This window comes from Melozone crissalis, unplaced genomic scaffold, assembly GCF_028551555.1.
Source record: "Melozone crissalis strain CALT ecotype California unplaced genomic scaffold, PUWL_Pcris_2 ptg000013l_1, whole genome shotgun sequence".
Classification (NCBI taxonomy): domain Eukaryota; kingdom Metazoa; phylum Chordata; class Aves; order Passeriformes; family Passerellidae; genus Melozone; species Melozone crissalis.
Genome location: NW_026535791.1, coordinates 46,201,368 through 46,273,456, shown reverse-complemented (window position 1 = coordinate 46,273,456; position 72,089 = coordinate 46,201,368). Strand labels below are relative to the sequence as shown.

Below are 72,089 nucleotides of genomic sequence, written 5' to 3'. Positions count from 1 at the left end.
GGACTGAGCCCATTGTGAACCCAAACCTTTGGGGGATACAATTGGCAATATCTCATTCACTAACGTGAATCCCACTGATGGAGTGGGTGACTGTGGGTGCATGCTAGTCAGTAGATTATTTATATGTGTAGACTAAAAGCAGTACTGCTGTAGGGAATATGCATAAGGATTTTTATAAACCAACCAAAGGTGTAAATAAATTGGAGCTTCACATGTTTGTAGAGTCAGTGTTCTGCATCATTGATAGGTCTACAATAAGACATGGTCTGTCATCCTCCAAGTATACACATCAATTTCTATCATGCTCATAATGCCTCAGTTGTTACCTGCAAAGTAGTTACAGTAAAACTGCAACAAGCTTCCAGGACATGAAGAAACAATTAATGTTCCTACCTTTGGACTTCCCTGCCTGGGGATGGGGGCTTTTGGTGGGCAGGGTGGTCCCTCTAAACCACCCTAGACAGATGAGAACTCAGTATGGAGACAGCCAACACAGGAATCACAAAAGAGCAAAAGAAGATTATAAAAATATGACATTGCAGACATTTTGTTCAGTGGAAAGAGAGCTGTAAATACACTTTAAAAAATACTTCAGTTGGTCTCACCTCTGTTCAAAGCTGAAACAATAAGAACTTCACATAGGACAGAAAAATCATTCTTCAACTATTTGTATTGACCAGTGAGAAACGTTGATCCTTAAGTGTACATGAAATCAAACCAAACAACCCTTAAGTTTTGTACCACACGTTGAGCTCTGTGTATATCACAGGGTGTGGAAACTGACTCTCCAAATCAATGGCTCAACTACAAGTATTTCAGTCCTCTGCCTCAGTTTGTCATCTTAAAATGAATTACATTAGATTTTTTTCCTTTCCTTTATCCTTCACACGTGTCTTTTGTGGATTGTGAGTCTCTGGCAGTGTCTTTGCTATAAACACTCTCCTGTCTCTGTAAGACAGGAATGATGGCAATTAATATCAGTATTGCAGTTCATTAGATTTCCTGAGTTCTGGCCCATTAGTCAATAGAAAAGAGCTTTTTTAAATATGTAAAGTCAGAGTTATTTTTAACTGTGTCTTTTGGTTGTTTCATATGGGGCATTTCTGAAATGCCGGCTGAGGGAAAATGGATTTTTATAGCTCTTGCTCTGAAAGTGACTGTGATGGGAGAGATTGAAGCCCAAGGTATAAGTATTATGAGAATACCCTGACACAGGCACAGTGTAGTATTTTAATGAGGCTGTGGCTTTTGGTAGTAGGAATGCTCAGTTTTCTGCCAGATACAAGGCCTGGAAATGAGGCTTTTCCTTTCCCAAAAGTCATCTTGTACATTGTAGCTTTAGATAGGCCTCAAAAAGATTTGGATTGGCCGGAACAAAATCTGCCTCCACAAAATGAACTACACAGCCATTCATGACGACAGAACTTTTAACCACCACTTCTTAGGTGGCCAAAATACAGGAATGCCCACTTTATCCCACAAAAGGTGCTGCTGAGGGAGGGTGGACTGCCAGGACAGAAAAGCAGAAGGCACAGTGGTGTTAGGGCCATGAAGTACAGGAGCACAAAAAATGGTACAGCACAGCTTGCACAGAGAAGCAAACCAAACTTTGTGCTTGAGGAAGGATATGTCCCTGAGCAGTGTGACATGGTTACACCTCTCACCTCAATGTTACATCTCATGGGCATTAAGGATCCAGGGATGTCGATCAGCTGTGGAGTATTCTTCATGACTGGAGGACACATGATTACTTTTTATGTATTCTAATTATCCTGTAGGCATACATTTCAGGTTACAGAATTATTATTGAAAGCCATTTAATTTTCAGTGGCAGTCACTTGAGTGGACAAAGTAGAGTGGCACAGGAAAATTACTTAGCACAGATCCAGATCCTGCATCATTTGCATACACACATATAATTTTTATTTTTTGCTTATACAGAATGGCAGTAAAATACTAATATGTACTGAATGCAGTGTGTTGCTAGTGTCAGACTCTTAAGAATATGAAAAAAATATATAATTTAAAATTATGCCTGCAAAAATTTTCTGGGTAAAATGAATAGCAAATTCTTACGTACAAGTGTGTGATACAGTATTTTTATACTGCACATACCAAATGTCTACAGGCAGTAACCAAAGCATCCAAAATTATTGTAGTAAAGAGAAAAAACACAAACAAAAAAATATTCTAAGATTTTAGGAAAGGATCTAAATTTATATGCTTCAAGGCATAAAACAGCCTGTGGATTAAGAAATTTTCCCTGTGGACAAGTAGTCCTACAACCTACTGCAGAGTTTCTGCCATGCTCATCTGAAGCTAGAATTTTAGAATTTTATAAATGCTTTACTGAAGAAGGTGAACAACATTTCTGATGCAGCATGTCCTCTGTGTACTCACATGAAAAATGAGAGCCTCATATTATGCCTACCATGAGCAGTTTTGTCTACTATAACTCTGCTCTTGATACTTTTCCAAATGTAAATTTAACCAACTGGTGAATAAGGTTTCCTTTTCAGTATATCTTCTTCTCTTCCTATTCCTATCCCGATTGCAGAAGACTGTAAAATGCCATCTCCTTACACTACAGGCATATAGCATGTCTGGGAAATAACATCTGGAGCTCAAAGGAGCACTGGCAGCACCACAGGAAGGGGAAAAGAAGAAACAGCTGCAAGGCCCTGCTGGGTTTCTGCCCTAGCATTGGGTAATTCACATGAGGTTTCACTTCACCTGTTGGATGTTTGTGTTTGAAGTCCTTCTCCATGATAAGTTGGCTTTAATTAAACTCAAATTAATTTTAACTAAAACTCAGTACATGGGCCCCATCAGAAAGGGATCACATTTCAGAGGGTTGAGGCAGAAGCTACAGGTACACTGACTCAGGAGAGAGCAAGCTGTCTCCTTCCAATGTCTGTGCAATTTAGGGTTTTTAGGGATGGGAGCTGTAGGCTATAGTCCCCAGCAGTACTATCTGTGATGTGTTCTGCTTAGGCTGTGACACACAGCTTGCACTTCTTCCCTCCACACAGGACCCAGCAAGGAATTCAAAAGGAAGCCATACTCCGGATTTAAAGGGAGGGTGCCAGTTACAAAGTGTTAGTATCCAATCTTCCTCCCAAGGGATCTCCACTGGAACAGCAGTTCTGCTCCTCAAAAGGGATGAGGAAATGTGAGGGCTGGGTAACCAGCATTACTACAGTCATTTCATGCTGTATTTATTGCTTTGATTTTGGGCATCTCAGTGTAAAGTCAGTAAAAGCTCCAGGAATTCAGCATGTTGGAAAATCAGACCCAGCTTGTCTTAAATTGACTATCCAGAGCAGAAAGCTTGTCCGGGAAAATTTTATTCATGTTCTGTAGATGCAGATGATAAGGATCTGTCCTTACCAGCTTTTTGTATTTAAATGTATCATACCCTTCAGATTGTTAAAGACATATAAAAGCTTACAACTTTTAAGCTTAATCATACCCTTCACAATGATTTTGGTATTTTGATTGTTTCCTGTGAAAATTAAATACTACATTTTTTATTGCTGGTGAGTAAGCTTTGTTACATTTCAAATTTCCTTTATTTATTTATTTATTTATTTATATGGAGGTAGTAAAAATCACCTGTCCTGAGATTTTCCCTCTGTGTTCCACAGAAGCACAGTCAGTAAGGCTGTGGTGAGGGTGACACTTGTCAGTGAGGGCTGGTGTCTGGACGGTCCCAACTCATCTGGTCCTAAACACACAGGAACCTCAATTATAACCCATTTCTGCAGCCTACAGTAAGCTATGGGCTCTCTCTCCCACCATGATATCCAGCCAGCTGGAAGTACCTCTGGGTACAGGGCCATTTCCACAATAGGATTAATTTTTGGAGCACTGACAGAAGCCTTCAGTGCTATTAGTTGAAAGAAGTTTGCAAACAACTGGATTATGGGACAACTCACAGTTTAGCAAGCTGTTGCCTGAGGATTTTTCAGAAAAAAAAAATAGAACAAAAAAGGAGAGCAAAATAAAAGAATAGCAAGATGAAAGCATATGAGCTTATGCTAAAATGGACTTCTGACTTGGGGCATTTCTGTTTGAACTCGGAGAGGAGATTGTGGGAACTCAGAATTTTCACAAAGCAAATCCCAACCCAGGTGTCTTAAATTGACCACCCAAAGTCAGAAAGCTCCTTCTGACACTCTGCTTTTTTTTTTTTTTTTGTGTGTGTATGAATTATTAAACTGCTATGAATTACCCATTCGTCTTCAGGCTTTTAAACTGAGTCTGAAATCCTGTACATTCTGTATAATACAGAAAATTAAGATTATGCAGACGGAAAAATACTTCCCTGCTGCAGTTTTCTCCTAAGATGTCTTACAAATACTGAGCACAGAGGCCCCGTGCAGAATGCAGCTGGGTGCCATTCAACTAATTCTTTCAGGGATGGTACAGGAAGATGTGCACGGAGACAGGAGTATCTGAGTTTTCCAGCAAGAGGCAGTAATTCCAGGAAGCAATGCTCACAGGAAGGTGTGGTGCTCCTTTCAGCAGCAAAATTAATGCTTGCTTATTTTCTTGAATGCTACTGCCTAAGCATTTTATGATTGCTTTCCCCATCCCTGAGAACTTCTGTGGAGACTGGAAAACATTTGTGCTAGGACTACTCTTGTAAACTTAGAGTTTTACAACAAATCACTAAGATCTTGAGAGGCCTTCCTCCAGAATACCTGCAGATATTCTGTAGATGACCAACATTTGCTGAATCTGTTATTAAGTAATAGCCATTAATTCAATAATCCATCAGAAATCAGGACTCTAAAATGCTTTCAGTACTGGCTTTTATGAATTTCTCTGAAATTTCATCACATGACAGTTTTCAATCTCAGCAAGCTCCTCCAGGTCAACAGGTAAAAGGCAGTAACAAAGCAAAGCAAAACATTTAACAAATTCAATGAGCATCTATTATCAGCCTGATTACACACTGCACCACATAGAGTCCTAATGATTTTAGTGAGGCTCCATGCAGCATAAGGAGTCTCCCATGCAGATTAGTTTACAAGATCAGGGTCTCCATATGGAACATCTCCTCCATTCACCCCTTCCTGTTCTGAATAGAGCAATATAAAACAAAGGCCTGCTTTTTTGCATACATGCAAGGTTAGAATTCTTGATAGGCTGGTACAGTAATTCAAATGATAACAGCTACGAAAATATTTCTCAGTGCTATTTAAAGCCTGTGTTGGCTTTTCTCACCTTGGTCACTCACTGCAATCTTCTCTGTCCAATTACCTTTCTAATAATCATTTTGATGCATTTCAGCTGCCACAGCATTAGGTATAAATGCCTAAAATCGTACCATTCAGTCCCCAGGAACAATTTCATGGGAGGACTGCCATGGGTGTGTAATATTAAGGGGGGAAAAATCAAATGTCAGAAACTTCATATTGATACTTTGATCAGAAGCAACATGAGACTGAAAGTTTTTGAACAAACCATTTGAGAGTGTGTAACATGCTTGTGAAAATATTCATAGCATAATTAGATAAATAACAGATCCAGTGTCTATTTTTACTTTCCCTTGATGAGAAGCTTTGCAGGAGAGACTGCTGGTAGTTAATTCTCCCTAACAACAATCTGTGTAATCACAAACCCCAATTAGCTGTGCCTGTTCTATGCTATACAAACTATTTCCTTAGCGCTTCACATCACTACTTTGTAATTAGCTTTCATCTACATGAGCTTTGACTAAAAAAATATAAAAGAGTGTAAGTGATTGTACTGCCACTCAGTATTCTGCGAAATAATCGCTAGCGATTTCAATCAGATTAATTTTATCACCCGTATTAAGGAAAATTACCTCCCTCTTCACTCTCTACAGCTGAGGGCTATTTCATTTCCTGAGATGTTCATAAAAGCATAATATAAAGCAATCTGTAATTGTAAATATCCTTCCCTAATAACTTTGAGATATTTCCTTAATACATCTTTACATTTGGAGTTTCCGTTCCATAAAATACAGTAACAAGTGCTCTATTATGTTTTAAGTGTGTGCTGTTAAGCTGGACAACTTAGCGCTGTCCTTCCTGTTTTTACATAGGGTTATATTTAACTTGCAGATAATGGGAACAAGGTTTAAAAGTGATGGAGCGGAATAATGGCGTTACAGCAATAATATATCTTGCCTTTGTGAGGAATAGAACTTTACGGCCTATTTCAGGTCAGCCAACACCAATTTCATTTTTCACAGCCTGACAACTTTCACCTTCACCCACACTCCAGATGGGTATTAAAAACTACTTTCCAAACAAAACTGAGGTTTGGCTATGTCCATGTTTTACACCTGGGGAGAGCCCTTTGATACTTAAAATCTAAATAAATAACATAAAATAAAATAGAACAAAAACGGGCAGCCCTCAACAGCTGCATGCCGCTGGCTTGTGTGGTGAACCTCCCAGCTCTTCAAAGAGCAAAGCAAGCTGCTCAGGTCCTGAGGGAGGAGTCACAGCAGGGAATTTCTGCAACTGAAACACTTGCCTGTTCAACTTCTGCAGCAAGGACATGCCATAAGTAAAAATTTAGCACCTGGTTTGTGGGAAAGGTGTGGTGTGTGCTAGGAGGACCACAGCAGCTCAATATAGCACCACCAAGAAGATTCATTTAGCTGTTCAGGCCACCAGCACTTTTCACTGAATACAGATCCAGATGTGTACATGTGATGGCTTGCTCTCTCCCTGAGCTGACTGCACCCTGAGTTGGCCTGAAAGTGTTGTTCCTGAATATATCTATGTATTTTTAAAAAATTATAATAAAGGAAAACAGAAAAAAGGCACTGGGTAACTCAAATGCATTCCCACCCATATGTGTGCACATAGTATTGCAGTGCTTTCCCCCAACATCCTCAGCTTCCCCACAGAGGTACAAGGCCACTGATACAGAAAGCACTCATATCAGGGCCAACACAACTTAAGGCTGTTTTAAGCAGCCCCTGTTCTTCTCAGAAAGTGGTCTTCCAGCCTTTCGAAGGTAAAGGCACCTCATCATCTGAGCAGCTCAGTACACTGTTTCATCTGGCTTGTCCCTTGGACTGTCTCACTCATCCCTAATTATTGCAGCATTAGAGCTGCCAGCGCACAGGAAGTCTGCCTGGCATATTGGTGAGGTGAAAAAGACCAAGACAGGTAAGGGAGCATCCCCACTGGAGAAGGAAACTCTCCCTGCCTGCTGCAGTGGAGTCTGAAATGTTCCCAAATGGTGAAGCTCCAGGGACGAATGAACAGAGCAAATCACACAGGCTGCCCCACAGTGAAATCACACAGTGAACCACTGCACATTTCGGTACATACCTTGGCACTTTGACACTCTGCACTGCATGTGAAATGAGTAACAGAGTGTATCTCAAAATTTTAAGAATGGGGTGGGGGTTGGAGATGTAATGCAGTTTCATCAATGTCATGGTGTCAGGATATGGTGGAAGTTATAGATAACATCTCACTGGAATCAAACACATCGCACTCACCTTTCTTTCTACAGGATTTCCAACCTTTTAGTCAAACATGAGAAGAAGTTCGCTCTCATTTAGAGCAATACCTCAGTGAGGCGTGCTTGCAAGCATGCCTCTTTGTATACATGGAAGAGACACACCAGATAGATAGGCTGCAATGGGTTAATTTCCTTTGCTGCTCACTTAAGACACAGGAGAGACACTTATCTCCTCTCTTTACCCCTGTCCACGTTTCCATGTTGGTAGAAGACAATGAAGACCGGATTATGTGTTTCACCTTAGCATGACAAAAATTCTAAAAACTTATCAGGAAGTGATTTTCAATTGGCCTGAGTCTCTGCAGGAATCTCTGTGCCTGAACCTTTTCCAAGGATGTTGTCAAAAAAGAGTTCTGCAGCTGGTATATCCCCACATGGCACAGATATTCCCAACAGAAATGTCATCTTCCACTCCCTTTTTTTCTGCTTAGGAGGCGTGCAGGGACAGGGATGTAGCAGACAGAAACACTGAATCCCCTGAGGAAGAGACAAAATCATTGCAAGAAGAAAGGCTCAAGTTGATACATCTCCAGTAATACTCAAACATATGCTGAATTTCAATTTTCTCATGTTTAAATTTCCACTTCTGAGAAGTCCAGCTAATAAACAAAGTCACCTATTACAGTTGTACAAATGTTGCATCCCCACTGTTTTATATTGTCAGGAAATAAAGTGAAACTAGTAAAAATTCAGTATCCCTGGAAAATATCTGAAACTCTTTTATGTGGAACAAGGATACAGCTAGGGCTGAAAGAACATGTGTTTTCAGTCCCACTGAAAATTTCACTGTCTTCATATTTGCTTTTATCCCAATTTGGAACTGAAAGTTAAACATTGACTACTGAAACTTCTGAAAATCACAAAGTTCAGAAATGTCAAAACATGCCACTTTAGTATTTCTGATCTAAATGAAATGCTGAATATAACAAAACTGCAACAGTGAATAACATTTTCTGAATGAAACCAAAGCATTTCATTTTAGCTCTGTTCAGTAGCAATGTATGTCTCCCTGACATGATCTTGATACCTCACAAAAGCTGGAGATTAGATGTTTTGCATTATTAATTCTTTGCCATGGACAGATTTTCTGAGTGTGCCACAAGGTACATGTCACCCATCAAACGAATCCCCAGGTAAGACACCCAGCTGCATCTTGTGTAAAGTGTAATCCACTGAAGAGATCTGTCCATATGGATCTTGGTCATCAGGCTGTAAGGCACAACAACATTGCAGAGCAGCACAGAAAAATGTTGAATAGAGCTGATACCAAATATTTAGCTTAGTTCAACAACACAAGTGGTTTTGGATTATGTTGATCCAAGACACACCCCTCCACACTTCTAAAGGCATTCATGTAGTTGTTAAATATTATACTGAGCTACATATGTCTGTACTGTGGTCATTAATAAAGATACTCTGACTCCTTTGGGGTAAAATAATGTGCATTATTGAGCAGTTATACAGATGACTGGTGCCATTTTATTGTTATAGATTCAAATACTGTCAGTTTTCTGACTGAGATGAAGTTAGCTAAGATAATGACAAGTTTTCTGACCACTATAAATACATTTTGCTGTCACATTTAAAACAGTAGCTAATTAATGCAGAGCCAGCTGCTACTAATATACAGTACTAAAACTTGTTAATACAAGGCTATAATAAAGCTGTTAATACTGATAATATCATATAGCATTTTAAACTATGGCAAAATATTCCTTAGAATTGTTTCCTTGCTATGAAAGGGTTTGATACATTTTGGGTTTATTTTCCTAATTAATCTCCAACAGCATATATCATGTTATCTGTCATAAATAAAGTCAGCCCTTGCCTCGAGGGTCATGTGGTTTAAAAGGCAACAGCAAAAAAGTCAAGATGTGTTAGAAACCTAAACCAAGTAGGATTTATTATTTGCCTTATAACAGAAGCTGGATACCCCATCAAGCACAGGACTTCATTGTTTGCATGTGTGTTGCAGACAGATGAAGAAAGATAGTCTTTGTCCTGAAGAGCTTGAATTAAAATATAAATCTAGAAGAAAATACAGCTTAATAAAAAGTCTTTTTGCCTGTAGGAGTCGCTTCTTTCTCCTTTTCACTTAATCCCTAAAGAACCTGCAGTGGGGGTGGGCATTCAGAGGTGCAATCAAAACCTCTTGAAATCTGTGAAAGTTTTGGAGTATGCTTTTAAAAATTGAACTCCAGTTATCCAAATGTCTGAGAAATATCCTACTGTAAATGGAAGGGAGGCATTCTCTACTAATTCTCTCACTCTTACAATAAAGCTAACTGAAAATGAGAATAGTTCTGATCACCAGAGTCCGAAATTGGTATTCCAAGAGTTTCATAACAGAAATTGGTTTGCCTCCGTTTTACTAAATTATACTGTTCAGTAGTTAGAAACTCATTTTATAAGCAAATACGTACTTACCTATTTTTTAAGGCTCTGACCCACTGATCATCTTAATGGCTTATAACTACGAGTGTTCCAACTGGTTGATACCATCTGTCTAAATCTGCTAGACAAAAAGGTAGTGGACTAGATGTGTGGCTTTAGCTCATTTAGTTTATATTCAAGAAAATGTGACATTAGCCTTTGCTATGGAACCTTGTTGAAATATTACGAAAGCCAAATAATTGTTCTTCTTTAACAGAAAAAAAAGAAAAAAAGCCAGTGACTAATTAAACAGCAATAAAAAATAATGACACGGCAGCTGTAGACTGTGTTATTCTCTGGTCCCTAGACACAGATGGGCATTAAAATAGCCTGTCTTCTGGGAATTCAGAATGAGACACAGAAGGGAAAAAGTAGGTTTCCAAGTGCCCAAAGTTAAAACTGTCACACTAAAATAAAGGCAAGAAGTATGAGGAGTAGATGGCTGCACTGAGTTGTGTCTGGGGACCAGATCTGTGGGCTTGTGGATCATAGCTGTGGATGATCCTGTGGTTGGTTCCCATGTGAATTCAAGGAATACGATCACCTCCAATAAGTGGAAAAGAATGTCAGTGATAGATGGAAAAATCCTCTCTGCCTCAGGAGGTGTCACAAGAGTGCTCAGCACACGGATGTTAACTGCCTTCAGGCATAAGCAAAGGCAAGTTTCTGTCAGTGACCAACATAGTTTCTGACATGCAATGCCCATGACACTGAATATTAAGGGTAAGAGAGATCAATGCCTCATTTTATCGAACTCAAGGTTTATATTCTACAAGCCTGCTTAGAACATGGTTTTCCCCATAACAGTTAAACACTGACTAGAACCTTTAGAACTTAAAGGGTCCAATTTGCTAATGATCTTTGTCCATGTATACCAATCAACTCAATAGCGCTATTTCTGGAAATATTACAAACACAGAGATAAGTTTCACATTTGTCAAAGCTGTTCAAAACCATTAAACCATTTGGAGTATGTTATATTGTTTTTGAGAAGCATTTAACAGATTTAGCAGTTTAAGGAGACATCAAGGCCATTTTCAGGAAATTATTTGAAATTGTTAAAATCTTCCTCTGCTTTTTCTAAAATGAACATTGTAATGCCATTAGGGCAGCTCTGACAGGAGGGGACACAATGAATTCTCCCTTTTCTTTTTTTTAATATTGTTTGGAGTAGTGTTAAGGACTCTGGCCATTTGGATCTACATCTTTCTTGTTCCCTCAGAAATTATTAATAGCAATTTGTGAAGAATCATAAATTAATTTGTCTTTTGATACTGCTGACTATACTTACAGTCCAAAATCTTTCCAACTGAAAAGATGTCTTTAAAAAGAGTTGGTGTTAGCAAGAATTTTTTTCTCCTCAGCAGGAAGAATGTTCACAAAATTTAGATCACAGTAAAACTAAAAATATTTTTTTTTACCAAAATTAATTAAATGTATACTCAGCTTGGTGCATAATTTGGTTTGCCTAGGTTGTATAGCACTTATCAATCCCTGCGGCAGTTCTGAGCACCTTTGCTCAAAAACTTCTACAATAATGTTTTCCCCAAATCTAATTTGTCCTGAATCAGGGAACATAGTTAAAATACAATGAACAAAGTTTCCAGTAATTACATCAAAATTAAAATTTCCTTTTACTCCAATCTAATTAAAATTAATTGAAGCACATGCTTTAAACCAGCTTGCCATACTGTCAGTGTGATCAGTTTGTCTTATTGTAGATAAAGCCATACCTGCTTGCTAAAAGTACACACGTTCTGCCTTCTTCTCCTGCCTTTGAATATTAATAAACTACCCAGAAGGCAGATGAGAACAGTTTTCTCAGTCAATGCTTTGCTTTTGGTGAAAAATACTTTCAGAAAATAAAACAGTAGTCATACTGTACAGAGACCTCAGCCAGGTCATGACATGAAGCTGAAATGGCCTTTCAGGGACTCTTCCTTCAGTGTCTTGAGAGATACATGGTAAATGGGATTTAAGAAAGTGAGTTTGTAGGGAAAGGGATGGGGGCGACAGACTCAAGAATGAGGAAAGGACAGTGGAAATGTTTAGCTTGCATAGATAAACAACCAACATCTAATGTCTTCATAAATCACAAGGCAAAACTCCTCATCTGGCACCAGGACTGCCAGTTAATACCACAGGATTCTGATTGTACATAATATATGTCTGCTTATTGAATAAAATGAAGGAGCTACAAATAATAATTTGATAAATATTTCTACAGTATTCAAAAAAGCAAGGAGCTGCCTTCTTTTCCTGCACCTCCAGTCTTTCCCCTTCTCTCCCTTCAGTTGACAAACACAGCTTTCTAGGTGAGGTACAGACACAAATATGCACACACACACAGAAATACACACATGCCTCAGTGAATGCACACAGGTTTTAGCTTGATATTTGTTTTAAAGGCTGCTGTGCAAAGTCTGGTGGACTAATAATATGCATCTCCAGGACAAACACACACTTAGAGTGTGTTTTGGAAGCACCACTTGGACTCAGAAACAGTCCCACTTTTACTAGCTTCAAATAAACATGGTAACTAGAAAAAAAAAAAAAGGTGGTTTAAAAATCAAAAGACAGAATTTCCTGGCACTGCCAGATATACAAAATATGTAGGCAAAACAAAAATATCAGCTTCTCTTATGTCCTTTTCTGTTTTGTTTCCTAGAATCAGCCCACTAATGCTCTCCATCTCTACTGTCACTTTCATCTAAAGTTATCACAGGATTCTACTACAATATGTAATCCCCACAATTTTCATTTGAGTATGAGCCACTCTTTTTTACAAATAAAATCACAAGTGCTTTTTGGCAGCAGTGGAAATATAATTAACCCCTTTGTTTTCCCCTTTGCTCTTCCCAAGGTTCTAACCATGTTGGTTCTGACCTCTATGTCTTGCACAAATGTCGGTGAGCCATGTGGTAGACAGTATCAGAGAACTAAATATGCTGAAAAACTACCTTTCTTTGGGGGCAATGAACCTGTGTCTCAGCCAAGGCAGCCAGTCCCCAGCTGAGTTTCACCATGCACATTTGTGCCAGGACAGCACCAGGGCAGAAAAAATTTCCCAACAGATCCAAGGGGCAGCACCATGCCTGCTAAAGCTATCACTGCCTTTGCACATCTACCTATAATCAAAAAAAGAATAACTTACATATAGGGTTCTACCTCTTCTAGGATCAGGGTCAAAAATCAAATTTTTATTTACCCAGTCAAGGTCACAGAGAAAGTCAGCAGAGGCAGGATATAGTCCCAAAGTTTGTTTATTGAGCCTGCATCGTCCTGATAGAGAAACACTCTTTAAAATAGCTTTTAAAAAGTTTTCAACAACTAGCTTCTCAGCATATATAATTGCACATTACTGTGGCATTTTAATCACTTCTGAAAGTACTGTGTGGAATTGTAAAGTTATTTGAAGACAAAGCAATCTTCAGCATGCATAGTTTAAAATGGGGGCTAATGTTAGAAGTCTGTGCTGCTCATGGGCACATCAGCCAGTCGTTTCCCCCCCTCTCCTCCCCTAAACTGCATGGCAAAAGATGTATGATCCACTTTCTGAGCCAGGTCACCTTTAAGAGCACAGTGACATGCCACAGAATTATTCACCAGTCCTCGCCAGAGATGTCTGCAAGTGCAAAGCCTGTGACAAAGGACTGAAATGACAGCACTTTGACTCACTTCTACATTGTGTTTGTTTAGGAAGGTCCTAGAAATTGTATTTCACCAACCACATTCGCTATCAACACACAATTATCTGGCTTAATCATGTGGAACAGTGGCAAATTCACCTGGGGCTTAGGAACTAATGACATTCTCGTCTGAGCTGCTTTAGTGAAATGGCCTAGCACCTGAAGCAGGAACAGCAAGATTGCTCAAGAAAATTTGGTTTTCTTTTTTCATTTCACAGCATAGGGGCTCTGCTCAAATCAACAAACGCTCCTGATTAAATAGCTGTGGTAGTTGACTTATTTGCACTTGTGTGTATGGCTCTGAATGTACATTGAGAATCCCTAACCTTTACAGGAAAAGAATTGCCTATGACTTGTTTTTAATATGTTGTATTTTGACATAGAAAATAGTAAAATAATTTTGCATTTTATAATTTTGGTATGATGAGATCTGTAAGTGTGGGTAACTCCAAATATTCCAAAACCAGCACGGGGCAACAGCAAAAAAACTCCACCTTTTCTCACACTGAATGTATTTGTATCTATTTTTGTCAGCAGCCTGGGCAGGGCCATTTAAATTCTGCTTGCTCAACAGAAACTCAGATTCTTATGTTGGTCTCCCCCCTAGTATAAAGGAGATGGGATGAGTTGTGTTGCTGCTGACTGTGCCACTAAATCTTAAAAGTTTAGAGGTGGGAAAAGATGAGAAATTGAATGTTCAGGCTCCTGAATGCTTAAAAAAAGGGATAGGGAGGCATTGGGACCACCTAAGTCCTTCTATTTTGGCCAAAGGAAAGAAACTAGCCCCATTTCCATGAATAAAGTCTTTTGAAAAACATTCAGAAAGATATAGTAAGTGAGGTTTTCATACTCAACTTTCACATTCACCTTTGGCATTTCATGTTCAGGGCCTTCACTTCAAAGCAAAATACCCACAGCCTTGCACAGACAACTCCAAAACAAGGTAGCCCAATGTCGGGCTTGGTGTCACCATTTTGCCTGTAATCAAAATTAATTAGCATTAACTGCAATATGGATATCAGCTCAGACTAGTACACAGATGAAATTGAGTTTATATGGATAAGCTGCAAAGCCACCCACTCAAAGTTGATTCTGCTTTTGAATACTACTAATACTCTATCCTTCTAATGCAGCATCAGCACAAAGCAGGATTCGTAGCAGAAGACCCCCACACAGCCTCTCCCACATCAGCAAGAGAAGCACTCATATAAGGTTGTGCATAAAGCAGTTTTTGCTAAGCCAGCCTGTGCAGCCCACGTTTTGGAATCCCAATGCCCTGCCACTGATTGCCTTGCTCACTGTAACAGAGCTCTGGCAGCAAAAGCTTTGGCAATTTCTGGAGGAGTCGGTGATTCAGGATCCTCTTAGTAAGTGGCACTATTGCAGATACTTCTGCTAGGTTATGTGAAAATATGCATTTCCCCTTTGTGAGTCAGTGCCTCAACATAGCCAGGCAGAAATCTGGCCAAAAGGGTCACTGAAAGATTGAAAAGGCAAGTCCAGTTCTGTAAATACAAGGACAGGAAACATCCATAGTCCCAGAAGCCCACAAAGAAGTTATTCCATATGGTCAGAAATGAAGAGAGGAGAGTTTGGTTTGATGTTGATCTCCAGAGGAAGTGATTGCTGACATGCTATGCCATTTAACTGGAAAGAGCTGAAGCCAGAGGGGCAGAGTTGTTCAGATTAGCTCTAATGTAATGTTCAAGCATCTCAGGAGGAGCCTAAAATATCCTTTTGTTTCCTGAACTATCTCACCAAAAACCTAGGTAAAACAAGAATAAATTTGGAGGCTATGAGAGAAAGTAGTTCTTCATAGCAAGCCTTGTGTGCTGCAGGATGCTGAGGCTTACTTGTTCATTGCAGGACAGTCACCCAGCATATTACACTGGAATCACCCTGGAATCACCCAAATCATGCAAAGGCTCAATTTCTTACATATACCTCTACACCACTACTATTGATCTCATGGGGAGCTTGGGGTTTCTAGGACCCCCAAAGATATTCCACCTATTTCCTTAGCACTGGGCTTGGCACTGTCTCAGCAACCACATGAAAGGCTGCCCTTGGTGTCTACAGCGAGCTTTGCGTGACTGCAGCAATTATTTCCTCTTGATGTCTCACTCTGTAATTATTGTAGGTTTTTTAGCACTCCAGATCATGGTTCTTTTTAAATCTTAGCTCACCATCAGTATAAACCAGTATAGCTAGACTGAAGTCAACAGTCACAGCAAGTAGTATTGAGAGAGAATCCAGACAGTAAATCCAAACCGGTGAAATTAAGAAAGTTCCCTTTCAATATGTCTGTGTCACTGTTCCTGCAAGACCCCCGTGTGCTCTAAGGCCATGCTTTAACACTGGAATATCTAACATCTCAGGGCAAAGACCAAAGCTACCAAACTGGCTGTATTTCTGTGACAGATAGGGGGATAAATGCAGTCAGCATGGATTTGTATGGCTTTTGGGACAGGAGTGCAGTTTGCCATCAAGAGCAGTTTAGTCAGTGAGTTCAGCAGTTGGAGGACACAATCAATTCACTGTATGCCAGCAAAAGAATGTCACTGCTAATGGGGAAATCTTGCTTCCAAATGGTCTTACCCTATGGTCATTTTGGATATTTTGCTGTTAAGGCTGTAGTACTGACTGAGAAGAAGAAAATGTGAGACTGGGTGCATTAATGCAGATGTGTATGTGAATCTTATCATTAAAGCATTTGATTCTAGTCCCTACACAGAAGTTACCATACATACAGTCACTTATCACTAATACTAGGTTTCATCAGGCATATCTAAATCAGGAAATAATATGGTAATTTTCACAGTCACCAAGTGGAAAATATTTATGGTGCAGCAGTTTAATATATCTGTATTTTATATTTCTAAGATTGTACCTGATGACATAATAAGAGTTTGAGTTTAAATAACAGCTGAATGATTTCAGAAAGAGAAAAATTGCATTGGTAGAAAGCTTACTCCTTTATAAAAAATCTTTTCCACGTTCATCAGGATTGCCAGCCTGGGGCAAACTTAATTAAAGTCAATGGAGAAAAAAATTGAATACTTAAAAGTGCTATTTGGGGTTCATAGAGCTTGAATGACTCAAAATATGAAATATTCAATTACTAATAATTGTGGGGTTTTGTTTGGTGAGCATTTTGTCACTCACTCCACACTTCACATCCTCCTCCTTTCATTCTCTTCTAGACAGAACGGTTAAAAGAGAAGAAAATTAGCAGCTCAAGTTCCAGTTCCCAGAAGAGGTACCCAGATTTCACCAACCCATTGCTCTTCATCATCCTGGTCTCTCCCTTTGATTCAGACCTTGTGCTTGCTGCTTTCTTGCTGGCTCCTTTCCTCTTTCCCTGAAACATGTTCTCTCTCCTCTCAGTCTTTTTTTCACTTTTTCTGGGTGCGATCATGATTCATGAAGTGATGATCTGGCTTTGAACATGTCCTTACATTTAGCAGCTCCCTGGCTTAGGTGCCAGGGAGGGTTTGAATTTCTTACTGACTTGAACACACCATTCAATAAACTCAAATGCTCTAAATGGAGATTTGAAGGAAATAATAACAGGAGATATTTTTCAGCAGAAGCTCAACAGGGCTTGTAAAGGGAAATCTGTTGGGCAAAGGCAATGAAACTTGAAATGGTTTTGTTTACTGGACTGCAGTATTAGAGGAGGTGAGCTCAAATTTAAATACATCCCCTGCCCAAAGTGGTTTCTGATTTCCAAAGTATTTAATTTTATATCATGGGGGACAGAGTTCATTGGGAGTGATGCTTCAGAAAAAGACAAAATGCTGCGCAAGAGGTCAAGCAATTTCCTCACCTTTGTTATTAAAACCAAATCAGATCAATATTTAGACATATGTGTTAAAATAGGACTTGAAAGAACTGAAGCCAGCCTCACAGACCAATGTTAATTGTTTCCTCATTTCAAATATTCTCCAAGAACTATGAAGAGAAGGACAGCTTGGGCTCAGTTATGAGATATTCAACAATTTCAGAATTACTGGAAGAAACGAGTAAAGTTCATTAAATGACTGATAAGGACAGGCCATTTGAGTGAATTTTTAAAAAATATTTTACTGTCTCACAATAAAAGAAAATCCTAACCTGGAGAAATGGCAAATTAATTAACATATTCCCCAGTACTTAGTGACACCTCAGTAGAAGGAAACTCTTAAAATGTGAAACCCTTGACATTGCCAGAATAGAAAAATAAAGTACATGTCTCTCAGTGGGTACCAGGGACCTATATTATGTCCTACTGTTGGTTACAGAATTTTCAATATTTTCTTATCCTTTTTCACTCATATGAACTGCAGCTTATAGCGGTGGTAATCATTTCCTGTGTTTGAAAAAGAGATGAAAGCATTCATGGATGAAAGCAAGTTGGATTTAATCTCCTTCTCTCTCATCCAGTGCACTGTACTGATCATTTTCCAAAAAAACAAGACTTAAGCTCATTTTTGTCATGACAAAACTAGTTTCATAATAATCAGATGGCAATTCCTAGTGTACACAATTCTAATATAATTACCAGGAGGAAATGTAGAGGGAGTTGCAGGTTTGAGATAAAGAAAAGCCTGTGAATTTTGTATTAATGTCTCAGACTCTCTTATTTGTGCAAGTAATCAATCTTTCGGGGAGTAGAATAGTAATTCTTTGTGAAAAAATGACAAGAGTCTGAGGAAGAAAGAAGATAATCTGAGTTTCATTCTGTACACAGCAGGTCAGCTGTGATTGACAAAGCTCATCACAAAACTATAGCTCCCAGAATAATCCCAATAGCAGAGTTTCATTTGCAGCCGAAGCAGTGTTAATGACATGTTTAACAGCTGCTTGTTGAAGTTTGGAATCTGCATTAACCTGCAGAGCAGTGAACAGAGAAATGAGGGGAAGTATTGAAATCAAGCCCTCATTATGCCAGCAGCCCAGGGTAGGGGTAGCGAGGGGCTGGTGCAGCGGAGACGCAGGGTCGGAGGGCTGGGCTGCAGACAGGGACACTGGAGGAGAGGGAGCATCCAGTCAGTGAACACAAAGGGCTGCACAAGGGAACTGACGGGCTGAGGAAGGGGGAGATTTGACAGCTGGCATGAACAAAAAGGGAGAGGTGGGAAGCAGAGGACTGGGCAGCACAGCTTGTGAAGAGGTGAACCTACGGCACCGTTCCTCGCAGGTTATCACAGTCCTCAGCCAGCCCCTTCCCCAGTCTGTAGCTGTTCTCTTTTAACCAGGGGGCTTTGTCTACCCTATAAAGGGGACTCATTTCACAGCTTTCAGTCTCCTGATGACATTGCTTTTAAGATCAGATGATATTCCCTAATGAAGAAACAAAGCCAAGACACTGAATGCCTTTCCATGCCACACCGATACCCAGCAATCAGGAATTTAATATTCATCTGACTCCAGTCCTCCTACACCAATGTACACCAGTGCACATGTTAAGAGCCTGATTTCACTTGAGCTGCCCATAAACTGCACTGTTCTACACCAACTCCCTCTTTTACACTGCTAATACTGCTTTTCATACTGCTTTTCACAAAAGCAAAGGGCAAAGGACTGGAAGTGTCTGACTCCTATGTGCATGCTTCAAAATGTTGGCAGTTCCAGGAGGCATCTTTTGATGGACATGACAATTAATACAGACATGTATACAGTACCTTCATAGGTCAAACAAAATGGCTCATTGTTATTCCAAGTATTGGATCAGCTACAGTGTTCCATTAAAAGTCATTTGAAGGCCTTGCCTCACACCAATTTTACTGAATTTTCTTGTCTGAGGCACTTCTTAGTCAGTGTTTTTCACTGGACTGGGATCCTCTCTGTTGCTTCCAGACATGAGTGGAACACATTTAATCCTTTTAAAAATCATTTGATTTAGTCCATAAGCTGCAGGTGAAAGACACTGAACTTTCACCAAAGTCACTAGATTGTCCTAGGCTTCCAAGCGTGTCAATTCATGCACATTACAGCTTGAACTGAAGAGTTCCTTAAGCACCTGGCTTAATGTCTTCCTAAAGGCAGGCACTTCGAAAGATAGGTACATTTTTGGTAAAGTCTAGCTAGGCTAGACCCAACAGACCCATCAAAGTATCTCTGATCTGCTACTAAAGGAGCCCTTACCAAGTGACTAATCATGGGGAACTGGAAAAGATTTTTGTCTTTAAGAATATTTGGAATTCAAAGCCAAGGCATTCCAAGGACAAGCAATGGTCATGAAAAACAAAAGCAAAATTTAGAGGTGTGCAAGTCAAGTTTAGAGGTCACACTAGTGGTAAGGTCTACCATTCAAACCACCCACAATTTTCTTATTGTGCCTGCATCTCCAGTGTTTTGTTTTCTATCTGTTTTTTATTTTTATTTCAAATGTCTTTTTCTCTAGTGAGGGTCAAAATCTCTGCTCTGGAACAACATTGTCTGGGAAGCAAGCCAAAACACAGTTGATGCTCTCTGAAAAAAACAGGAGAAAGCAGAACGACATTGAGCTGGCATGGTCCAGAGGCTAGAGCAGGAGTCAGGGACCTGTGTTATATAAATACCTTCACAGTGATTTACCATAGCACCAATGACAATATTTCTTGACATTCTTACTCAGAAGAGGTTTTGTTTACCAAAAAATATCAAAATTAGCTTCTGTGGTCATTTTCTCTTGCCTGCTTGGTTTCATGTGGTGAATATATTTGACACCATTTTGTTTGGGAGTTTTTCCACCAAAATTTTTGCAGACAGCCTTCTAAAATCTTAAGGCACATAGCAACGCAAAAGCTGCATTAGAGCAAAACTGAAGGTAGATACATATGTAAGGTAGAAGTAATATATGTCATCTCTGCCAGCTACAATCTTCCACAACCTCAGAAAATGCATGTGGCTTGTCATTCTAGCCTCTTGTCCAGAAAAATCTTCACATCCTACAAAAAATTTCACTTACTCTCTTAGCTGTTCTGTGAACTCAGGCATTAAAAATCAGATAAACTTTGGTAACATTTTTTAATGTTTAAACAACCATTTTCTAACTCTGAATAATGTCAGACACTGCTTGTGTTTCTTTCCTTATGCATACCTGCTAGCTATTGCATTATCAAAGACTTAGATAGTATTGTTAATTTGTCCCCTAAAACATATGCGATGGATTTACACAGATCCTGATGGTTTTGACAGTAAAATCTACTCCTGGGACAGTCTTCTTAATCCGTGTTCCCAAACAAACCTCAGGGCAAAGACTGAATGATAGTAAGCTGTTGAACATGAAAATACATAACAAACAAAAGGAAATGAGATATATCTATGGAGCAATTTGGCAATGTGTTTAAACACTTCTGTTGTGATTTTCAGAGCTACTTTTTAAATAAAATTACTCTGTTAGATAGATAATTTTTTCAGAAAGGGCTTAGGAAGCCTTATTGTTCTCAGCTCAGCCTTTAATTTTGCAGTGGCCAGGAAGTTTATTACAAAGAATATAAGGTGAGAAGAAGGGTTAGTCTTTGAATATAAAAACACAAAATTCAGTCACTAGAAGCAACTGAACCACTGTTCAGTTGCCACTTCATTCTCCTTCACAATATCAGAGCTCTGTAACTTCTGTTGAATTTTAGCATAATTTATGAATTTTAATATTTTCTATAACATAATAATAATCACTGAGGATGTTCCTAGCATTGTGCGCTACTTGTGCTCTCCATGTCTTACTTTGTCAAGTGCTTTATCTTCTCCCATTTGGCTTCTCTGCAATAACTACATTCTGGTATTGCACTGCTAACAGTGAAAGCTCAATTTCATCTGGAAGGCAGAGTTTGTAAGGCAGGGATTTGCTACAGAGTTTGGAAGGCAGGGACTTGCTGAAACTTGGAGATGGAGTATGTAGGAGCCCCAAACTATGAGAGTTTCCTTGGAGATAAATATTTCCCACTGCAAGCAGTAGAACTTTGTTTGAGGATTCCCTTTGGGAAACAATACCGCTGTTGCCATCTGCAGTGACCATGACTTTTTACCAAGTCTACTTTATGTTCTCCATTAATAGTATCCAGATTTGCAAGTGCTTGAGAAAGACAGTAAAGTGCTTTAGTATCACAGTATCTGAAGCACAGAGAGTTTAAGGGACTCACCTGAAATCCCTCATCAGACCTTTTCCATCCCTCTGGTCACACAGCCTCCTTATGCAGAGTATTTTACAACCTGAGAGTTGAACTAGCAAGACTTTCAGCTTTGTAAAGGCAAGGTAAGTAGTCAGCAGTGTTCCAGGAAACTGGGATAAACATGTAGAAATGATGAAGACACTGAAATGTCCACAAAGACAGCAGTTGGACTAAGATATGTATAGTAAATACATATTTTTGTTGGTTTTACTGACCAACGAGTACCCTTACCAAAAATACCTTTGACACTAAAGATGCTTATCTGTGATTGTATTTAGGCTTCATCATGAAGAAGTGCCTCCACAGGCAGTAGGAACAACCCCTTGCACAAGAAGGAATTGTCAAAACAGGGATTTCCCTGTAGGAAATGGGTGTATGCACAAATAGAGAATATACTGATTTTCACTCTGTTTCAGGGTAAAAATGTTACAATCATCCTGTGGCTTTTCTAAAGTTGTTTAAGTTGTTTAATTTCGGACCAAGCAAAATTAAAATGAAATGAAATGAAATGAAATGAAATGAAATAAAATAAAATAAAATAAAATAAAATAAAATAAAACAAAATAAAATATTTTTTTTTAAGAGGAAAAACGGAAAAGAGACTCAGCTTTTGCCTACATACATGTACATTACACACTCACACACACACTAATTTGATGTAAAGAAGCGAGAAGATTTTGACACCTTTTATTGGGAGCATATGCTATATTTGCCGTTAGCATTTCAGGACCTTTTTTTATAGCTGGATAAGAATGGGCTGGCAGAAACATAAATGAGAATCCAACTCCATACCTGTCTGAACAAATTTCTTGCACTAATGGGTTGAATTACAGGAGATGATCTTGTTGCCATATGTGCGTTTTGCTGCTCTTAACCATATGGCGTTACTGCTAAGCAAAATATTTCTAGATTTCTATTTTTTTCATCCTCAAGCTGGGACAAATGTCAGCTTTTTGAAATTTTTCCCACATTGAGAATCAGGGAAAAATTGTATTAAAGCAGTTAAAATATTTCCTTTATGTCTCAGACTTTCAAAAAAGTTTACAGTAAATTACTCTAGCTTACTAAGCAATCAGTTATTTTGTGCTAGAAATAGTGATAGTTTTAATACAGCTAAGTTCAGAACAGACTGATAATTTATCAGGTTTTTGAAAAATTTGAATGAATCAATATATTTAGCAAATAAGTGCCATTTCAGTTGAAAACTTTTTTGAGTCATGTCAAATAAACGTAACGCATGCTTCATGATTAAAAGGGAAGCCAATAAGCTTTTTCTTAGTGCAGGAAGTGACTTAGGGAAATATGAAAATGGGAGAGGGAAGGTAGCCAAAGGAAGATTTTTGTATAGGATCAGAGGTATCAAACCAGGCATTGATCAGGACAAAATGAAAAAGCAAATAAAATGAGTGAACAAATCAGTAATGTCAAAGCAAAAAACACAAAAGAAAAGGAACTTCGGTAAGGACTGTGACTTCACCTGTGGCTAAGAGAGAAAATATGAAGTCTGTTCTTTGACACTAAGCTATTACTTAAGCAAATTGCTGCCCTTAGTTTGGATTCCAGTCATAAAACCATATGGTGATAAGAAAGCATTGAAAGGGCCCACATGGGTGGTAATGGCAACTAACTGCATACCTTGTGTGTCTCTCAGTTTAGTTTCAACCAAAAGGGTCAGCTTCACAGATCCTTAGTCTAGCCCCCCATGATTTGAGCCACACTGGTAAGAAGTGCCATGGACAGATCTGTTTCAGTAGCACACTTATGAGCTGGGAGTGAAATGCTGAAGCACCAATCCTTAACTATCTTTGTAGAGAATGATAGAAGCAGTCAGATCATCTCCCCTTTGAAATTACTTCCTAAAAGGAGGGAGAAACAACAGAGAGCTAGATGGATGAGTGGCAGCCTTCTTTTAGCTTTTTCCCACCAATGTCCATCTCTCAACACAATAAGGAAATATAAGTGATCCTTCATCTTTCCCTTGCTCATAGACACAAAAAAAAAAGATCACGACCACAGATTACCTGAAGGGGATGGTGAAAAAATGCAGAAATTATGTCCATCACATTGCAAGGCAGAAATACTGTTTCTCTACCACATTTTGGGGCAGAGTGCAGCAAGAACTCCTCCTCTCCAGCAGCCATGGATAGGAAGCATGTTCTCCAGCTACATGACCAAACACTATGAACAATTTTCCTGGTTTTTTATTCCATATTAAGATAGAAAACACCTGGGATGCTCACCTTGCCAGTGCTAAAGCAGCAGAGAGGGCCTACTCCGTTTTTTTAGCAAGTCTTCCCTTTCCTGATAAGCCCTTAGACAACTCGTAAAGAGAGATCTTATTCTGCTTAAAAATGCAACATGGATCTAAAAGCAGATGGATTCTCTGTATTAGTAGGAGGGAAGATATGGGCAATTATTGCTTATTTCATAAGCATTTTAGGTTTTAAGAAATCAATTAATGCAAAGCTAATGCACGTCTTCCCTGATGTTTTTAAAGGTCACCCACCCTTTGCTTTCAAAGATCAAAAGCATGAGCTAATACCATAGTAAATGTTCAAGCCTGCAAAGTGTCCCTCCTCCGTGACATGACTTAGGTGTTTGTTCCTTTCTGTGCTTTGATCTTTTCCCAGTAGCATGCAGGCACTGTAACCTTTAAGTCTGAATTGAACTTGCAAACTCCTAATGACTGAGCAGGTTCAAAACTGAACAGAAGTTGTCTTTTCCATTCATTGCTAGTAGGAATAGGGGAGTCTTTCAGACTTTACATTGTCAGCATGGATGAAGTTGCCTATGAGAATTTACCTTCAAATTAAAGAGAATTTTCTACAGCTTCTGCTAAAGCTAAATTTTTCCCAGTTTCATGATGAGGCTGCTCTCACAAAAAAGCACAGTTTTAGTCAGTATCTGTCAGGAAAGAGAAATATTAGATGAATCCTTCAATGGCAACAAGAATTTACCCCCTTTTTCTGCCTAGCATGGCAATAAATATGCTCATGAAGCATCTCTTAAAAAAAGACCAGTGTTCCCCAAAACCATAAGCTAAGAATTTAGAGAAGAAATTAAAAGACATTTCTGGAGGCTAGGAGCTGATGCAATTTGGCCATTACTGCCTCTGCTGGATTTTGGAGCATTATAACATCTAGTGAGGCTCTTGTGTCAGTCTGCTGCAATAGCACCAACCCCTAAATGCACAGCTGGTCTCCTTCTACACCAATTGACTCACACTGACCATTTGCTCACTACATTCCCAAATCAAAATTTGTATTAGATGGAAAAAACCAAAACATTTATATTAGATGGTTTTTGCAAACAGCTGTATTTTCCTGCAGGGGTGGACTAAGATGTTTTACTCTTGCTTAGGATGAAAAATTACTGAATGATGACAACTTGAATGTCAGTCTGCTCAAGTCATACTTTTAGTACGTGCTAAACCTTGTTACAAACAGACCAGCATTTTCTCCTTGAATTTACAAGTATGACATTACTAATGGTTCTGTGCAAACACAGTGAGTCAATTCCTAGGGGTTTTTTTATTATGTAGGTAGAAGGATAGGTACTAAATATCCCCCTTTATTATAATATTACAGATTTAGTTAGTTAAGAGCAAAATAGTGAGCCACTAAAAAACAGATTTCTCAGAGACTGGAACGAGCAGTAAATCACTGTTAAATTTAGCTTTCTTTTTCACAATTGTACCCATTATTAAAATCTCTTTTAAGTCTGTGAATTGATTTGAAGCAGAACTCTGTGGATATCCGATATACTCTCTCCAGGGGAATTTAGAGATTGCAGCATGTTCTGAAAGAGCAATGAACTTACTGGCCTTTTCCATGATGTCAAAAGAAATTCCTGTCCTAGACAGATAGCAGCCATATCTCAGTAAGAGAAGAGATTGAGAACTGCTGTTTTGTTCTGGGATGGTAATTTCGGTTTCTTATTCAATCTTCTTTTTAATGGTGAACTGTGCTCCTAGCCAAATTTTACAGACAAAAATTGGAAAAAAGCTTTTTATTTACTGCATGTATACTTCTGTACTTAAATTTGTATATGTAATGTTAGACAAAAAGGACACTTAAACTGCAAGAAATATTTCTTTCTTGACACGCAATCACATGAGTATGCAAGAAGTGCTTTTAGCATATTACTTGCTTTGTTTCAATCTATTATTTTCTTGCATTTGTACTAGTTATTTACCTCCAATTTAAGAAATAGTAATTTTTTTAAATAGTACTTTGCAAAGGGCACCCACATATGCAGAATTTGCCGAGAAACAATCTTACCAAAAGTGGCTGATAACCACAAATTGTTTTTCTGATTCTGAAGTATTATGGAAAAAATAACAGTCCTCTTGTTGCTCACGCAGCCAGCATGCTGCACTAAAGCTAAAATATTACTTGAGGTTTGGTTATCAGAAAGGAGAAAACTTTGATTCTCAAAGTCAGGAGTAGATGAGTGCACATCATAACAATGTTATGACCATTTAATCGTTTTTCCATAAGAAAAGATTAAAATGCCTTAGTTATGCTAGATTAAATGCTCATTCAATAATTGCAATGGACAGTATGCTTTCAGAGTAGGAGAATTAAATTAAAAGAAAGACAACTACAGAAAATGTACTAGTGGTAGAATTAGACAATGTTTCATCAGTCCCTGATGTCTCTACAGTAATGAACCTGTCAAAAGATAATAATATTTTAGTGAAAGGTGTGATTGGATGAGTCACATTATTTATTAACTGTTACCCTAAAATATCACTTTTGTCTTATTATTAAAGAATGGTTAGAGGGCAGCAGGGATGCCTGACATAAAGCATTAAAACATGGATTATGGCTATAACAGGCCATGAAGTGTATATGCTGTGCTGTAAACTCTGTAGCACAACTGGCTAATACCTGATGCCTCGGAGCATTCCAGGAACCACAAACCAGCAGACTTTGTGCCAGGGCTTTGGATTGGTCTGCTAATTCAGCAGTGTATTTAGCTATCTTCCTGGAGCTACCTTTGTCAAAACATCCTAACCATCCAGTGGACATGACCTTGGATTCTAGATTTGATTTTCAAGGAATTGCTATGAAACACTTTCTTCTTTTTTGTTTGGTTTGGGTTTTTTTAGTTATGGAGATAATGGTAGTAGGCAGGAGGGTGCTATGGAAAAGGGAAGTACACAGCAGCAGCAAACTCAGCAGAAAGTCACTGGGCAGAGATCACAATAAGCTCTCTGGTACTCCCACACCACGTGCATTTTATTACAAATCCAGCCTAGGTCATCTATTAGTATGGTAAAGAGGGCATCTCTATAGCTCTGCTATACAAGATAATGGAGAGGGAAAAATTCCACAATGGTGTTATGGATGAGAGCAAAAGAGCTATTATGAGGTGGGAAGGATATGGCTCCCATAATGAGGAGGCCATATCTAAACCACAGATAGTATGTACACTCAAAATTCTCCTTTCTTTGATTTTGCTAAAGCAACAGGAGTGAAAAATCAGGAGTCCAGACTTCTGCAGCAATGCCTGACATTTTTTACCAAAAAAAAAAAAAAAAAGGAAGGCAAAAATAATTTTGCATTTTTTTTAATCCATATTTCCTTGGCTTAGCTCAGGATTAGCAATTACAAGTAAGATTCTGCCAAATCATATTGCCCTGTAACAGTTGCTGGTTGCTCAGAATAGTCTTTCCTGTGGCTGTTAGACCACATCACACAGATAAAATGCAAGATGTGGCATTGTATATAAAAGCAGCTTTTAAACACCAAATGTACAACCTTTAACTAAGCATATGAGCTTGCTTAAAACTGGGCCTCAACTTCATTCTCAAACAAAATGTATCTTGCACTTCCAGAAACTGTTCTGAGAGAAGACAAAAGTTACCAATTACATACCAAGAAAAAGCTAGCCTTGTGGAAAGAGGAAAAGCTATTTAAAGTGAACCCATCCATTGATAAAAATGCAATTACTCCTGTTAGATGCAACCTGATCCAAAGTTAAGTGCAGGGTTAAATCCCTCATGTTCCTTGAAATACAAACCTTTCAATAAATCAGGGGCAGCAGCAAGGTTTTGACTTTTCCCATTACTGCCATAAGAACTTTGTTAAATACATTAATTCAGAGCATAATAATGCAACAATAATGGACAACAACAAACTGACAAAGTCCTGCAAGTACACCTCAATTTTTATGTTTTGTTAGAAAGGTTACTCATGAATAAACGAAGATGAATGACACACTGGGGCAGATACCAGGAGTGTGCACATCACCTGAGCTTCATCAGCATCATCAAACCTCAGCACACCCTCCTGCCAGCCTGCAGATGGGGCCTTCAGGGACATCTCCTAGAGACACACAACACACGTGCATGCACATACACACCCATGTGGAGACATAAAATCCCACAGAGTGTGTATTTACACACATAATTCTCATGCTTTAATACTGAGCTAATTCCACAACCTCTTTTGAAATGAACGTTATCAAGACCAAAGCAGATGCTGAGCTGCTGAGAAAACCCAAACACAGGAGCTAAAGCTACATCCTTTTTTGGTTAAATACACAAACCTTGTCCTGGTTTCCTTTCTGTGAAAAATTGAAATCCTGAAAGGCTTCCTGAGCTGGTTCACACGTTTGAAATTGTAGCCGAATCAGTACCCTGATACCAGGTTCCTGTCATACTCAGAATGATCATGAAGATCTTTCCCATGACAAACCATTTCTCCATGCTGGAGAAATGATGTCAAATATTTTTTACTGTTTGACACTTTCAAGGATGATTACTGCCAACCTAATATGCAAATGGGAGTATCAGAAATATGCAGATTATACATATTTAAACTCTAATACAGGATTATATGAGAGCACTTACTGTTGCAGTGTTTGCCATTGACGCAACTTCATTGAGATAACTTGGCTGTAGCAACCAAGGACAACACACATACCACAATGCCCAGTTCCACAGGAGGGGAGGAGAATGGACACAAGCAAAGCAAATTTGTGATTTAATTGCAAAGCTGAATGAACCATTGTCCAGAACACACACCACAAAACACAAAGACAGTCAACATACCCTGAGACCTCCCCAAATACACTGCAAATCACTCATGGCAGGAATTGGAGGTGTCTGAGGTGGTTTGTGCAAGGGCTGTTAAACACCTTATTTGCACCTTTATGGTTAGCAATTAGATGTTGCAAATATCTATTTAATACTGCCACACATACCTTTACACAATTACAAGAATGCTCTTGTCCCAAGGAAGACATGGACCACACAAATCCTTTGGAAACAGATGCTCCAATGGAAGAAAAGATAGCCCACTGTTCAGGTTTCTAGAAAAGCAGTTAAAAAAATAAGGCAGAGGAAAGATTTGTTTTCAGCTCACAATAGATGGACTATTTGTAAAATGGCAAAGCAAGAGTTAATCTAATTCCCTAAAGCTCCTTATAAAATGACAGCTCTTAAAAAGGTTGTACCTACACTTATAGCTAACCATGCAAGTTGCAAGGAAGTGAAGAATCAGGCCCACTTGACTCTAATCCTACTGAGTAAAATATATATTTGTACATTAATCAGAGTGTGCACAGAAATACCTATATAACAATACATAAGGAAATGAACGGATTAAAGCACAGAAAACTCCAGATGCTGGAAAAGATTTTGCATCCTTATTTTTAGCAGTCAGCATCAGCAAGATTGTCTTTCAAAGGAAAGAGAGAAACTGACTTCACAAAGACACTTGCATTTCAGGTCAGGGGTACTTAGGCAGTATTTCTGTTCCCAGATGGCTTCCTGAGTATATTTATAAGATGCAGAAAAAAAGGACCTGCAAATATTTCCGCACTCACTGCATTTTGATCTGGACAAGGGATTAAAGGGAGGTGCTTCCCATTGCTTTTCCATTGCATAACAGTCCCTAACACACTTCACATGCCCATGCCTGTCTGAACAATTTCCATTCCAAAAGGACAGAAGATACTTGGCCCTTGAAGCCCTGCTATAGGAACCACAGAAAACCAAAGGATGCACATCAGTACTGAGGATCAGACACAAGTTATTGCCATTCGCTGTTATTTACTCCTGAAATTCTTTGCACAAGCAACAACAATGTACAATGATCTGATAAACAGTACTGCTTTTTTTTCTTTCAAGGTCAGTTCCAAGAAACCCTTGCTAGAATCAGCTAATTAATTTCTGGCCTCTTTAACTACAGGGTATTTGAAGCCACATGTTATGAATCATTTTCAGTTGAGATATTAAAATCAGATTACAACAGAAAAGCCTTGTAAATATTTGCCTTCAAATGAGGCTAAGAATAAATATATATTCAGTAATTCATCCATATTTAGCAGATATTAAAGAGACAAAGCATAGCTTTAAATTCACTTATCATTTTATACAAAGAGGGGAAATATGAAACTTGGCTTGATTAGCTTGTTTCTTCCTATGCTTTGTAATACCTTATTAAAATTTGAACTTTGAAATTGATATTATCAGTCAAATAATGTCAGCAGAAATATTTAATCTGTGGTTAGAGCTTTATTAATAGAACTTTTATTTGAAGTGTTTTATATCCAAAGAGGAAAAAAAAATAATAAAAAGAAAGCCTGAAATGGACTTGGATGGTTGATTGGACTTCACTGATCTCATTTTGAAACCCTACATAACGTCCTGCTGAAGAAAAATCTCTAAATCTAGCTTCCCTCATACACACACTTTAGACTTCCAAGACTACAGAGCCCTCACTGAGTGACCTGTTCCTTTTTGACTGGCAGGTATTCAGGTCTTCATGCAACACAGGGTACAACTGGTCTTCCACACCAGGCAAAAAAAAAGACAGTTGAGCTCACTGGAAAGGACTCATAAAAGACATTTTCTCTTTCCTCCCTCCTGATAATATTTTAACCATTAAAGAATGTCCATACAGTACAGAAGGGAAATAGGGAAATGATTGCTTCTTGTCTGGTTTTGACAAATGAGTAGTATTAACTTATAAAATAAATTTTTAGACCTCTGATAGACCAAACCCCAAAATTAAATATAATTATTCTGACAAAAATGAGAATGACATTGCAGAGCCTCCAAGGGTGACATTAGAAATAAAAATCACTTCAGAATTTTGCTTATAGAGGAGTCACATTTATGGAAATCTGAGTGACTGTCATTCATAGTATTCCATTTTGTGCTATAGCAATGACATTGGAAATAGATTTCAGTTTCCCTGTAAAGTATCTTTTTATCTCCACTGACACATGCACCAAATACTGCAGAACGCAACCTATAAAGAAACATATATGAGAAATAGAATCATTGAGTCTTGCTCTGTCTTATTGTTTTTCCAGCAAATATTCTAGTTGTCAGCTCTGTCAGTTATAAATTTACAATGATGGGATTTATCTTGAAAATAGAGGAAAGAGAAAGAGACAGAACGGAAGGGAAGAGAGAGGGAAAAAGGGAAGAGGAAGGAAAGATGAAGGTGATAGGGAAGGAGAAGAAGGGGAAAGGAGAAAAGGACGGAAGGAAGGAAGGAAGGAAGGAAGGAAGGAAGGAAGGAAGGAAGGAAGGAAGGAAGGAAGGAAGGAAGGAAGGAAGGAAGGAAGGAAGGAAGGAAGGAAGGAAGGAAAAAAAGGAAAAATAAAGGGACAGAAAAAGAAATCTGACTAACTAAACAAATTCTAATAGGACTCCCAGTATTTTTAGTATTTTGGTGAATATGGCAAGAAACAAATGTTGATTTCACAGGGAAATTTCAAAAGTGTTCAATAATCTTAAACTAATAATTTGAAAAATGTAATCTCTCTATTTATTACTTTGTTACCACTCAAGTCTTCCTTATGTAAGCACAAAATAGAAGAATTGTCCATGTAGTCAAAAAGATCCCCAGTAATGTATCAGACTTTCTTTTTGTCACACATACATAGGTCCAGATATTTGATTAATACAAAAACTACAGGTCATAGCTCTTAGAAACAAAGAGGGAAAGATAATGCTCACCACTTCATCATGGTTTTATCAAGTTGAGTACAAAGTCTAAAACCTAGAGGTACTTGCAAAGAGCTGCTCATCCTTTGTCAAAAGTAAAAACAAAACAAAAAACCTTTCAGGTCTCTACTTCCCTGTTGATTTGTGAATGTCTGCCTTTGATAATGCTCCCTTATACCAGCAGAGGTTATGGCATTATCCACTGTGAACAGTTCATGAAGACAGACACTAAAAAGAGGACTTTGAATCCTCTACTTGACGTTTTCTTTCATAATGAAATTTATGAAATGTGTTAGAAATCACTCTGCAGTAGCAGGGTGAAACACATTGTTTCACTCCTGAAAACTTGACTAAAATCACAGAGCCACAATTGAATTTCTGTACATAGCAAAGGGCACTAAATAAATTGCTTTTCCAGGACTATGAAAGTAACAAGGAGAACAGGGAAGAAGGGTGCTTATTACAAGCATGAGGTATTAAAATAAGTTCTATAAACACCAGAGTTTGTAACAGGGACTCTGCTGCTGTTTGTTGGTTGTTTTACAACCTGTTTGCAGAAAATCTCCATGTCCAATGCTCTCCCTGGCACTGCTCCTTTCACCCTCCAGCCTCATCCACAGGTGCTGGGTACCATCCAAGGCAGGAGGATCACATGCCATCTGTGGCAACCCTCAGGAGACCTCAGCAGATAATTGTTGGAATTCACTTGGATTTTTATTTCAAGCAGCATTAACCCTTAGTCACTTTCCTAACTTTTCCACTCAGTGAAAAAAAAAATCTTTATTCAAGTATAGATAAAAAAAATTCAGAAACAATAATACAGATCCTGCCAACCAAATACTGGTCAGAGGCAGAAGTTTGGGGTCCTACTGTGCCTCAATTTACAGAGACAACTTTTCATGCCAAACAAGAAAAATAATAGAAAATTCAGGAGTGAAAGTTTCTGCTTTGTGCCCCTTCAGCCCCAGTCTGTTTTCTTTTTGGTTTGGAGATTTCTTTTCCTTTTTGTAGCAATATTTTTTGGAGCATAACAGATGCTACTCTTTGTAGCTTTTATCCTGAAGAGTTTTCTTTTTTCTTTGTCAAGAAAAAGTTAGCGCTCACACTTTCTTAGTCATGTGACATTACTGGTATACTAATGCAAGCTATGATATTTTAGTAGTTTTATAGCTGAAAAAAATGCCATCAGATTTGAGATTAGTCACAAACAAAAGGGGTGATAGCTCTTACATGGGATCAACTTTCTTTTAAAAGCATACATTACTAATAAATATAGCAGAAATATTTACATACTATTTGGTTTATATTAATATTATCCTAACATTTACAACTTACATTTTATTGTAGAATTTGAAAACAACAGTGGCATTAAATGTGAGATTGTGAGAGAGATCCACAGAATTTGTGTCACTGGTCTGCAGAAGAAGTTGTTCTCCAAAAAGTAACAGGAATTTTTCAGAGTCCTGCATCAAATTGGCAGTAATATTAAATGGCAAGTGTTGCATGATTATATCAGCACTTCTTGCATTTTCTCTCCAGCACCCCAGTATACTGAATTAATTCAATATTTCCCTTGGGTTGGAGGCAGAAAATAGCATGAAAAAATGCAAAATAACATGCCACCAATTTTGGAAGGGGATTTATTTGTGATGTTTTCTTTAGGACTGCAATCTCCTGAAGAGCCAAAGGGCACGGTTAGTTTAACAGGGTTTGTATGAGACAATGGCTCCAGTCTGCATCCTTTGGGCAAGTCCACAGGACATAGCAACCAGCTGGGATGATCAAGCTGAAATGTGCATAGACATCACCCCTGAAAAGTAGCTGGTGGTCAGAAAAGCCCACTTTCTCAGGCACACAGGGCTGGCTGGGAATCACTGACTGCTGGCAGAGAAGCTGTAGCCACATCATGGACCTGACCTGAGATTTACCTCCCTTCTCCTTCGCTGAGCCCATGGCAGGAGCCAGAGCAGACACACAGAGAACATGGTGGGAGCTGGAGATTTGGAAATGTGCAAGAAATGGCAGGGAAAAATGAATTCTGAAGGAGACACGAGGCTGCTCAGGAAGGGAGGGAGGGAGGAAGGCAACGGCTCACCAGGCTGAGCCTTCCGTGCCGCAGGAGAGGAGCAGAGGAGGCTGCGTGTGTGCTCTTCCAGGAGGTATGCCAAGCATATGATTGCTGCTGATGGGGAAAGAGTTCCAGCGAACAAGCACATTCTTTGTAATGCAAAGGAGATGTTTCATCGCACACCGGCTGAGGAGTGTTACTCTGGCTCTGCGGGTGCGTGAAACGAGAGGCAGCATCCTGACCCAGATGGCGTGACCCAGCTGTCAGGGCACCACGGCTGCACGGGCCAGGGAGATGGTTTTCTGGGCAAAATACTGCACAGAGACAGTGTCTAAGTTTTTATATTTAAACCCTTGAATTTAAGTGTGTGGCCACTCCCAGAAGGAATATATCATAGAGTTGCTCAGTGTGCAAGAATAGCTACGACCTCCGCATTTAAAACAATATCTGAAACACATCTTAGGCAAGGAAGTAGCAAAATCACTCACTTCAGTACATGGCTAAGACAAAAACACAGACTGGTGGTGTCTTTTTGCTTATAATACCATCTACAAGGCCACAATGCAAAATTTGCCCTGTTGAAACCCTGCAATGCAGGGTTAGAAATGTTGTTGAAAAATCTTTAAGTCCCCTGAGGGGACTTTTGTTTTTAACCAGTTTAAAATATTTCTATCCAGCATTTCTATCCAGTTCTGCAGTTTCCCCCTCTAATGATTGAAATCAATGTGCGGGGCCCAAATTTTTTGCTGCTCTCCTACCATATGAAAATGATGCTGGTGTGTGCTTTGTGCTGGCTTTCCCCATCACCCAGTGGGTGAATTTTGTAGCCTGCCTTGTTAGTGGCACAGCAGGCCGCCAAAAGGAAACCGAGTTGTTTGTACGAGATGAGATGTTGGGCTGCCAACTGTTATAAATCTTGTGCTACTTACAGCTTCAGCTTTTCTTCAAGTCTACTCCACCCCCTGCTGTGGTTTCGACTGTTGGAGCAACATTAGGAGGCACAACTGAAAGCAGTAATGTTGGCATTTGTGGGGAAAATAAGAGAAAAAGCGAGGCACAAATGTTTCATTGCAAGAACTATATGCATAAGGCCTGCAGCCGCAGACATTCGGGCTCTGTGTCAGTGGAAAGGGGATTTGCCCCCTGCAATATTTACCTGTAGCTGTATTCATTGGCACCAGCTTGTTTTGTAAGTGTAAATGCTTGTAACCTTGCACGTGCTTCCCCACTGTCATATCATATTAAATGAGCTATAATTGTAGTCTATTAGAGTGCAATAACCTAAAAGTGATAGTGCATGACAGCACCTGTCAACACGTCATGGAGGATTGTACAGAATGCTGAATTATACCCATTTTATACCACATTAATGAGGCAGCTCATTCTTATCCGGTCATAAATAAACAGGTTTCAATTTCTTTATACACCATGAGAAGCTGGCTGATTTTTTTTTCCCTTTTGCACAGAGAGCCAAAGAAGTCAAGATAGGGTGATCTATTGCCTTAAAAGGAACATTGGAGTGTGGTCATTAATGACAATGAGGACACTATTTTTATAATTATTAATTGTTTTATTCATCCATCTTGATGTGACTGCTTCTTTCCATTTTTTCTGGGAAAAAAAAAATAGAAACGCATAAGAAAAAGCAAGGGTTGTCCCTAATAAACTTTTAATATGAAATAAATTGATTCAGCAGCACCCAAAGGACAGAGAGATACAGGCAGAAACCCGATCCCCTTAAGATCAATGGCTGTTCTGGGGTCTAGTTCTCCCTCATAAACTCTTTAAGTCAGGTTTGAACTGGGAATGGGAAGAGAAAAAAGGAAAATGAGAGTAGGGAGAAGAAAAACAGAGAATGAGAGGCTTTCAGACAAATCAAAAGAAAAGCAAATGTATCAAAGCACATGTATAGTGCCCATTATTTTCTGTAACCTAACTAGATCACGGTGTCTTCATTTCGGAGAGCTGCTTAGGGTTCAGAGCCATAAATAACTGCCTGTGCTCTTCTGTGAGCCCACGTGAGGAGAGGTTGGTACAGTCCCTGTGAGCAAAGCTCTCACCCCCTGACCCAGACAGGGACCCTGGGCACCAAATACACACACCAGGTCAGTGATTCTGAGGGGTGGATGTGAGAAGGGTGGTCATGTTAGACAGCTTCCTTCCTTCTCTTGCTCAAAGTTACTCAGCTAATGCAAGAAGAAATGATTCATTCAGCAACTATTAAGTGTATACATAAAGTATATTGTGCAGAAATAAAGCACGTTTAAGAGAGACAACCAATAAAGAGTAGATGGTGTTTATAAGAGGGGAAATATTTTCAATGTAATGAATATTAAAGGATTGAAAGAAACTGGCTACCAAACAAAATGATCACTAAATTCTGATCCTTTGCCAGGCATCTCCCACAGGGTCTGTGTGATGGGTGTTTTTGGCTCCTGGGAAACAGCTTCTGCTCTTTCTTTGATCTTTGAACTGTTGCAGGAAGAAGAGCAAGCTTGAAAGCACAGCCCACAGGAGGCATGCCAGCTTTTCCTTAGGAAGTGAGAAAGAGAGATCCAGCCTTGGGAGCTGACACCTGGGCAGTCAGCGTGACCAGACAATGATCTCACCCACCCTCAGCTCCACACAGCACCCCCAAACCACCCTCTGCACCTTGGGTAACCCCCAGCTTGCCACAGGAATGATGACTTTGGAACGACAGGGAAAACCTCTGATGCTTATCTGAATACTCTGACACCACAGGCTATTTTATTCTTTTTTTTTCCTCAGGACTGGTGATGGGTAATTTTGCCAGTAGTGAGTGTTATGGAATGCTTAAGTAAAAATTTCTTCATTTGTCAAGCCTTATTTAAATTTTTCATTTATTACTTAAAAATAAAAAACTAAATTATTTCTTCACTTGAATATTTTCTCTCTAATCTTAGCTTCATAATAGAGAAACAGATTAAGAATTATTTTGTTGATGTACAGAAAAAGAAAGTTTAAAATCTTCATTTGAAAATCAAGCAATAATTTCCCCCAGAATTTGTTTACAACCTATCTTCCAACAAATGCACTGTCCTGTGAAAAAAGGGTTGAATGACGGAGGAAGCAACGCTATTAGGTACTAGGCAAATAAGTCAGGTCAAAATTGTTTCTGAAATTGGCTTGATTTGGATAATAATTTTGACTGAAAAGGACTGTGATTTAAAAAAAAATTTATTTACATATTTTCACAATATTTTTCACATATTTTCAAAAAATAATATTTTGTCAAAAAGTTATTTCTAAACTTCTCTAAATTTAAGATGCACTTAATGAGCACTTCAATCCCTCCAAATAAATGAATCGTTAACTTTGACTTCAGCCCCAAATAATTTTTCCTAACCTTTTTTTTTTTAATTTTTCCGAGAAAGCCAATAAAATTTTATGCTTCAGGTCAATCCAAAATGAATGGTTTTTTTCTTCAGTTTGACCAGTGAACTGAAAAATCAATTATTCACACAACTCCTCTTTAAAATGGCTTGGAACCGTCTAATTGTGCATGTAGGCAGCTACTTACTGTGTGATCTTATTACTGCTCTCCTAATTCTTGCTCTTTTCCCGCCTGGCTTTGTTGTGTTTTGTTCTGTGTCAGACCATAGGCTGCTGCAGTCAGACATTTTGCCTTCCTGACATCTGAGATGTGTGTCCAGGGCAATGATTGCTATGCCAGTGGTACATAACCAGCACACAGGGTATGTCCTTCATGTGTCCATCAGTTCTCACTGGTATCTGGGTGCCTTCCTTGTCATTGAAAGTGACATCCCCAGCACACAGGATTCATGGTCTTCTATTTCCTCCTGAAAGCAATAATTCTGTTCTACAAATTAACCATTTAACCTTTCCTATCTTGCCTGCCCACTGCCATTTGAACTGGAAGCCAACTCAGGGAAGGGAACACAACAGAAGCCTTTCAAATGTCGATAGCAGAGGGAGAACTGTTTGATTTCCATACTGGAAAGCAGGTAAGAAGCAGCATATGATGGAGAAGGTTGGAAAAGTTTGGTTTCCACCTGCACAACAATGTCAGTAAAGCAAGAATAGATTAATGAATGAGTGGTTCTTGGTGTAGATATAACTATCAGATCATTCAAGTATCTTCATCTTTCACTGTCTTTCCCTTTTTTTGTTGTTGTTGTTTGCTTTATTAGTTGATTTTTTTAAATTTTCTTAAAGAAACATGTAGTAGTCCTTTCTGGTCTCTGCTTAGTCTGAGTGTATTTCAGTGGACTTACACCTTGTTTACGGTGTGGCAGTACAGGTTTCTTTGTAACCTGAGAACAAAATTTTACCTGAGATGCACTGTAAAAATCCTTGAGTCCTCCTCAAAACAAAATGGATATTTCACCTTGACCCAGAAAAATGGCAGATGTTGTCAAACTCTTACTGTAGCAAGCAGAGACAGAGGAGAAAGCAAAGTTTGCTCATACACTGGCCTCAGATGACTATCAATCATTCATAAATTACTCCTATGTTGTTTTGATTTTGTTTTTTCTTTAATGATTTTTAGTGTCCTTATAAAGCACCAGTGCATCTCTCTTCACCCCAAACTAAAAAAATGCAGTTCTAAACAATCTTCCTTCAAACATGATGCACAGTCTGGAAAACATGTTTCTCTCTGAAAGGGGACTCACTGGAAGCTTATAAAACAAGAACCTTTCTATTTTTAAAGTGTTTCCCATATATCCTCTGGACATATAAGTCATAGTTCTCTGCCTCTGTGAAAGACTGAAGCCAAGCAAGAATCTCTGCATTAGGCTGCTGTGTGTTTCAGTGCACTGAAAAAACACTGGTGGGGATGACAGTGAGTGATCAGCAGGAAGCTTTCACAGAAATCCTGATGCTAGCCTGTTTTCCAACAGCAGAGAACTACTATTTAGATCTTTGGGATACTAGCTGAGAAGGCAAAAGATGCCAAAGATGGCCAAAGAAAAACCAACCGAAGTCCAGCCTCCCCAAGAGTTTAGTTCAAAAGAAGACTTTACATTTTTGGTGTTAGCCATGGCCTCCTGAACCTTGGGTACAGGCCACAGTCTGGCACAGAGCAGAGAGAAGGAATGAGCACCCGGCACCAGGACCCCAAGGGACAACTCTGGGAGCAGCAACTCACATCGCTAGCAGAAAACCACACACCAGTTTGCATGTAGGGACCATACCATGGAATAAATTGTACCTACTCAATTAACTGCGCTTTGCAGTACTATATTATTAGCTGCTGAGGGCAACTGGTGCCTTGGCAGGGCAGTCAGCGAGGATTGCACACACACATGGCCTGAACCTGCTAACTGAGCACAGGCAAGTGCGCACAGCTCGGCTGGCTGATGGCGCAGGCTGCACCGCACAGCGAGCAGCGTCCTGGGCTCCGCTGCTGGACACCAGCACAATTAACTGTGCTAAAGCAGCACCACCTCTGTCACCCACACACCAGCAACAACTTGCCAAGCACTGACTCGCTACACTAGAGCAAACTGACACCTGATTTGCAGGGGCTGTGCTGGGTACAGAAGGAGGCTTCCTTCTCCTCAGCTGCAGTTCTAAATGAATCTTTATCTGACAACCAAGTACCACCCACATTTGCCAGCTGACACCCTGTGTCAGGCTCTTCTCTCGGTTTTGTAAATTCCATGAAGACCCCAGGGACAGCCAAAGTACAAGACCAAACAGATCTGGGGGCCTTATTTTGGAGTTTGGTGGTATTTTTTGCTACTCTCCTATGCCAGTGGATTTTCAAAAGATTAATACAAATGAAACAGACTTGTGTAAGACTTGACATTGGATTCTTCAACTTCTGAGCTTTCTACAAAAGAAGTTTGCAGTTTCATTAGAATGGCTTACATCCAGCAACTCTATTCAGATTAAACAAAAATTAGAACATAGGGATATTTTCTTTCCTGAAAGTATCTCAAATAGGGAGAGGGGAGAATTTATTTACATTCATGCACTGTGAGTTTGTTTTGGAAGCATACTGCCAGGGCAGATACTTGTGGCTGAAGGCCAAGGGGAGACCCTGCAGGCTAAGTTAGAAGGGGTCCTTGTTGTCCAATGTGCTAGTGGGAAAAGGAGAGACTGATATTAGGCCTCTGCCCAGGACCCTTTTTTTGTTATGTCCCAACAGGAAAAGATATGTGAAGTCTGATTATCTTCATAGATGATTTCCTATCTTTTGAACTGCTCTTGTTGAAGGTATCACAGGTAAATCCCATTAGCTTTGATCTGAGCCTTTCCCAACACCCCATAAAACACAGCTTTGCACACCAGGGCATGAACAACAGCAATAAAAGGGGTGCACTTAAGTGTAGGATTTTATGGGTCCATCTGCCAAGCATTTCTTCACAAGAGGAGAAACACATTATGAGTCTAAGCAGATGCCAGGTCTCACCCAACTGTTCATTGACAGCAAAACATCAAGCCATACCCATAATTGCCTGACCTGGTTGCTACCCATTGGAGATGAATCTGAAGAAATCACTGATGCACTAACTCTGAGGGAGCACTTCAGGGAATGGAGGTGTGAGGAGATGATACTGAGGACACTCAAGTTCTTTCTCTGATTATCCTTGACCAAACATGCTCCTCACCAGCAGAAGTATCTGAGTTTCTCTGAGGATGCAGAAGAGGGAAAGATGTACACAATATTTATAATCAGTTGAGATGTCACATTCACATTCCTGATCTCTGAGAATGGCAGAGCAGAACAGGCGTTTCTTCTGCATAAAACTGGTAAATGGTATGCAGGAAAAATAAGGGCATTTTTCAAGGATATGGATAAGTAAATATGACCCCACATTAAGAGAATGAATGAGTTATTTTAGCTGGAAGGGACATTTGGAGGTCATCTGCTCTGATGACCTTCTCAAGACTGGTCCCACTGACCTAATGTAGTCAGACCTAATGTAGTGAGGGGGTTCAACTGGACAGCATGGATTTTAGAGCTCTGGCAGCATCTTCTGACACCCCCAGTACCCCCAAACACCCAGAAGTTGTCTGAGTCCCTGATAAGGAGCCAGGGAGGGACAAAGGGCCCATGCAGTGTTTGAGCTGCTGCATAGCACCCAGTGAGCCTTCCCACTGGGATTAAACTCTTAAGAACTGGGTCTACCTCCATTTTCCCAGCAAGTGAGGCAGTCCAAGCCACACCCAAGATTTACATCACCAGTGTGTTCAGAGCATGCCTGAGAGGAACCTTCTGTGAGATGGTGAATTCCCCTCTGCCTCTTCACATAGTCTGTGTTTGCTGTCACAGAAGATGTACAAAGGTTCTCTGGTCTCCTGGGGTCAAGACACATGTGAAATATCTCCAGATGAGTGTCCTCCTCACTGTCTCCCACTCATTCTTTTCCTCTCTTCTCTCTTCCCACATCAGCTTTTGCTGATGGACAGACTCCCAGTATTCCTTGGGAGAGGTGACCATTCCACTTCTACCTTCCCAGGCCTCCAAACACCTTCCCAGATGCAAACACAAGGGCAAAGCACTTGCCAGAAGGGGCCATGCCCTTAGAGAGAGACATTTTATTTGCACAAACTAAAGCCCCCCCCTGCACACCTAGGTGCTAGAAAAACCTGACCACCCAAATGTTTGTGCAAAGGGAATAAAAGGAGCAGGAACGTGATGAGATGGAATCACTAGCTAGCTTTAGCAAACATGGGCTCTAATTAATTTTTTCCTCCCATTGTTTACCCAGCTTTGTATGTAACTGAAAGCTGAACTGGGCTTATCAGTAATTACCAACAGTTCTGAAAACTTTACACATTATTGTGCTGCGTTCCTACACAGTCTAGTGATCCATGAAGATGGGTGTCTCTGCATTCATTGCTAAGCAATGCCTTAAAAAAATCAAAATCTCCCCCAACCCGCTATTGTGGCTGCTGCGAGGAAGGGGAGAAAACGGAGGGGAGGCAGAGGGTGGCAGCGCGTCTGCTTCGGAGCTAATTATGAAAGTTTCCGGGACACGGTGGCGTGCTACCTCGGCAGCAGTGTCAGAGCAGGCTCCACCTGTTGCCAGACTCCTTTCCCAGCCCTGGAATTGCATTTCCCCATTCCATAGTGACACCTGCTGGGAGCAACTGAGCGGAGACTCCCCTGCTGCTCTGCTTGGCAAGGGGCTGAGCAGTGCAAAATGAAGGGTCTACGGCAATCAGGCAGATTGATTCCCCTCCTTTCCTTACAGATTGAGCCAGGCTCTTATCAGAGGGAAAACGGATGTCTGCAGCATGACTAATGCTCAGAAACACCCCACATGAGCAGCTCCTGAGACAAGACACTGGAGCATCGTCTGTAGGCCTGCAGGAGAAAGGAGTGAAGAACACCAGAGGGCTGTTTGCATGCAGAGGGCCAAATTTAGCCCATGTAGCGAGGAGGTGAAAGCAGGGTTGAATTTTTCTTCTTTGCAGGAGCTGAAAGGTCATATGAAAGGAAAGGTCATGCTCCACTTGCTGTTTTCTGACAGTCTCTCTGTAAATATTGGGCAGTGTAGGAAGAAAAGATCTTGGGCCAGTACCTTTGGTCTGATTCGATATGGTCATTGTGATGGCAGCCCAAACTGTGGCTTCTCTGTGCTTTCTAGTCTCCTTTCCTTCTGAGGATTTCACTGTTCCTGCCCAGCATTTAGATTCCGTCATGCCTGGCATGTGGGCTGCAAGGCATGCATGCAATAACCGGGGAAATGGAAAAATCTTGCCCTAACCCTGCACTTTCCTTTCCCCCTTTCAAAGCTGAAGGGAAAAGACAACTCAGGAGGAAAAGTGCCAAAATGTTTTAGAAATAAACGACAGACACCAGAGTCATCACACATTTTCCTAGGCAGGATAGTAATTTCTGTAATGTATTTTTAACCGTGAGGAGTGATGGGAGGGAAGCCACTTAAATCTAATGCAAATGAAGGATTTATCAGTTACGCAGTTTGTATAATGTCATACGTAGAAAATGTTATAAAAGTGGAGGGATTATGGTGAGGAGAGACATTTCTAAAATTGGAGGCCTCCTTTTAGGGCTTTAGCCCCCTCACTCTTTCAGATCACTGGGAACGTTTTCCTCCAAGGAAGGGCAGGAGTCTCTCTCAAAAACTGTGACAGCTCTCTAAGCTACATGTTACTTAAGAAACTTCAGTCTCCTCTTCCAGTTTTTGCCAACTGCTGCTTCTCCTTATTTCAGTTCTTCTGTGTTCCCCAACCACTTTAAGCACAGCAGGGCAGTTTCCAAATTCTTCCAGGCTATTTCCTTTCTCCCTTCAAGGCAATGGCAGCTTCTGTGACCAAAAACCTTATCTAATATGGAGGCTTTCCGCTGTTTTGGTTTTGATTCCAGATTGGATTAAAGGTGCTAGAAACAGGACCTCTTGTCCGGCTGATGCCAAGTGACAGCATCAGTTTATGGGCACATCTGGAATTTCTTCGCAGCAGTGGCTCAATGGGGTTAATTGCACTGACCTCATTTATAAAGCACTTTGAGATCTTATGAATGAATATAAGTGTTCTTAAAAAAACCCAAAAACAATGTATTATAGTTGTTAATATGTATTACTCTCATGGATAATTATTTAAGCAAGAAATTATTGAAGCACCCATTTACCACAAAAAGTAGAGCAGCACCGCAGCCACAGGAGCCTGGCAGGCTGGAAAGAGCATTTAGCCCAGCATTTGGGGCCGTCCTGACCCACTAACGGCCTTGTTATTAAGGCTCTATCGAAGGGTAAAACGTGCTTAAGCGTATTAGCCGCTACTCGGTGAAGGTTGACAGACGTGAGACCCTCAAAATAAACAGGGAGGCCGAGACACCTTTAAATGGCTAACCAGTGAGCTAGCAGCGATCGCGGAGCGGCGGGAGCAGAGCAGCCGGGCTCTCATTAGCGCTAACAAGCCGCTTTCCCGGGAAGCAGCTCCCGGCAGAGCTCCTTTCGAGGGGAGATGAAGCCCCCCGGTGGCCGCCGGGCGCCTTGCAGGCCCCGCTCCGCACCGCTCCCTCACGGCTGCCGGGACCCCGCATGGCTCCTGCACCGCTCCCGGGACCCCGCATGGCTCCTGCACCGCTCCCGCACCGCTGCCGGGACCCCGCGGCTCCGCTGGCTACCCAGGGCTCGCCCCGGCCCGGCCGGCCCCACGGCGCACACAGCAGCACGGCCCTGGCCCATACATCCATCCCCCCGCCAAAAATCCGGCCGCCGAATTTCCCCGGCCCGCAGTTAGTAAGAGCGGCCAACGGAGAGGAAGTGCCTCCCAGCCGAAGGGCTTTATGTCCTGTCTGCAGCAGGTCGCACAGGGGGGACGTGAATGTCACCTGTGTTCCCTCTGAGGTAAACAACAAATAGAAATATCAACAAACATCACGCAGATTCTCCCTTTCACAGAGGGAATTGGCTGGCGTCCCAGTCTCATGAGGGGAGACGCCTCATGAGATGTTGGCAAATGGTTTTGCCAGCCATTTGTCTTAACACTGGAGTAGTTCAGAGGCTGACACAGAACGAGCGTTCTTCCCAAACTTAAAAGCCACGCCTTTGGCGTTCTTCACCGACAGGATCCAAGTGCACTGAAAAGCTGGTGTGGGCCAAATGCTTTATGTTAAACTGCTCTCTTGAAGCCCTATCTTTTTCTGTTATTGAGAAGTTTTTAGACAGCTCTTGCATCCACTGGTATTCCTGCATGTAGGCATCCAGGCAACAACTGAACAGGCAGTTTGTTTGTGCTGGAATAAGGATCTGACCAAATAACCCAAGCAAATGACTGAGCAAGGAGTTTCAGATACCAAAATGTAGGGCCTTAGCTTCTAAGTGGGGCTTCTACTTTGGACTGTCTAGTTCATGAATTTTTTCTTACTCTGACTGCAGAAGCTCTCAGTTAAATTAAAGAGCCCATAGCTGATTCATGCAGAGTCTTCAATGGAGGTGCTTGTTTCACAGGAGCAGTGGAGATATGGACACAGATTACCAAGAGTGATCTGAAGAGTACTTCAATGCCATTAAAATATGCATTGAATTTGTTTGAGTTCCTTTCTGCAGAGCAAAAATTTCAGACATGCTTTTTGACAGTAATTCATAATTGGAATATAATTACTCAATATTCCCATGCATCTGAATTACAAGTAACTCTTCTTATTGCAGAAAGGTTATCGAAATATTCACTGTGTGAATCACAGGTTAGACTTACAAGAGGGCCTTACACAATAGAACCAACTGTCACCATCCTGTCTTTAAGTGTGTATGTCACTGCCTTGTGACAGATTTATTCAGGATCATTTGTACAATAAGGTACTCCTAGGTTTTCCTATCACAAACTAATGTGATAGGAGTTTGGTTTTTTTTAATCGGGCTGGAACTTTTATTTTCTGATAGTAGAAGCAAGTGCCTCCCATGGATTGCATTCTCTGTAGATGCAGAGAGTAGCCAGAAAAATCCTCTGAGGAAATATGAAACGGTGCACAGCTTTTCTATATTAGTGTATCAATCCAGCTAAAGAGCTACAACTTACACATACCCTGTTCTGTTCTGAATCCCAGCAGTCTCATTTCCCCAGGCTCAACCAACACTGGGGAAACCCACAAACTAATGGTGCATTGTGCAACTTCAAAAACATAACAAGCATTTGGAGCTACAGAGACAGGACCACAACACTGGTACACTGGGCCTTGTTTCTGTGGGGAAGGCAGAGAGCATAATCCAGGTTATTGTTCCTCCTCTCTCTTTGGCCCTCTCTTTGTCTTGCACACCACAAGCACACCCACCATCAGAGTACTGAAGCTAACTTTTCCAAGCTATCTGTCCACATGCACTGCTGCATAGACACGTACATAGACATGTCTTGGAGATTGCATTCTCAGCTGTCCCACGTGTGGGTCCTGCAGCAGCTCACCAAGCTCTTCAGGCTCCTCTCAGCACCAGGCACATGCAGGGCTGTTCTGTGCATGGTGCAGCACACCAGTGCCTCGAAGGCTGAGGTGCTTCAAGGGAAGCTTAACACTTCCCTCCCTAAAGCCGGCTTCTCAGGGAAGGCTGAAAGGGTGCTCTTGTGCTGGATTATGTGATGTACATGCCAAAGAACCGAGATACTTAACACTAGTCCCAGAACATATAGGAATATGCTGTACATATTGCTTTGACTAACAACTTGTTATTTAAAGTTCAGGGCAAAGATTTAAACCCTGAAAAGATTTTTTCATAATTGCAGTGGGGAGGGGAGGGAGAGGATGATGACATACAAATGGGCAGGATGCCAGAAAATAGGAGTAAAAAAAGGATTACATTAAAAACCTCAGTTTCCTAATCAAAATTCACTGGAGCTTCTTTGAAAGCACTATCCCATATTTCCTGAGAGAGGTTAAATGCAAGCGGATCACTTCAGCTCCTGAATTTAATACATCTATCAGAGTTCACAATGAGCTGGGCATGAGATCAGTCACTTTGTTTTCCATGGAAAATTCTCCTGTTTTAGATTAATAGAATAACTAAATTCCCTACTAAATACGGTGTATTTATTGGTTCATTCTTCTTGGGACTAGCTTTTCTTGACTTTGTTCAATGTTTTGTAAAATTCAAGATTAGTCTTATGATATTAAGAGCAGGTTTCGAATCTATTTCAAATCTCATAAAGATATCCTCTCCTGCTTCAAAATCTCACCCTGGACTGAATGTGAGAAGACAAAATTAGTCGTTTCAAGACAGAATCATCAAAGATCAGTGCCCATCAAAGAGCTTTACTTGGAGGAATAAAGAAAGAGGCCAAATTTCAAGATAACGCAGACAGTCAGTGAGACTGGAGTGCTTGAAGCTGCTGGAATTTTTTTAAGTCATTCACAAATACTATATCTACCCTTGACAGGTCATTTCATTCTATTTAGCACTTTTTATTCTCTGTGGTTTATAAGCTCTTAAGCAAATGTAAGAGGGAGGAAAAGCTAACGTGTCTGATAATACACTATATCAGGCTGACAACCTAACTGAATTTCCCCTGTGGTGCTAGCAAAATGCTGTTCCAAAAAGTAATAATGCATACAACCAAAAAAAAAAGAGAGAGAGGAAAAGGGGGGAAAGGGATCATAGAGATCATGCCGTCACATTTAATTTCAGAGAACAAAACCTGAAGCTGATTTCTCTTTAGATCAGTTGTATACCAGTTGGAACATGGGTGCCTAGCACTGCGACAGAGTAATATGATCTGAGCTTTAAATAGCTGCCAAATAACCATGTGGTGGCTGGCAGCATTAAACGTGTTGCAACGAGAATGATCTGTTTCAAAGTAAAGCCACATAACAGAGGATTAGTCAATCTGATGTGGTATAGAAGAGGAGGGGGGAACGTTTTTCATTATCCTTCTGGGTTTCTTTCTGGTTTAAACGTCTTCCAACTCAAAGATGCATTAATTTAAGCTCTTTCTCTTAACTGGTTTAAAACCTGAACGATGTCCAGGTCATTTCAGATAACATCTCCTAAGGTACCCGGGTACAAGGTGGGGAGTAACAGTGTGACAAATGTGAGGTAACACCACTGAGACTGTTCCCTTGATTTAACCTAGTACAGAGTGGCTGCCTCTCAGTGTGAAATGCACCTTCCCTGCACAGAGCTGCTCTCCACCATCCAAATCCCCCCATCCCACCACCATCCCCCCACCTCCCTAGTTTGTACCAAATGCATTCTTGCCAGATTTTAGGAATAGATAAGGAACAGATCTACAGCAAGTAACATGGGGTGATTTGTACTCCAAGCCCTTTCCTTACCCTCACAGCAAAATGTCAAGCCTTGCAGCACTCCATGGGGCCCTTCTGGGCTCTCTGGGACACAGGAGAGAATCAGCTGCAGTTTAGAGATGTCTAATGCAGGAGTTGCTGCCAGCCCTCCATTCCTTCTTACCTTCAAGTCAAATGGCTCTCCTGGCCACTATTGTAAATATGTCTCCTGAGTAGATAAGGCATGTAAGGACTGGAAAGACAGACCAGTTTTGGTCTTAAACTGGTAATGTGAGTGAGAGACACAGAGGGAAAAGTGGTGCTGTAAGTACTTGCGATTCTTCATCCCTTCTGTCACTTTTGATTATAGATGACTGACTTCTGTTTTCAATTTGAGTGTCTCCCCCAACTTCAGCTGCATCAGTTCAGACTTACTGTAAGTTAACAGCAGAATTTCATGTGAACATACTTTATCTAGCCTTCACTGCCTGGGAATCACACTGCCAAAAGGACAAATAAGAACAGGAGAGCCAGAGGAGAGCCAGCTGCTGCATCAGAAGGTAAATAGCTCATTTAAGATGTTCAATATGACTTCGTAAAAGAGAATAAGCACAACATACTTCACAGCCAGGATTTTGCAGGAATGAAGACAGCTATAGACACTACCAACAACTGTTTTACTAGCAGTTTACTAGCACACTGCAGAGTACAGTCTCAACAGCAGCAGGTAGGCACTCTGAGGAGAAATAAAGCAGGCCTTTTTTTGCATTTCCTCAGAGAAGAACACTGTTTTATCTCATTAATGTAAATGCCAACAAACAGCCACAAATTTCATGAAGATCAGCTCCAGTGAAATCTACAGGAGCCATCCAAATGAGTTAAAAGAATAAATGGGAAAAATCCTTTTCTGACTGGTCTTGTCCGCAGCTGCCTTTGCCACATTGTGTTGGTGCATCCCCCAGGGATCAACAACAGCTGCACAGGGGTCTGGCAGATGGCATCAACAGAGGGACACTCACCTGTCTTTTTCTCCCTCCTTTCTCACCTCCTTCTCCTTGTTTTCACACTGCCTCCTTTGCGGGCAGTCAGAGTCCTTCCCATGTTTGCATTGGGCAAATGGATGATTTACAGATTGAAAGTAATCAGAAAATGCTTCTTATTTACTCTTCTTCCTCACTCTTCCAAACACATTTCTTAAAAAATAAATCTCTTTTCTTCCAATATGATCACAGCCTATTAAGCCAGCTAGGAAATTATTAAGGGAAGAAAAAAACCAACCAAACTCCCAAACTCCTATGGATTTGTGAAGAGCACAGTTCTTTGACCAATTTCACAGAATATTTTGATTAGCGTATTTAATCCTCTTTACAATATTTTATTCTGCTCTCATGAAAATCCCTGCATCCCTGCCAAGGATTTTCTAGACAAAGCATAGCTGGAAGAATGCCACAAAGCAAGTCTCCTTAACTGGCCTGTCTTCCCCAAGTTACAAACCCATTCTCCTGCACATAGCTCTTTAATGAAATCAGAAGAACAAGAGTTAAACTGTGCTTTTAGGCAATAATCATCCAGAAATGCCTCCCCTCTACCCTTAACACTATTCCTTGGTCTGCAGCAACTACTTATTACATATCACGTGCTTACCTAAATACATTTTTTGGAGGGAGCAAACAAACCCCACCATTTCAGAAGGAACCTGACTTTCAGTTCTGCCACTGAGAGGGAATCCAATTAAAGCAAAATGATAGAGCTACAGACTGCTGCCAATGTATGAGTTTGAGTGAAAAATTTATGAGGACTCAAGAAATTTCTGCTGGTGTTGGAAAGGCTTCCAGACATTTCCAAGGGAATCCACAGAAACACCTTGGATCTTGAGGGCCATTACCTCCACAGTCTGACCCAAAGGGTTGCCTCCAAGAGAGGATGTCTCACACACAAAAGTGTAACTAATTTAGCTGCATAATGGAGAGAGTTCTGAAGATGCACATGGGCTGAATTAAGTGCGCCACGGGAGCCTTTGGCTCAATCCTTGCAGAGTTTATTAGTTGCTGCTGCACACATGGTTGGGTTTGCTGGAAGAGGTCCAGCTCTGAGGCACCTCTCAATTCCTCCAGCTTCCAAAAGCTGCAAGGAAGTGGCTCAAGCACATTGCTCCCTTAAGCTCTTGTGGAGAAGGACTCTCCCCTGCAGAGAAGCAGACAGGGTTTGGGATTGGGTAACTAGTCAGTAACTCTTGATTATTGAGTTTACCTTCACAATTACCAGTGAGTGTCCTAGACTATAAAGAGGGCAAAAACCAACAGAATGTATTATTTGAGAAACAGTATGTAATTGTGTAATTAAGGGCAGGAATGTAATACCATATGCACAATGAGCAGGGTTAATTTCAGCATTTCCTGACTAACCAACTGCATTATGGTGTAACCCTAATGTTCTCTGGATGGCTATCATTTATGTGGGGTTCATATATATATATATATATATGCTTATGAATACTTGGTTAAAATTCACCCATCATACTCTCTGACACAGTAATTAAAAACACCATGTTATTTGCCAATAAAAATATTTTTGTGAATTGGTAATTATTCTAAACCTCACAGTCCCAGTTTCCCTACCTCCTACTCTTGTTGTCTTCCTGTTCTATAATGTATAACACTAATCTTGATGAGGGAAAAATAAATAAGTAGCAGGAAAGGCTGGAAAGCTTCCAATCACAAAACCTCCCAAAATGGAATAACATCCAATCTGGCTCACCACATCTTCTCTGTGGGCATTCCTTTCCTGCCTTTTAGCAATGCTTTCAGTATTCATAACAGCTGTGGAATTAAGCATTATGAACAAGAACAAACCGACACACACCCTTTACTTTTCCCCATCAGCCCCAAACTATTCTGCATTGAGTTACAAAGTGAAAACCAGCACACACTCAGATGGATTTAATTTCTATTTCGGCCCAATGCCAGACAAAGTTTCCCCATTGTTAAAACTCAACCCCATCTTTTCCGTACCATGCATGCAGTCTCATCTTTACCCCATCTTCCACACAGATGTGCATGCACACACACACACAGAACCAGCCACTCCTACAAAGCAGTACCAAATCCATCTCCCTGACTGTCTTAGCCAGGCTCTTTGCTTTCCCTAGCAAGCCTAGTAGGCAAGTTGGATTTGGTCTATAATGCAGATTTTTAACATGTGGCAAAATGAAGGCTGCACAAGACACACATTTTCATGTCCTAAATATTGTCTTGATAATAAACCTTTTTTAATAAAAAATTAATTTTACACAACCATGAAAATATTTTTTAGAGGAGCCAGTTGTTCCACTTAAAAATAAAAGGGTTAAAACTTAATTAAAATATTAATGCTATAATTCAAAATACAATTTTGGCATAACTTCAGATAATGAAGGCATTTTGGCTTACAGGATCATGCAACACATTGATTTCAGAATACAGAAGTATACAGCTTTTAAATGCATACAGAAAAGAGAAATGGGTAATAGAACAGTTAAGCTTTTACACATTCATGGCAATTGTCTTCTCTCTTGTCCTCTTCCTATGGATGCTGCATGAACAACTGCACTCTATTTTTATAAAGTGCAGACATGTTTGCTGCCATTAAAGCTAAGGCAAGTAGTGGAAAACAGGAGAGGAGGTAGATTGAATTACTGTGTTTGAATGTTTGCCTTCTCCTCTACCTTACGCCATTCTCTATAAACAGAAGAACAGTATAAATGCTAAAAGATAAATCTATGAAATATTGATTTGAGGCAATTCATGTTCATGTTTTCCTTGCAGAAAAATTTTTTCTTCTGTTTATTAACCTACAAAAATCCTGCTAATAGTACAATGTGAAGAACCACTTGTGTACTTTCTAAAGAATTAAAAACCACTAGTTGGGACTAAAGGTTGTTTCTTCCTGTACTGAGTTTTGTGTCCCTTACCCTTCAACAAGTAATAGAAGAACTTCCAGAAGTCTGCCTGCACATTTAAGATGGCCATAATGGTAATAATGTACAAAATTGTGTTCCAGTTTTCAGTTGTCACAAAGTTTCACAAGTATTGCTGTATTCCCTTCAGCAGCGTCTGACTAGTCTGAGTGTAAATAAATGTAACGCCCTACCAACAAGAACAGCATTCCTGCTAATAAAGCAAAAAATACTCCTATAGGAGCCAACATAAACGACCAGCCATAACGTACATAAACAGCAAAGTCTGGGCAATCCATCTTTTTCATGTTTGTGTAGTTTTCCAGATCAGCCATGGCCTGGACCCAGATGACATACATCACGACTACCAGCGAAAACAAGGCACCTGGAAAAGAAACACCAGGTTTTAACAACAGAGTGTGAGACAGATGCTGGGTGCATTTACTGTGTTACCTAAAAAGCCACCAATGCCTGAGGTCCTGTCTGCATGGCACTGTCAGCCACCACTGGATAATTTTTGCCTTTGGCTTCCTCTAACTAGCACTACCCCCATCTTGCTCCTGATCTGCACTGAAAGGCATGCTCCCATGACAAAGGTGATATCTGGTTCTGGTAGGCAGACTTTGGTGACAAAATTCATGCAGGTATTTACTGTTTTGAATTCAGGGGTCAAGGACGGGGAAGGAGGGGGAATGGAATGGGACAACCTGGGAAAAAAAATGTACTTTTGCTTCCCAAACTCTGGCATTGTTTTTATCAGTTTTATGGATGAGATATAGAAAGGAGTGGGAAATCTTTCCATTATCTTCACCTCTCTGCATTTGCTTCTTTATTCTTTTGAAAAGGGCTGTGTTTGGAACACAAAATTTCAGAGTATTCTACTCAAATATTTTGCATAAAAATTCAAATGTATTTAATTCAAAATCATCCACCTTTTGAAAAGAAGCTCTTGGTAGAGGAAAAAACCCCAACAATAATTAAATAATAACTATGAAGCAGGCTATTAGGAATAACCTCAAATTGGATACAACAGTTTCCTGAAATTAATCCACCACATAATTCACAGCCTTTTCCAAACCACTCCTCTGAAAGGCCTTTGAATTGTTTATACATGATAGTAATAGGAGCACATGTCCTTACAAACTTCGATAATCTCCTTGTTACTATACACCAGAAGGAGATATAAGAAGAAAGTGCTTTCCAGAGTATCAGTTGCATTCCTAATATTTCATTTCACTTTAGAGGAATGTGGACACTTGAGAAATGCAAGTCTGCCGAACAGATGCTCCAGAAGAAGATCTGCTGGAGGACTGAGGGCACGAGTCTAAATTTTTTGCATGCTTCAGCCTGTACCCATTTGCTCCCTGAGCTCCAGCTGTCACAGCAAAGTGGCAGCAGCAGGACCATCTATTCCAGCAATCAAATACTTGAGGGGCACCACCCCATCACATTTTTATCCCAGAATGTTTAGGTGCCTCATTAAAACACAACTCAGTGCACAGTCCTGGGAACACTCACTGCCAAACTTGAGGTTACAGGCTGTACATCAAAGGTATTTGTGGTCTCTTCTCCATCCTGCTAAATACTTGCAATGCAACCTTGAACAAATGTGATATTTGTGGCAAAACCCACAAGTGCACTTTGGAAACACCCATGGCCAGGGATTTGCTTCTATATCCACATGTCCTGGTAACCTTTGATGGTTACCTTTCCCCATCCCCAGCCTGAGATGCTGCCTCACAGCCTCCTTTCCCACCCTTTCTGCCCATTTACCAGGGAGCAGCTCTTTTCCTCACATCCTCACATGATGCAGACAAAACCAGGCAGGTTAGATGGAGCAGCTTAACCTGGTGATCTTCCTGCTACTGCTTTATGGACAAAATATAACATCTTTACATACATCCTGAACATCTGACAGGTGAGAGCTCATGGCTCAATCCTTATAAACATTATCTTTTAAAGACCAACAAAAAAGGGACTGAGGCATAATCAAAACATTCCCAAAGGATCTGCAATTTCTAGGAGGCTGAAATAATAGTAGAAAAACTAAATAAAGAAGGAGGCAGACACATTTCATGTCTATGAAATACACTTCCAGGATTACATTTTTGCTAAGGTTCAAATTCCTAACAAAGTTTGAAAAAACCCAACACTCAACTCTAAGAGGCATAAATTCAATTTTGAAAGTATTTTACCTAAGTAAAACTCAATTTTGATGGAATTTAGTACTGTGCTTGTATTAAACATAAAACCATGAAACAATCAGAGAGAAGGATTGCCTTAGGGCCAGACAAGAAGAATAAGAAATTAAATTGAAAAACTCTTTAAATATAATTCAAATTGAGCAGAAGATTCCTATAACAGAACATCTAATGATAACAGGTAATGTGGGCAACACAGGAAAATTAGAACAAAACAGAACTAGTAACTTTTGATTAAAAAAGTAGAAAGATTCTGGGACAAATTCATAAATGGAGTTATTAGATATCTGAATTTTTTTCAAGGTTTCAAAATTTGAACAAAAAATGATAGCACTAAGATTTGGAAAGATACATTAATAATCTGGCAAAATCCACAAGGACATTGGAATTTACCTCTTCAACTGGCTGTGCCTATGCATTTTCAAACTAGTCCTCTATTTAATCTCTATATAGGGAAAACAGTCCAAAACAATAATAATTTCAAAAGTAGTGATGCATATTCCCTTACTATAGCAGCAGGTAAGTATAACCAGGCTTTGCACATCTGGAAAGCCCTCTGGCATCCTGGGTAGAGCAGAGTTATGTAGAGAAGTTAGTCAAAAACATCCATCATTAAAACAAAACTGCATCAAAGGTGCTTTAATCTAGAAATGGGCACCCCTTGTTTTCAGACACTCTGAAGCAACACTTAGGTGGTTAAACTAGAATCAACACCATGTAGGTGCAAAATAGCAAGCCAGGGCTGCCAGTGGTGAAACAACTTCAGGGAATCTATCATCCATCGGGTGTGATTTCACAGCAAGCTGTTACACCTGTGAGTGGCAAATTGTCGGGTATGGAAATTTTCAGAAGAAATGTATGTCAAGCAGAGATAAATGTTCTTCCTTAAAAGGGAAGAAAAAGAAAGGAAGAGTATGTAAACCCTCTTAGTTAATTAAGGCACTAAAGGAATATTTAAGAGTTCTCATCACCTGCTAATGGAGACTAATTAATAGGTTTATTACTTAGCATGTTCAATAAATATCTTGAACAATAGGATCAGGCTAAGTAAAAACTGACCATGTCCTGTTGCCACCATCAGTATTTCATTCATTAGCACTCCTTTTGTCTAATTTTCACAGAGTTATGACTTCACGGGAGTTAAGCTCTTAGACAGTTCACTGAACGTATATTTATCCTGAGAAATCTGCTCCTGCACTCTTGCACTGACAATCTATTGTGAATGTTGTGAACTCTGCAAGGCAAGCTCCACGACAAAATTACTGAGATTGAAAAAAAAAATCCACAATTTCTTGAAGCAAATATTTTTAAGAACAGTGTGTGCTGTGATACATTTCTACATTTTTGGCATTTAGACCTTTTTCACAGAGTGCGGGCATCCTTTTGCCTTTGCCTTTTAGTGAACAAAAAAATAGAACAGCAGTTGCATGAATCAGTAATGATGAGGGAAATTATTCCTAGAACATGAAATATGTCTGAGAGAGATTAAGACAAATAAATACTTCCCTCCTACTCCTTTTTCTTTCTATTTTCGATTTTTCTTTTTTTTTTATAAACACACATGTTTGAAACACAGTACTGTGCAGTGTGATAAGACACGGACTTCTCTGAGGTCACTCTTTTCTGTCTTTCACATTCATTCTTTTGAATTTCTTTCAAACAAATACTTGTGCATATTGTAGAGGAGAAAGAATACAGAACCTTTAGAAATGTCTGTGAATTCAAGAAGCAGTTTGCTGGCCTTTAGTACTGATTCTTCCCACGTAGAAATGCCTTTCACTTGTCAATGGTGAATAGCTGTTTATGGCATGAATCTTTTACTATGCAGACACGAAGACAACAGGTGCTAGAAAGAATGATGTGAGCTTTTTACTTATGCCTGGAAGTTTAGAACTCTTTATCTCACTTGAGGAAAACTTCTCTGTGTGTGTGTGTGTGTATTTTTTTTATTAAATGCATTTTTCTGTTCTTGTCCTTATTTCAGATTCTACCACCTACCTTGGCCTGTTGTGACCTTTATTTAAAAATAATGGTTGGCATTCTCTGCTGAAGTACATGCAGAGGATCCCATGCAAAAGTTATGGAAGTAGGTACATGTCTCTAAAAACAGATTTTTGTCCTCATGTAGGATCTCAAACTAAAGTACCATCTTATTTCGCTCTTTTGGCAGGAAGCAGCAGTCATACTTCTAATCTTGTTTCTTCACCAGGGTGTGATTCTGTAATGCTCTGTGCACATCCTGGTATATTGCTTATTGGCATCAGTACAAGAGGACAGTTTTCACCACCACCAGGCAGAAAGAGGTACAAGGTAATTATGGACTTTATGGAAGGCTGCTCTAAGAGATCATTTTATGGCAGATTTCCCTTCTTTTCCTATAACCTTTGAAGCACCTATAAGGCTTCTTACAGTTTTCAGTACCATAGCTGCTCTTGGACCATCCTCTGATGTTGCAGACATGGAGATGAGGCTGGAAAGGCAGGACTCAAGTCACTGACTGTGGTATCATTGAACTGATACTCACTTTTCCCCACAGGTCTTGCAGGTGTAGTTTTACCTGTGCACTCAGGTGGTCAATAAGGTTACAAAGTTTTGCTACTCCCAATTAAGGAAAAATGAGTCAGGAAAATGATAGATGGTGTTAATTGTAATTATGATGGCCATGGAATGGCAAAAGTTAATATCCTAGGAGGAATATGAAAGGTAAGACCCAGAACTTAGGAGAACACACTTCAATCTGTGCAGAGAACTGGTAGGCAAGATCCCAAGAGAGGCTGCCTTGCAGGGCAAAGGCTCCCTTAAAGGTCAAAGGGCCCAGAAGAATCTGGTGTTGCTCATAGACAATTTCCTTAAAGTACAAGAATGGTCCCTTTATGTGTACAAGAATTAAAGCAGGACTTGCAAAAATTAAAATTAACCTCATACAGAGCTGCATTAGCAAGAACACCATCATTAGATTTGAAAATATTATTATCACCCTTTATTCAACACTGGTGATATCATATGTGGTAAGCTATGTCCAGTTTGGAGTCCCCATGTGAAACAGATGTACTGAAAAACTGAGATGATGACCACCACAATGGTTAGGAGAATGGAGAACAAGTAGAGTCTGAATGAGCTGGGGAATTTTAGTCTAGAAAAGAATCCAGTCTTCATTTTTTTAAATGAAGTTATAGAAAATATGGGGATAGATTTTCAGAGACCTACAGGCTTGACAAGATGAGATGTAATAGCCACAAACTGCATCAAGGGCAATATCGGGTGAAAACAAGGAAAGAAAAAATCATTTCTCACAATGAAGTTGGTCAAACTGGGACAAGCACCCAAAGATGTTGCAGAACATCAGTTCCTAGAGATTTTAAAAACTTGATTGAATAAGGCTCTGAGCTTCCTGATCTAACTTTGAAGACAACCCTGCTCTAAATGGAATGTCAGGCTTGATTGCCACAAGAGGTCCTTTTCAACATAAATTAATTTGTGTCACTTGGGATCTCTGTTTAGGCTTCTTGAATGGGTCCCTCCAAAAGGCAAATCTATCTGCCTTAGCACAGAGAAGGTGAGGTGTCCATCTGAGTGTTTCTTACTGTTGACAACAGAAATTTAAGCAGTTGGTTCATACAAAACAGCTTTCAGATGGCTGAACAGTTGGCAAGAATCTCATTCCCAATAATATCTTCAGCTACTTCCTGAACCCTTAGAGGTCACAGCAGATCATTCTACAAGCTGCACTCTTCAGTTGAGGGAGAGCTTTTATGTGCTGCTAATTTATAAGTTAAGGTTGCAGAAGGATAAAGATACGTCCAATAACAGGTAGAAAATCATTTCATCTAACTTATTTTTAAGACAAGTAGGAAAATGACATTTTCTTCTTCTTAAAAGAAGAACTTTTTCCTAACTTCCAAAGAACAATCATCTTGTCTAATTTCCTTCTCAGAGGACTATTCTCTACAGTATAACACATACTTGAATTTTGTGGTAAGACATCATCCAGGCTCTTTCAAAACAATGTGCATAATTCTTTTTTTTTTTCCTTCAAAACAACCTGCTGGTTTCTGTCTTAGAAGAACTCTTAACTTCAACAAATCTAAGTCACATTAATCTAAGTCACATTACATCTTTTCATTTTCCCATTAGGTCTGTGTTTAAGTAGATGCACACCCTGGCTGCATCCTGATCACATGTTTGAGAAGTGATAAATATGCCTCACTTCTCATCACTCTCCCTTTCCATGCCCTGCTTTGATTTGGCAGGCAGTTAAATGAACTCTCTAATCCTGAAGGAGACAGGAAGGGATCAGGGCAGCAGGGAGACAGTAGAGCACATCATCCTCTTCTGCATCAGATTCTATCTTATCTTGCTCTGCCTTGAGCAAACTGAATGGGTCCTATTTTCTCCCGCCACCACCACTTTTTTTGACAAATGATAGCAGGATTTTGCTGCAGACTTTTGCTTTTCAACAACAGTAATGGTAATAGTAAAAATAACATAGCTTTTTTCTAAAGCCCTGATTGAGAACAGTCCTGAAGTTGAAACATGCTACATACAGAGAGAGTAAAAAATCAGGATTTCCCTTGAAGAACATTTTGCTCTATAGGGACAAAGGGTAAAAGGGGCACAGACACAGACCCAAGGTCACACACTGGGATAATAAAGCTCACTTAACTTCACATACCTAAAGAAATAGTCTCTCTAGATTCTCTTAGTAAAGGAAAGAGAGGTGTAGGGTTCCTCGATAGCACATTTATCTGATCCAATTAGACCCCTCTTTCAGTGTGAAATGAATCCCCAGCTGGGGGGACTTCTTACATGCCTACCATTTTTACTGCCATTGAATGTTATTGCCTCTTGCAGCCCTCCTAGGGAAGCCAAGGGAGGCTAGCACAGGCTTGGGGATCTAACTTTCCCCTACCTAAATGAGGGCAATGAACTGACCCAGAGTGGAGAACACAAGCGTCGCTTTGCACCTCTGCCAGTCAGTTCCACTTCTTTCAAGTGCCTTTTTCCTCTCAAACAGCTTCTGCTACTTTCTAGTGACAGCTGAGGTTTTTCATGCATTACAAATGCAGAAAAAGAGCAAGACTCACATGGGCTCTTGCCCTGCAAATTAGTGACAAAAAGCATTGAAATATCTTAGAATCTCCGTCAGCCTATGAATATTTTTTGTATGTCTTTTAAAAGTGTGGAGGAGTAATTCTCAGGAGATGAAATGTAAGTATGCAGGATTTTCTTCAACTAAAATATTATAAAATACTTCCCACACTTCACTGAGAGTCCTTTGGAAGGGAATAATGATCACTAGCTGCATATGAAGAGCATAGAGGTGCAGTGGGTAAGCAAGGTCAGGAGGTCAGTATGAGAAGCAAAAAGAGAGCCCTGGTCTTGCGGTCCTGACACAGGTGGCTCTGCCCTGTAACACAATATGTTCTCACAGGGCTGCCTCTCATCAGGCTTTATACCAAGGAGAACAGAGATGGAGCACATACTATCATTTACATCCTACATAACTATATCTTACACACCAGTGTGACACCTTCACAGACTTTTCAAGGTTAAGCAAACAGTGTGCCAGTGAGCTGTCCATATCAGCTGAATCCTGGGAGGGTGCATCCTCCACTGTACGTGTGGGTTACGAGGAAGGAGGGAATTCAGTTATTTGTTATCTTTCATTTGCAGAGGTTTAGAGCTCCCACTTACTCATACATGGCAATTACTTTGTTTAGTCCCATCACATCCAAAGCATTTTCCTGTATTGGTCATGTATATGTGTTCTGTCTCCCACTTCTTCAGATTCCACTGTAATCATCTTTTGCATCAGTGATAAAGGACTAAACCCTCTCCTTAGCTAAAGTCCTTGAGAATCCTATAAGGCAACATCCTTATATATGCATTCTTTTTCCTGTTAAAAAAAGTAGATTGGAATTGCAGTGTAATTCCATTATTTGTCCTGGATGTGGGGTTTTTTTAACCTTAACCCAAAGCTTAATATAAGGTTTTTTTTAACCTTAACCCAAAAATAGCTTTTATAATAGCTTAATCATGTCTAAATAACTATGCAAAGAACCTGTGTCCAAGGCAAGCATCCACAAGCAAAAGGATTAGAAGCATATGCTTTCTCTTTCTTTTAACGATGATTGATACAAGTCTTGGTTAAGGAAAATGGAAGAAACAACTCATCCTTTCTACTCTATAATTGACTGAGCAAACAGTATACCCACCAGCAATGATGAAAAAGCCTCCTCCTGCTTTGTATAAAATGTGACTGGCAAAAGGAGCTGCACAGATGATGAGGAAACTAGCCACCACAACAGTGAGTACTCCCAGGAGCATAAGAACTGTCCAGAAACCTCGATAAACTAGAGAAAAGGAAGACAGAAGAAAAAGAATACAATGCTTTTTAGAACTTATCCAAGTGGGTAACAAATATTTTCCTTTCCCCTTCTCTTATCACTTGCCTTATTAACAAATGAAACACTAATTCTATTTTGCATATACATTATATATCATGTGGATCAAAATAGGTTTGATTACCAGCCCTTACCTCATGATCATGGAAAACAGCATGTAAGTTATTGTGAATGAAATCCATCTGCTGAATATTTAGCAATACCTTGTAAGATAGCAACCTGACCAAACTGACACTCTTTAGAAAATGGTGCAGCAAAGCTATAGCAGTGATTCCTTGGGATAAATGATTGGACTGGCAGAATACAATTATTTTACCAAAATTGTGTGGAAGAAGCAGAGAGCAGCAACATCTTGACACTCCTAGTGCTGAGACTGTATCACCAATAACAATCTGTAAGTTCTTTACAATTTATGGCTGGATAATGCTCCTTATACATAGCCATATTCAGCAAAAAGAAACTTAAGAAACAGGGAGAAACTAAGAAAATATAAACTGTATTTCTGAAAAACAGCTAAATGTCTTAAACCAGCCTATTTCTGCTCTAAAGCTCTTTGTATTTTATTAAATTTAAAATGTGATGTTTCAGAAGCCTGTTAGGCAGTGCCAAGCAGTGCTGAATTAATGGATGCAGCTGGTGATAAATGAGCTGAGAGTTTTGTGACATACTCTGGCCAAAAGAGTCTTTCTAACAATTAGTTTTTAGCTGGTTAATTGCACATCTATTTAACAAAGTCATCATTTTACAAATGCTACAAGAGTGACATAAATTTCTCCCATGAATTTAAAAATTGGTACATTAACACAACCCATTAGTAAAATTATGAGTTGTAAAGATCTCCATCGTCAGATCTGAAAATCTTGAAGCACTGACAATTCAGTCAGTGAAAAACATTTCCACCCAACTGAGAGAAAGCATATAAGCCAGCTGGCAAGTCAGGAAAAGTGTATCACAAAAGAAACTGCCACTTATCATCTGACAGCACCTACTTACTGTTATGGAAAAACACAACCAAGCAACTATTATACTGGTTCATATCCCGGAAGATTCAAATTCATACAGCTTGTTAGAGACAGCTATTCAGTAATAATTCAGGTTTGCTCTCATCTGAAATCTGAAGGCTCACTGGGCATTAGCAGCTTGGGTTTCCCACTAATGTATTCCAATGTCTATGGTTTTTAACTTGACCAGCTTAACACAAGTTAAAGAATACATCATCAGCCTTGTAAATGCATTAGCTAGATCATGCTCGCACATTACATTAGCCACACTTTTTAAATAACACCCTTTTTAATCCAAGCAAATATTCAGAGACATAATTTTCCGCCACACTGATCAGCAGATTTGGGCATATAAAGGAGGAATGTGTCTGAAAATACCTGGCAGAAGGGTTAAAATTGTGGTTTGGTTCATATCCAAGTCTCCACTTCACATAAACAAAAAATTATTGGAGCAGTAGGTAAGAAATAAGGCTATGGCTCAGCAAAGCTGTTAAATGTGTATGTTGCTTTAAGTACTATACCTCTTATGGGATTTAGGCACCTGTTTAAAGTTAAACACATAGTTAAATGATTCACTTAATGCAAATGGACAGCAAATGGAGACCTAGAAAGGTAAATCTCTCAAGTCCTTCAGTCTTGGGTTTCTGAAGCAATTTCATATTATTTTACTCATGGGGCTACTTTGATAAGCTTCATTGCAGTCTCCAAGTCCATGGGACATTACTTCCTCGTTTAAAGCCTAATACCACTAAATCAATCTATAACCACCCAACTTTTTTACATGGGTGGCCCAAGGTACTTCAAAGTCATACTACATAATAGGACACATTGGCCAAAATGAAGCTTGAAAACGCTTTCTTGTATATTATTATTGTCAGTCACCTAAGTCATGGAGCAGTGTTTCTATTTTCTTAATGGAGGAGGACATGAGATTCTCCAGCATTACAAAACCAACATCCATTTTCATTATCCACTTTTCATACAGGAGGCTTTGAAGTCTGTTTTTAGTGAGATTTCCTGAGAAAAGCTTGATTTGATGCTCAAATATTGTTAGAAACAGAGCACAAAAGAAGTACAAATGTAACTGATGAAAATTTTTTCAACCTTTCTGTAACTGTACAAGAGAAAAGCTGTTTCTCTGCTCCAGCACTATTTTATGCATTGTGTCGGAAATACTGATTTCACCTAGCTATCCCCTGACAGAAGCTTCCATTCTATTTCTCCAAAGTAGTTATTTACTCTAAAGAATCATGGATAAAGTCTGATTATCCTAATTCTTGTTTATTAATCTAATTCAGTCATTAAATATCAATTTAAAAATAGAGTGTAGTTGACAGGTACAAAGTCTGCTCACAAATCTGTGACTTTTCAAGCAAAATATTATCCCCTCTAACCTGCAAGGCAGAAAGTCATTTGGTTCATTTGTGGCACAGGTCTGAGGAAACACCCTACGAGCACGTAGACTTTTACTTTTGTAAGGGAATTAAAAAGCCATCATTTTCCTGCAAAGATGGCTTCACTTATTTTATGATCTGATCATTTTTGCTTAGATCACATTTCCCATCATCTCTACCTAGATGGACAAGATCAATTTCTAAAGGGCTAGTCATTCAAAATAACAACTCTGGCCTATTGCTGTCATTTAGCTTAGCTGTCATCTATAGATGAACACCAAAGAGCTGGTTGAAATTAAATCTTCTAAGAGAATGAAATTGCTCTTCAAGTCAAAGACTTTGCTGCTCTGAGATTGAGACACACAATGATAGATAAAATGCAACAGAGGATGCTGCTTTGAATTACTCTTCTTTACATCCCATGAAAAGGGCTGACACTGTGATCCAAACAGTCTGTTTCAAGAAATAATGGTTCAGTGGACCCATACAAAGTGTATCCATACAGAAGTTTGCACAATTTCAAGTCTCACTGAGGTATTTCATAGGATAGCCCATGTTCTGGTCCAGATGACAAGGAGTACCCTTCTCTCTTCCAGACACTTCACAGGTATGTTAAAGTTACCAACCTCAAACACATGCATTATTCCGAGTGTTTCCTACAACAGAAGAAATAAAGTACAAGCACTTCTGCAGAGTGCAAAGTAAACATATCTGCAGTGTTTAAAATCTTAGATACCATTTCTCTGTGTTGCAAGAGTGCTAAACAGAAGGTTTTGTAACTCATCTTGGTAAGCCAGCCTTTTGTTGAGTACAACATTTGCCTAGGAAATAACAGGCAGGCCTAAAAATAAAAAAGACTTAGCGGAAAACTTAGGAGTACACACAACTGCACCATTGGGCCTGTATAGGAACATTATATTCCTCCAAAATTGCATGACCTGTAGTTTTCCCTTGCTACTTGTTTTTCTCACTAAAGATCTTAATTTAGGTCCCTCCAGAGACTTTCACATTATTTGAAAACTAGAAGTATCTGGGTTTGTGCAGTCTGAAATTTTGGAGAAAGGGAGGAAATTACCACAAGCTTTTTTTTTAGTATAGTAGATCCCAGCATTGATCACGAACTGAACTTCACGAAGTGAAGTTACAGATTCATATTTTAAGATGTTACTGATACATGATTTGAAAGAGAAGCAATAATTAATTTGAAAAGTTACAGAGCTATGTCACCTACACTCACACTTGCGAAGCAGTCATGGACACCTCTGGAGGTCCATAATAGTTACTCAGGAACGGCCCAGATAATGTCACAAAGCAACACCCTTCTGCTGTTGGAGATGTTAACATCAGCATCATGAAACCATACCAAGTATTTCACTGCCCTTGCTGACTCAAAGTGTTTTCAAAACACAGCCATCAGTCCATAAAAGTAGTGTGGTCTACCATAAAAACCCAGGCTACTTAATCTTAAATTTATGTCAATATGAATTATTAAGCACTATAAGGATGAAAATCCTTTTGAAACATGTGTTAATACAATGCCACATGAAAATTTCCAGGGGTAGGCAAAAAGTCTTAGAAGGGTTTCCTTGAACTATCATGGACAAGCTCACATCCAAAAGGGAGCATTTCCTGTGATCTGACAGTGGATTGTATTTTAGAATGTGCAGTTTTTTACCTCTCTATTTAATGTAAGAGATATTGAAATGCTTTTGACAAGAGTTTTGCCACACACAGTGCCAATACAGTGAAAGGCAAAGTGCCAGAATTGCTCTCAACCAGGAGTATCTTCTCTGCAGATAAACAGCTGTAAATGAAATCACCTATCTCAGCAGCAGTACAGGAGACACACCGGGCAGCACAGTAAACTTTTGCAAGACTTTTCTCAGCTTCATTCAGCACCCTTTACTATCCCTTAGTAATATTTTTTTTTTTTCAAAAATAGCTTTAACACTAATACAAATACAATATTCACAAATACAAATATTCACAAAATGGATACACTGCTTTTCTAAAATGCATCTTACTTTATAGCTGCTTGGGGGGCTACAGAGATCACGTTTATAAATGTACTGTATTACAATCTCTCATGGGCAATTATATGACTATTACATAAGAGCATTTTTTCCCCTAGAAATAGACTACTGCTAACATTTCACTGGTACAACTTCTATTTTCAGATTTCATGGCTGATATTTTCCAGATTACTTTAGGCTAATTTCAACCCATTAACAAACCTGCCAATAAATTTGATCTCACCATTTTAGATTAAACAGTTGTTAAATCAGATTTTTGCTTCAGTTCTATAATCATTGTGTATTATCCATTAGGCATTACTTAAAATGCTGGCAATGTGCCCAGTACTGGACAAAATAAGATACCAATAGTCAGGAAAAAAAATACTGGCAGCTACAAATCAGAATATTAAACTAATATGCCAGTGCTGCCCCACTAAAATGCTTCCACTTCAGCTTCAAAAGGTGTTGGGGTGATTTACAACAGTTAGGGCAATATTGTGTATTTCCAAATTAAGTTGAAAAAAATCCCCTTAAAAATAAAAATAATGAATTAGTGACTAAGTGTTAGATTTTTCACTTCTTTTTCTCACAAATAATCTCACTATGGCCAATGGGACTATTTCCATGAGTAAGAACTTTGCACATTTTCCAAAACCAGGCCTAGTATTGTCCTATAGTAAAAGAACTTTAGGAAAGTGTGATAGCTCTTGAACATCAGTTTTAAGTAACCTAATGACATGATATTATGCATGAATCTAGCTAGCATGAATTAATATTAAAAATACTATGCATTTATGCTTTCAGAATAGCCTTATGGGGCAACTAATCTGTTTATGATTATGCAATAATATGTCTATTTTAAAATATATAGGTTGCTGCTGTGGTATTTCTATTGCATGGTCTAATTTAATTTTTTTATTCCTAGGTTGTAGTTTACTGCACTTATATTTGTGAATCATCATAAAAATGAATCTGCTAGCAACACAATGAGGTGCTAAGTCAACTTGAGAGCTGCACACTATGAAAGTTGTCACTCTAAACCTCTGTACCATCACAGAAAGTCACTAGAGTCAGGCTTCCCCTGAGTTCATTTAGAACCTGTTTCAGGTTAAGGTAAATGGCATGGCCTATGAATTTCTTAAAATACATTAACCATAAATGATGGATCACACAGCTTTTGATGATACCTTACACTAAAGCTAGGGGAAGTCCTCCCCACTCTGTTAAGATTATTTAACAAAACCAATGAACACACAGAAACATTATAACCATTATTACAAGATATAGCAAACTGCAATTTCAAAGCAGTGCTATCTAGCCCTATGAAGCTGGTCATGCATCTAACAGTAATGATTAAATGATTGGATACATTAAAGTATGCATTCAGACCTCCAATATAAGCGCCCCATAAGCTTTTCTGTCTTTACATTTCCATCTAAGGCTGTAGTCCTTGACACCAAGACTTCATAGTCTATGTTTGTACACCAGAATGAACCCAGCCTTTGGTCTAAAGCTTTGTAAGGCACACTGAAACACTAAAGTTACCCATTCTCAGTGCTTTAAGATTTTTGGGAACTATAACACAAAAGCAAACCCAACATACAAAAAGATGTAAATAAACTAAGAGAGGATAGGTGAGCCTGTTTTGAATTCTGGCCCAGAAAAGTTCTGAGCCACATTCCTACTAAAGCCAAAGGAGTTATGTCAACAGAGAACTTGGTCCAGACACTGCACTCAAAAAGCATCAGAGATTTCATGTTCCTCAGGCAACTTATCTTTGTCTGAGCTCTTGTAGCTGGATGGCGGCACAGCACTCCAACAAACCACACTTGTGTCCACACAAGTGACTGCACAAGGGATTAAAGTTAAATGCAAATTCCTCTAACATCCAAAAGTTTCTTAAGTCAAATAGTCTGTAAAAAAGTCACGTGCCTCGACTTGTTCAGCAACTAATAGTGCTCTGAACAGAAAGTTATAAATTTTTAGAAAATATGTTGTATACATGTTTGATTTTTCTAAAGAAGTTTAAAGCTTTTTATTCAGCTTTTTCTTTTTTTATGAAAGAGCAAATGAAGATGACAGAAAAATTCTCATTATCTTGTAATATTTTGTTAAAATAGAACTTGATTGACTCACTAAAAGTACAATTATAAACCTGGGGAGAAAATTTGAGCTTTTTATCATCCCCAAAAGAGAATATGTCAAGAAACCTATGAGCCATGAAAATGTTATCAAGAAACAGTAGCAGAACCAAAAAAGGGGACAATAATGTCATTTTTTTTATTCTATATTTTGCTAATGTAAAGTATTAGATGCAGACAACTGGATATACAAATCATAAATGAAATCTTGTTCTTCAAGGAACCAAACAGGAGACTTTGGCCACTGGCTTTATAGAGAACCACTTCCTGCACTGGGAGTCAGGAAGAAGAGGATAACCTTCTAGCATTTCTTAATTTAGCAACTCCAGATGAAGCAAGGTTTTTAAAACCTGTTTGCCAAATATCCTGGGCATGACTGTCAAACTAGAATAAAGGAGAAACAAGTTTTGAATGAACAGAAGAGATGATGACATAACCTTCTTCATAAAAAGTTGTGAAAGACTCTTGAGCAATCATAACTGTTCTAATAAATAACTCAGCTTGGATGCTGAAAATGAAATGTAGGCATAAAAACCCCAAACCGTCTTCAGTTTTAATGAGCTCGAAAGCAATCCAACTGTATCTATTTATATAGCAGGAACAGCTCTGAATATACACTACCTGGGCCAGCATCTATAGTACAGTTCTGCCTACTTTTAATCTCCTAATATGAAATATAGATAGGAAAATTATATTTGAGCAGTGGTTCTTTTGGCAAACATTAACTAAAATTAATTAAACTTTTGATGATATTCCTTCTCCTTTTCTTTTTCTTTGTTTGTCCACTTCTGTGTAATCATGCAATGTAATTTGAGGAACCTTTGTGAATGTATGAGTGAATGGTGGAATACAAACTCTGTCTAGGCTATTAGAAGCTGATGACTCTGTCACTTTCAAATGAAAAGATAAACTGTTCTAGATGTGCTGTGAAGTTACAGATTAGATCTCTGAATGGTGAGGTCTGAATTCTTCCTGGACAAACAGTTCATAATTTCTAAAGATTAACAGAACCATTATAATTCTAGTTTATTTTCTTTTTCATGTCTGCAGCATAAAAATTGGATTCTAAAGACACTTCAAGGTTAGCAAAAGCATAATTACAGCTTCAGGACAGGAAGGGATCACTTAAGTCCCTTAGTCAGCAAGCTCAGAGACATGTAGCATGCACACACCACAGGTTGTTTAAAAAGTCATGTGAAATAGATATCAGAAGTTATTTATTTCAAATATGTTTGTGTAAAACTCTTAATATGAATAAAAGTTCCTGGTATTTTTAAGTCTGTCCTAAGTGTTGTAAATACAGATCTTTCTAGGCACTATTCAAACATAAAGTTTTCTATTTATGCTTATATTTCACACTTATATAAATACATACTTACATGTATCTCTGTTACAGTACAATAGTTTCTCAGTGAAGCATATCTGAGTCAGTTAAATAAACTCAGATAGCATCAAGGCTCTGCTCCTCCTTCCACATAAAGTAAAAATGCAGTAGATTTACATCCGTGTTTATTTATTTAACAAAAACAAAATCCCCAAAAAAAAAAACCTAAACCAAAACATAACAAAAAATTCCAACTAAAACCAGTTTTATTGAAATACATGACAATAAGTACTTGTTTAATGTGTTCAGCCCAAGGAAGACAATTGCTATGTTGGAGAAAAAAAGCACTAAACAGGAAACGCCTCTGGTTTTTTTGTTGGTGTTTTTTTTTCAGCTAAGCATTATTTATGTGCTTTGTTAAACAGTGGCTTAAATATGCATGTTGTAAAACTATGAGAAGTATGAAATACCAAAATATGTTAATTAAACAGTGTGGAGTGATAAGGCTGTTTTATTTTGAAGCATCCAAATTGCTTTCTTGAAACTATGGGCATTGTATTCATTTGCACCAAACAATACTTACTGATTGCAGAGTCATAGGAGGTGGAGTTGTGCTCATCTCGGAGAAGAGGAAATGGGGACAGGTAAGCATGTGTACAGTTCTTAGAAGGTGACTGGTTGGCTAAAAATGAAAGAAAGCTAAAGATTAATATTTTACTGCCTTAACAATACTGTGTGTCTGTTCTTCAAGTGGGCAAACTGAGCTTCACAGGTCAAGATTTCAGGTCCTTTCCTAGGCAACAGCTTACAGTGAACTTGGTTTGGTAAGAGATTCAAGCATTGTTATCCAGACAAGAATATTCCTTAAAGAGCAATATAGACTGCTCTTTAAAGGCAGTAAATGAGCCCTGCTGAAAGCACACTGCAATTTAGATGTGATGCATATGTATGCCTTTGCATGCATATGTACCTTTCTCAATTGAGGGTTAGTTATATTCTTCTCGTTATTACATGTGCAGAAAAAAACCCAACCAAATAAACAAAATCCAAAATTGCTTTTTCTTTTGTGAAAGAACAATGAAAATATCAAGCATCTTCAGAGAGTTTACAATGGCCACAAGTAAGAGTCTAGTCTATGGAGTGAATATCCTCCAGAAAAGGATAATTTCACCCTTTATACCAAACACTTCTCAAAATATCAACTTCTTCCTGCAAAAGACAAAGGTTGACTATAACTTAAACCCCATCTAAGTTTCAGATTCCTGACCACATAATTTTCCAAATAAATAACAAGGGGAAGTTAACTACATTGAATATTACATTTTCCACCCAAGACAAAGCAATATATTTAGCAAAATATGGGCTGTTGAAGTCAAATTGGTATGATGGCACCTGCTTTTCACAAGGATTATGGAAATCTTGCAATAAGGTGAGGGAGCTCCCTACCTCAGAGGGAGTGCCAAAGACGGGAGAAGAAATTTTGCTTGCCTTCTAAATGGGAGGTTTTGGTTGTAATTCTATCTATCTTAGAATCCTGGATGTAGTGAAAGAAAGCAACAGGTCATCTGTGAATGTAATAAAGAAAATCTTCTGGAGATGGTGTGTCCTACACCATTTTCACTGTGGAGTCGCCCATTCCCTTCCTGACCCACTTGTAGTCAGTAAAGAACAGATGGAGAAACTCCCCAAGCAAAAATTCATGGACCAGGCTAACCACTAAGCTCTTTTTTCCTTACTTAACAGAAATAAACCAACTCTTTAAGAGTAAGTGGTAAAAGACTTTGAAGCTAAGAATGGACTCAGGTTAGCAGGGCATCCATAACAATCACAGTGTAATCTGATAGCTAAACTTGTATCATTTTGTCCTGGGGTTTCCTATAGATTACAAAAGTGTGTGTCAAGAATTTATTTTATGGTAGCTGAAGAACCTGATCCCCAAAGAAGCCATATGAAATCTAATGATTCATAAGACAGAAGGGAAAACAAAAAACACACCAAACCTCAACAATTATGAGAACAAGCTACTGTGGATAAAGTAAAAGGAAAAAATTACTTACTATACCAAAACTTCCACATGCTGCCATTATTATCTCCTACATTTCCACTAAACCAGCACCTCCAGAAGAAACCTTCATGATGGAAAGTGGCCTTCTCTTCCTACAGAGGAAGAAATTAAAGAAAAAGAAAGCTATTATCATACAATTTTTGAATGACTGAAAGAATTAAATTCAGTTAGATGTTGATGTAAAAAACACCGCCATCATAATGACACACAACCTGTCTGAATTTAGGTCAGCTAGAACATTTAAAAACAGTCCTTCTTCTTTTGAAAGAATATCATATTGCAAAAGCAGTATAACAAAATAAAAATTAATTTTAAAGTGATTATAAAAGGTTTTGAGGCAGGCTTGTAAGCCTCCAGAAGGTCAAAATTAGTATATTCAAAACTATATGCAGAAGTAAATTCTTAGAAAATAAACAAAATTAGTATATTTAAAAGTTTATAAAATAATCACATCCAAGAATTCTGCATATATAATTCACATTATAAATAAAAAGTTCATACTAACCCCAGCACCTTGAGGTGCTTCTGAGCAAGTTCCTATTTCTGTAGCAAGAAGCCAATAATCTGTTCCAAATGCCACCAAAAAAAGCAAAACCCCCAGAGCTGCAAAGAAGCCTCCAAAAAATATCCCCACGCTCAGTTTCATTATTGAAGTTATTAGGAAAAAACAAAAACACAAAAAAAAAAAAAATTACTTAAAAGGTTAGCAGTAAAATAAATTTAAAACAAATTATTGGTAAAGTAACTAAAAAACTGTATGGAGAAAACAGCTCATATCTGAAGAAGTTTCTCTTCACTTGACTTTCTGCCTGTGCCCTTCTTCCCAATGCCCTGTGAGTCGATTTGTGTCTCCAAATTTGTGTTCCATGTGGCTGACTCAAGTCTGACAGATGAAAAGGGCCTTCTATTTTAGGACACTGATGGCAGAGCTTTGCTCTGTTTCGCTCTCCGGGCGAGGCCAGTCAGAAATAGCTGACCTTCCCCTAACTAATCAGGGATTGACTTGAAATATTATTGCAGCTGGTGCATCATCGCCAGTGGAGATGGAATTGCAATGGCTCTGTCCATCTACGTGAGCAGCGTTACACAGCACGCAGTAGTAGCAAGGACTTCCAAAGTTCAGGCCTGGTGGTGAAGGTCTCCTTAGCTGCTAGCAGGAAAGGAAACACCTTTCAAAGCAAAGAAGTTACTGTAAGTCATGTTACAAAAAGAAGGCCGAGAATTTTTTATAGAATTTTAAAATATGGTAGCCGAAATGAAGAAATGCCTCTGAAAAATCCTATATTATAAAAATACAGTTATCTTTAAAGATTTACATCCTACGTTTAAAGTAATAACTTTAGCAATATTAAACACAAAAACACCTAAATGCTTTATTTGTTCAGATGCATCTTTTTTGCATGTATCAAAAATTTATGCAGTTAAAAATTTCTTCAAGCACTTGATAAAAAACTTCAATCTTTTTAAAACAATAAGACACTTTCCCAAGAACCCAAGAACATGCTTTGGCCATTTTGGAAAGTGATGAGGTAAAACATTTAAATTACAAGTACTCACTGTACAAGAAAAAGGCTTTTTCAACAAATGCCTTTCATGCCAAGCAGGCCTTCCCAATCATTTCTCATTGATTGCAGAAATGTGTAGAGTTTATAACATGCACCAGATCCTACAATCCTTACCCAATAATATTTCATTGGAATTATTTATCACCAGAATAAAATTTTCCATTGATACTGCATACTGAAGCATTGGGCTCAAGAGAAGAATTAAGCCAGTTTACTCCAGAAAACATTTGTCACAACAATTTATGGCAATAAACTTAGGACTCCAGAGGGACTCCTACGTTCACTATGCCAGTATTGGTTTGGACAGCACATCAGCCTGCTTGAGGACAGCAAGGAAAATGCTGTTTCTATCATCTCACTTCATTTCTACACTGATGAACTGGTGTTGTGTCCTCAGTGGTTTTATACCACTATACAGTCTGCCCAACATCATATTCACATTTGTTATTAACCATATTTTTTCAAACCTGATACCATACTAATTTCATACACAAGCACATTTAATATTCTGTGGCCTTTTTGCACTTCAGAGTGTCAGTGTATGCAGAGCAGCAAAT

The 72,089-nt window shown here is 39.2% G+C and overlaps 1 protein-coding gene across 3 annotated transcripts; it reads right to left on the bottom strand.

Annotated features, from left to right (window-relative positions):
* Positions 1-51,279: 51,279 nt before the first annotated feature.
* TMEM182 (transmembrane protein 182) lies at positions 51,280-70,613 on the bottom strand. Of its 3 annotated transcripts, none has more exons than XM_054272084.1 (5): positions 70,473-70,613; positions 69,960-70,059; positions 68,486-68,584; positions 59,839-59,976; positions 51,280-51,807 (listed from the first exon to the last, which is right to left on the bottom strand). In XM_054272084.1, the coding sequence occupies exons 1-5, from the start codon at positions 70,611-70,613 to the stop codon at positions 51,584-51,586; spliced, it is 702 nt and encodes a 233-aa protein (XP_054128059.1). In that variant the 3' UTR covers positions 51,280-51,583. The 3 variants fall into 3 exon arrangements, with proteins under 3 accessions (XP_054128059.1, XP_054128060.1, XP_054128062.1); XM_054272085.1 differs by having other exon boundaries at positions 69,960-70,053; XM_054272087.1 differs by having other exon boundaries at positions 69,960-70,055; positions 70,481-70,613.
* Positions 70,614-72,089: the final 1,476 nt, after the last annotated feature.

Coding starts and splice junctions, on each gene's coding strand:
- TMEM182 (XM_054272084.1), bottom strand. CDS start 70,613: ATGAAACTGAGCGTGGGGATATTTTTTGGAGGCTTCTTTGCAGCTCTG. Junction 59,977..68,485: donor CTCCTATGACTCTGCAATCA/GTAAGTATTGTT, acceptor CCTTTTCTCTAG/TTTATCGAGGTTTCTGGACA. Junction 51,808..59,838: donor AGGCTTTTTCATCATTGCTG/GTGGGTATACTG, acceptor TTTCTTTTCCAG/GTGCCTTGTTTTCGCTGGTA.